Source organism: Diospyros lotus, chromosome 9, assembly GCF_014633365.1.
Source record: "Diospyros lotus cultivar Yz01 chromosome 9, ASM1463336v1, whole genome shotgun sequence".
Taxonomy (NCBI): domain Eukaryota; kingdom Viridiplantae; phylum Streptophyta; class Magnoliopsida; order Ericales; family Ebenaceae; genus Diospyros; species Diospyros lotus.
The window spans coordinates 33,096,204-33,168,292 of NC_068346.1; the positions used below are offsets into that span (position 1 = coordinate 33,096,204).

Here is a 72,089-nt window from a genome sequence, read left to right on the forward strand (position 1 = left end):
TTTTATAGATGATATTTATGTTTTCCTTTTGCAGATAGAATTTTTTGTAGATAATTATTTATCCCAATATCCGTAATCCTCTTAGAATTAGAATTTTTTATGGATGATTGATTATCTTCTTGGAGAAATTTTCAGATATCGGAATTATCTAGTTTGAGTGTTTATGTAAGACCCTCGCCCCGAGTATAGGAAATTTACGCCTTTTAGACGAAGAAGATATTTTGGGCTCTTGATCTTTTAATGGGCCTTTATGAGAAACCAGGGATTGCCATTTTAGTGGTATCAATTGTGGTTTGGCTTTCAAGATGAGAAACCAAGAGGGAGGGGTTACTATAACACCTCAAAATTTTATTCTGGTTAATTTTTTCTTAAAATTGGGATTTATTAGGAAATTAGATACACTAAGTAGATATATTAATGGTGTATTTAATTTCTAGGAAAATTAACCAAATTTAGAGAATAATTGGGTCAAAGGGTTAATAAAAAATGGTGTGGAGGTAAAGTCATGGTTAATAGATAATGGTATGGAGGTAAAGTCAAAATTAAAGTTTAACCCTAAGTTGAAATTATTAAATAAGGCCATGGGACATATAATTAGTTATATGAAGGGAAATAGTTTAATGAATAAGGGATAAAGGGCTATTAATTTCAATGAGATTGTAAATTTAATTTAAATTAGGAGGGAGATGTATTAATTTAGAGGATTACATGTTATTAGTCACATATAATTAAATTAAATGAGTTAAAACCCTTTGAAGACCAAGAGTTAAACTATAAATGACGTCTTCTAGTTATTTTGGCCATTGGATTTAATGTGGATCAAGGATTAGGATTAAATCTTGAGAGGGGGATTAGAAGATAAAGGGAAACAAAAACTAAACAACAAAACTCTCACTCTAGGCTTGCCTAAACACCCTAATATTGGTAAAAAAATCAATCAAGGTAAGGGGTTTGAGCTTGATTGTTGCATCGTTTTGACATGGCCTCTAATTGACTTTGTTGTTGTCATTTTCGGTCGGTCATCTTTCCTCCCCAATTGATCTTCCTCTCATCTTCTTTATTTGATCCACCTCATATAAGATCTTTAGCCATTAGATTTCTCCAATTGTGAAAACACTTGTGGAGAAGTTCTATTCTCCCAAAGGAGGTAGAATTTCGAAGCTCGTGTATTCTCATTATTTCAATTTCTTCATAGAAATCATAGGATTTCATTTTTACATGTAATTGAATTTCCCATGTATAATGTGATACAATTTTGATACATTGACTTATGATAGTAGAGATGTGTACGCATGCAAGTTCCATTCTCCCAAAAGAGGTAGAATTTTAGAACTTGATATTCTCAAAGTTTAAGCCCATTCTGATTACTCAAGCTTGATAATTTGCATTCTTCTCATATAAATTATAGTTAGGTTTGATGTGAATAATATCGCTCTATTAATTGAGATTCTAACTGGCTTTAACTATGTGGGGGGTAAGACATTGATTTTGTCTTGGGTATTGCCAACATTGATTATGCATTATAGGAAAGTTAGCCAATTAAATCAATAAATGAAACTACTGTTTAACAAAATAAGGTTCATGCTAAATTAGAAAAGGTTAATTCCTTACCTAATGAGCCCAATAATCCTAAGACTTCCTACATCACCTAGTCTCAAATCTGGACTGTTATTGGACTGGTTTCTAAATGTGTTACTAAGCAACAAAAACTCAAAAGGGAAAAAGGTGAAAGTGCCTTCTTTTTTGGAATGCTAAATCAGACTTCAGGAAAGGACACTATAATCAGAAAAGTTTGGTTATTGTAAGTGATCTTGGGATAAATGTTGTTGAAAACATAATGATCTAGGGAAAGCATAATTAGAAATTGTGTCAAATTAACATATAGAAAATTTTGGGACTATTATCTAGTTTAATGTATCTAATAGTGTCGAATGAAATAATATGACTAATAAATGTAATCACACCCTTATGGATATAATGAGTATGATTTGTTTGCTTGCCAATAGTGAATATAATTTTCAAATATATAGAAAATAATTCCCTCGAAATAGCATTAATTAAAGAGAAATATCCCTATTTGTCTATAATGATTGTTAAGCTAATACATATTTTGTTGGTCTATTGGCTAATATATGGTTTTAGACCATAAGTGGTTAGATAAATATATGAATATAAATAGGTCTTTAAGACCAAAAAGGACTCACAAGGGAAGATTAAAAGATTCAAGAGGCAAGGTTAGTAACTAAGTGATTTGCCCATAAAGAAGTCATTGGGTTTTTTTTTGTTTTTTTTAGAAAAATAAGATTAGTTAATACACATATGTCAAGGTCAGTGGGAGAAAATGATATAAAGGACCTTGAGGAGACTTTTTTTTTTTAGGCATTGAAATTTAGTATGATAGGACTTGTGGGTTATTTGGATTTTCCCAAAAGACATATGAAAACCATGTGTTCAACCAATTTAATATGTAATAATAGACCTTGAAAAGTACCTATTATTGTTAAAGATGATATATAAATAAAAGAAACAATGCCCAATAACTGATAATACAAAAAAGAAGTTTGTAGAGAATGTTCCTTATTCTAGTCTTATGAGAGGTATTTTAAGTGTGTTGGCTAGATTTCTTTCTAATATATGACAAGATCATTGGGTGGTAACAAGGAGAGGTCTTGCCGTATCTACAACAAACAGAGGTCAAATGGATCTGGAGAGAACTAGCCCCCAGATCCATCAGTCATTTTAGCCCTCCTCTCTTCTCAAATGGTCCAAATTCTAAGACAAATTTGAGGAAGGACTTTGCCTCCCTATATCTGTCACTGAGAGAGGTCATCTACTCGCATATAGAAAGTGTGACAACCTTAAAGTGGTTGGTTATTAAGATTCAAATTTTGCTGAAATGACCAGATAATGCAAAGTATACCTCATGTTGTGCATTTATGATGGTGAGGTGCAATCTCATTCAAAGGTGCTAATTAAGCCGAACTCTCAAGGCTTCGTCCACCATATACATGTTGAATTTACAACATATTATGGAGCAATCACACATGTGGTTTGGCTCATGATCGCGGAGGAAATCTCACCAATACTTTCATCCACTATTGAAAGGTGTATTGATTATTTTTAGAATTTTTGTTTATAAAGATTTAGACTTTAGGCACGTCTTTCTTTGTACCTATTAGAACAAAACTCAAACATAAATATATATATATATATATATAATTATCCTAAGGGAATATTTATATGCTCTAGCCAACATATATATATATAAGGTCGACTTTTTGGATAACAATGATGTATATAAAGTTCATATATATACAAGGTTGATATATATATATATATATTTCTACACAAAGTTTACTCTTTTATACACCAAAGAAATTAGTAGTATATTTACAAAGAATTAGTGATATTTTTCACAAAATTATCAACCTATTTCAAACATTATAAACATTTTTTTTAATTTTCTAAAATTATAAAGAAGTATTTAAACTTCATATACAAATAACATTTATCAACACGTACGTGTACATGTGTGTGTATGTGTATATATATAAATATAAATATAAATAACTTTATTGGGAGAAGAAATTTGTGCATGCATGCATATGCATGTAGAATTTATACATACATATATACATGCAAAGTAAGCAAGCAATTCCCCAAATCCCATAATGCATGTAAGTACTGTGTGCAGTGTGCTTATAGACAATTTATGCATAAATCATCGGGCGACAGAGGGGGGAAGGAGTAAAGTTGAATTTGAGGGTGACGCATCCCATCTCGACCCCCCCACCACTACTCACTGCTCACCTTTTTCTTTTTCTAATCCCATTTTTAACCTTTTTCTTAATTATATTCTTAGTTTCTTATTTTAGAACTCTCTGTCTGTCTCTCTCTCTCTCTCAATCAAATTAAAGACACACTACCACCACAACATGCATAGCTTTTTTATATCCTCCTTTGTCTCTAAGAGAATAATATTATTCTTATCATATATACTGTTTACTAATATATATAATGTCGCGTTTTGTCTTGGTGGGTTCTTTAATTAACATATAATAATTAAATATTATTATATGACAAATAATATGATTGTATATATATATGCTATATATTTTTATGTATAAAATTCTAAAATTTAAACCCTAAATACAACTTTAATTAGGAACCAGGAAAGAAGCTCCCATATGTTGAGGAAGGGGGTGTTCTTAAATAAATAAAATGGCCTTGCTTTATTTTTGCAGTCTTCTCCTCCTTTTCTCTCTCTCTCTCTCTCTGCAACACACAACACTCTCTCTCTCTTTCTTTCTTCTCACTCCTTGATGTGATTCTCCACCATAAGCCTATCAACCTTTACAAAAGAGAGAAAGATCAAGAAGCACCATGGTTTTCCCATCCATTCCGGTCTATCTAGATCCCCACAATTGGATACAGGTAATTAAGTTTTCTTCTGCTTCTTTATCCATGGCTTCTTCAGCACAAAAAAGATCATCTAAAGATAAATATTCGCACTCTCGGTTTTTTGATCTTTTCTTGATGAATATACCAGATATGTGATCTCCCTTTCTTTCCAATTTGATTTGCAGCAGCAACCGGCTAGAGGTGGGAGCAGCGGCGAGAATAATCTACTGCTGACGCCTGTGCCGCCGCCTCTGGCAGTTGGAGGCGGCGGCATGGGCACCGGCTCCCCCTCGATCAGGCCTGGTTCCATGGCGGAGCGAGCCAGGCTTGCAAAGGCACCGCAGACTGAGGCGCCACTTAAATGCCCTAGATGTGAGTCCATAAACACCAAGTTCTGCTACTTCAACAACTACAGCCTCTCTCAGCCCCGCCACTTCTGCAAGACGTGCCGGCGGTACTGGACTAGGGGCGGCGCGCTGAGGAACGTGCCGGTGGGAGGAGGTTGCCGGAGGAACAAGAGAAGGAAAGGAAGCAGATCCAAATCTCCGGCCACCTCAGATCACCAAGCTGGCACGAGCTCCGCGGCTGCAGTCACCTCCGCCGGTCTCTGCACCACTGATATGTTAGGGAATTTCCTCCCTCCGCCAGAACAGCTGCCTTTCTTGCACTCCTTACCTCACCTCAGAGGCTATGGCAGCTCCGGCATCGGCCTGAATTTCTCAGGAATTCAGCCACCAGTGGCGGCGATCGGTGATATCAATGGTGAGCAGTGGAAGCTGCAACAAGTTCAGAACTTTCCCTTCTTGACAGGCTTAGAATTACCATCTGAGATATACCCATTTGAGACCGAAGCCGCTTCGGGTCAGCTTGGATCAAAGCCGTTAGAATCTGGAGTAATTCAGTCAACTGAGGTGAAAACCGAAGAAAATCAAGGCTTGAACATGTCAAGGTACTTTCTGGGGCACCCTGCAAGTGATCAGTATTGGGTTGGTGGCAGTGCATGGACTGATCTCTCTGGTTTCACTTCTTCTTCCGCCAGCCATCTTTTGTAATTGATCTCTCTCCGTTCAACATCTTCTAAAACCCTAGCCAATCTTAAACGTTTACGAGTTGTGTAATTGAAAACAAAAAGAAGTGCCGTAACTTGCAACCATCGGGTCCTCCCAAGAGTTGCTTCGAAACCTAGATCCAAATAAAGGTAGGCATAGTTTTGAATTCAATTGCTTCGTTTATTGTATTTTATGGGTATATCTCGAGACTCTTGTGTATGCGTTCATTGAGTTCTATATCTAACAGGAATGCCTTCAGCTGTATCTACTGAATCCACTGATAATTTCCATTATTCACTGATTCTATAAAGAAGATTGTGAGTGTAACAAATTTATTCTTTTATATGTTTAGTTTCTTTCAAGTTAGAGACTTCACCAGCATATCAGAAGAACTAGATTGTTGGTGCAGTACAGATCTTTCTACTTTAACTTCTTGATGATTTTGAGAGTACTTAATTAATATGCCCACTTCAGGACCGAAACTTGGCTAATCAATTGTGTTACTCTTTTCTATTTTGAGAGTAAGATTATATCACCACAGGTTCTACAGCCAGAACAACTAAGATTTACAAGACTCGAACTCAAAATCTCAAGTTCATTAATAATAGCATCTTAATTAGCTCCGCATGAAAAAGTCCAAAATGGCTACATACATCTGATCGCTCTCCAAAAGTGAAACTTGGTCTCAAGCCAACTGTATTCTATCTCTAAAGAGAATGGAGGTCTCCCACCTAGGCCATATGGGCTTTCTGATCACCTAGTTATAAGCCCCTTTTTTTTCGGTAAAAGAGTTATATGCCCTCTTTTTTCCAGTTCTCAATCCCATATAGTCATCAGATGTGTCATAGTCTCTGGTCATCCCTCATGCTTCGCTAATTAAGAACAGCAGCCAAATAACTAACTCTTCTGACTGGCTTCGCCAATTGTAGTTCTCTCTCTCTCTTCTCCCCCCCCCCCCCCCCCCCGGCCCAATTCAAGCACAGAAAAGTAGGCAGAACCATGATTTTTTCACCTTGCCTATTCTAGGCCAAACACTGAGCAATTCCCATACTGGGCGGCCTCATCTTTGGTACTTGGGTGGATTATTTCTCCAAGAAATTAATTTCAGCGGTCATAAATGAGTTTTTGGGCCATGATAATTAGATTCACCAAATATAGAAGTATGAAAGCTGAAGTTTGTCACTGTTTTCTTGGTACCACATATCTGACTTCCTTTAATCATGTATGTGGAAATCCCAAATTCCCAGATACCTCTATGTGCCGTAGTTTTAAGAAATAACAGATAAGAAGAGCTTTTTTTTTTTTTTTTGGGTAGTGAGAAATAATTGAAAAGAAACTGCTTATTTGTTCGTTGTTTAAAGTAGATTTATTTTCTTACAGAAATTTTTATGTAAAATTAAGAATAATGTCTGTATCGATAGAATTAAGAATACATATCGAATACCCATTTGCTTAAAACTGATTTATTATATGGGCAGGTTAAAAATATCAAAAATATGAAGTTTTTTCTTCTTTTTTTTGTTTTGTTTTTTGGCAGTAATAAAGAAACGACAAAATTTCTCTCACAACAATGTAAAAGCCAAAATTCTAGGATTAAGTTAGGAAAGAATGAGATCATTCATTAGACCAACACAACAGCATAAAGGGCCCGACAAGTCTTTCTATTGTTTTTCTTCCACGTAAACCCTAGCTAGGGTTCCCTTATTTCCAATCCTCATTCATAAGCTTTCCACTTTGTTAGTGTATATATATTGAGTATTTATATATATATGTCACCATTTGATTGTAATCCCAAAGAATTTGGTTGTTGCGGGAGAACAAGAACTGCTGTTATGGATTTGCTTTTGCAATAATCGAGGCCCGCCTACTAAGGAATAAAGCTACCCAACACCCAGAAAACGAACCCATCAAAAAAGTAATCTCTCTCTCTCTCTCTCTCTCTCTCTTAGGGGAAACCCAGAAATCGACTGCTTGTTAGGGAGCCTCAAACGCCATAAATGGAAGAGTATCTGAAGAAGAATTAGAAAGAGGAAAAAGAAGGAACGAAGAAAGACTGGAAGGAGAGATGAGCTCAGAAATCCAAATAGTACTGTTGATGCTTACAACCACAAGAAAGCAGGCTTAGCTAGGCGTGGGATTTTCTCTCTGCAATAGTTCCGTGGCAGCTTTCGCTTTTGGGACGCAAGTCCTTCTCATCGATGGCAGTGGCACAGATCCATGCTCTTCTCCTTAATTAATTCCTTCTCTTTAATTAATCTCTTCTCTCCATTAATGCATGCTCTTCTCTTTTGATCAGCCATCACGTTCTTCCACATGTGCTCAATCATATTAGAGCCAGATTCTTGGTCATTTCTTGACATTGCTGATTGAGAGATTGATAATAATTCTGCACCAAAAGAAAAAGCAGCCATATGATCATGACCATAAAGCTATATATATCTTCACCTCTTCCTCTCTCTTAATTATTTTTTCTTTATTTTATTTTCTGTTTGGATTTAGGACCCAGTTCTGAGAGATCATCCATAAACTCATGCACACACACACACACACACACACATAGCTATATATATGTGAACTCGCTGAATTCTTTAAACTTTATTAGAGTTTAATAATTTTTTGGTGTTTTTAGTGTATTTTAATATTTAATAATAGCTTTTAACATTTAACATTTAAAATTTAACATTCACTTAGACCAATCACAAGATATCACATCATCTTTGCAAAAACATACTTTTTTATGGTTTTCATTCATGTTTTCATAATGTGCCAAACCAACACAGAAATCACGAGAAAAAATGATTTGACTTAGCAGAATTATGTCCACAGTTTCACTATAATTAAGAGGATATTATCCCCTAATCAATAATTTTGCAAAGAGAAACTACAAAATCTTCCCAACACATCCTCACTTCAGATAATATATGGTTACTCACATTTTGGAGGATTTTAGTTATTAAACAGTACACACTCACATGACTCTCTAACCTAAATAGTTAGATTGTGGGAACTTTAATTATTACATTCTCAAGAAAAACATCCACAATAACCTGGGTGCCTCATCTCAAACGTTACGAGCGTGGTTCATCCAGAACTAAACTAAAGATTGTCTATTTATAGACCACAAATTAACCACAATATAGTAAGATTAAGTTTCCCAATAACTCTCGTTCAGATAACTAACATTTAACATGTATATGAGAGACTTCTTTATTATTAGATGAAATAAAACATCTGATTTTATTAGAATTTGAGGAGTTATTTAACAATTGATGAATGTCACACAAGACAACTGAGCTAAGAAACTATGGCTTCTTAATTTTTCAATGTTCTCACTACATTCAAACGAGTCATAGTAGCTAGAAAGAAAACCTCTCTAGTTAGCTCTAGCTGTAGCCAAAGGAGAGATCCTCATTTTCGCCACTCCATCATCAAGACGTCATTATCACGACACTTGTTGCTTCTTCTCACTTAGCCCAGATCTGCTGTCCCTGAAGCCTATCCCTTTTCTGTCCCACCAATGAAAATAAATCACATTACCAATTAATATATATTATCAAATAGTGATTATCCCAAACTAATAGTAGAAAACTTAATGTTCTTCTTTTAAAATTTATTCTGAAATTAACAAAAAAAAATCTGTTTCTTCCGGATGAAATATTCTGTCTAGAAAAAACTAAATGAAGAAATGAGTTTTTTTTTATTAATTACGGAATGAATTTTGAAAGAAAAACTTTATGTTTTCTATCATTATAGTTTGAGATAATTACTGTTTGATTATGTGTATTAATTAGTGATATGACTTATTTTCATTACTGGTACAGTCAAAAGAACAGGCTTAAGGAACATATTTTCATATTTTCATTAGTGGGACAGTCAAAGGAAAAGCTTTAAGGGACAGCAGATCTGGACTCCCTCTCACTACTCATCTCAGCTATCCACTACCTTCAAACATCCTTTCTCCTTTTTGTTTCCCTATTATCAGTAAGTTAAGTTGTAATACCCCATTTCCCAGAGTTGTGGTGACTTTGAAAAACTAGTTTTGTTTTCCTAACACCTAATTTTTTCCAAATTACAGTACTTAAGTATAGAAAACAGCATATGTCAAACTTAAACAATAAATGTAATCAAATAAAGGTAGATTAACATTTTTTACATCACATCAAAAGATGTGTTAATTATTACATCATGAGAATTTATAAAAAATATGACAGAATAAAAATTATTACGTCATGAATTCTTATGAGAATGTAATCATGATTAAGATTTAGTTCAAAATTATAAAAATATCCTTTCAATAAGAGGGGTCAATCATTTATCTTTTCTTTTCCCTTGCTCTGAGTCACTAGACAAGTATGAATATGTTGAATTAAATGCTAAATCATTTAGTGGCGATTCAAAAATGATTTTCATACAAATGGGTGCAAAACGACATCATTTATTTTCCTTGTATTTAGGATGCAAAGATAAAATACTCCTGCGAGATCATCATTTCATATAATCCTTTATGCCAAGACCAAGGGGATTTATATTGATCATCCTTAATGTCTCAACCCTTGTTACTAAAGGTCATATAGTGTAGTATGACTAATAAAAGAACACATCATATGCATCACAAGCAATAGTATGTCGTGCAGATACATCTTATATTATAGCATGAATCATCATCGCATTAAGCCTCAACATGCATGAAAAAAATATAAGTTTTCTATAAAACCTCTTGTCAAAAACCTCCAATTTTCTTTTCTTTTCCTTCCTTTTTCAGTTTTTCTCTTTTTCCTTATTTCCTCTTCCTTTCTTACCTTCTTCCTTCTGTAACCACCTTGCCCTAAAACTAGCAGTTTTTCCAGTAAACCCCAATTTTTGGGCAAGACCCAATCTCTCTAATTTCTTCATCAAAACTCACATTCGAGGTACCAAAATGGCCCCTTTAACCCCCAAAACAAAAATCTATGAAAATTTCTCCTAGTGCACCCTCAAACAACCCCAATCCCCACTTGAATTCCTCTCAAACCCTAAGCCATCGAATCCCTCTTTTGTAGCCAAATTGATTCAATCATACCTTTTCTTCTGCTTCAAGGCTCAAAGATAGCTTGAATTATGTCGTAAACCTTAGCTTTTACAAACCGAAACTTCCCCTACAACTGTTGTCACTAATTAATAAGCTATGTTTTTCAGAAATTATGCTGCTAAATCTAGCCGATCCTTTTCCTTTTTCTTCCCCAAGTCACCCCCAAGGCTATGAAAACCCTAGTTCCTAGCCCTTGGTCAATCATTATGGCCAATGATGGTGTTGTTGGCATTGTAGTGCAATAGTTTCAAAATTACAAACTATAACTTTCTAAAATTATACTTTAACCCCTTAATTTCATTTTTTCTTTCATTTTGTCCCTTACAATCCAACCCTTTTCTTTTAAACATAGCACAAAGGCCCTCATCATCAATAATAAATTGGTGCAAGTTATTATTGATGGTTGTGTGTTTACAATTAAGATCATTGAAGAACAAGTCCTTGCTTATCATTAATTTGTTTCCTAGTTCTTTGATGTTCAATGTGTTCCTCAATCAAATTTAGAGAATTCTCATGACTCACAATCTTCTTCTAATTCTAGTCAATAGTGTTTGGATTACCTGGAAGGTGAGGTGGTGTCTGTTGTTGTGCATACAACGGCTAGCAGCTCTTTGTTTTCTAAGGTTGAAGAGCAAGCCCTTAATTCTCATAATTTTTATGCAATTATCACTAACCCATATGGGTATTTGGTGACTTGTTTGGACAATTGCTATTATTTGGCCTATCATAAATTTTGCTAATCAAGTTGCAATTTTAAACTTGGAGCCTAGGCTAGTTTTTTTTTTTTAAATGAAAATATATATTATATAAAGAATTAAATGAAAAACCAAAGAAAATATTTCACGAAAGCCAACGAGCATACCCCACAGCCACTCAGAAACAAACCAAACATCAAACTAGCAAATGAACCAAATTCGTAGCTTCCTCAAACAAGCAAATGTGGAGAAGAGCTAAAACTAGAAATAATGAAAAATTGGAGGACCACAACAAAAAGTATCTCATAGAGATAAAATGCATAGGAGAACATCGGAGGACTGAGAAGAGAAGAACCCCTGAATATGAGCCAATTGTGTAGGGAAACGAAATTAAGCCCACCCGAGATCTCTAGAATGCCCCAAGGCTAAAAAGCGGGGTACACCACCATATCCAGTGCCACCAAGCTTCTAGAATGAACTCCTCCCATAATGACATATGAAACAAGATGAACATGTTCCTGATAATGACAACAACATAGGTAGACCACCAAAAAACAAGGCAAAATGAGGAACAACGTTTCTAGAAGCCTTGCAAAACAAATACAATTCCAAACAAGATAATCAGAATCATCTGAAACAACATCCATACACAATGACAATAAAGAGAAAAAGATCTAGATAATACATGAAGACAGATGACGCCAATAATGAGCAAAAGCCAAACCTTGTAATGATCGAGGAAAGTGTATCGAGGACAAATGAGTTCAAACATAAGTTTGAATCTAGTAAGCAATTTGAGTGAGGGTCTACTCATTATCACAAAAGCATATGTTATTACACTCTTGCCAAAGGAAATAGACTGTTGCTTGCAAGGTAAGTCAGGCAGCCACATTCCACATCAATTTACCACGCCATCTATGGGTGCCCCAAAAAATCCTCCTCAACCAATATCTCCAAGGCCACACAAATTTTACCTTCCACCTTAACAAGGAAACAACATGCCAAGAGAATGAACAAACAAAAAATAAATGGTTGTGGCAGTTCACCACTATCCTACACAAATAACATCTGTTTTGGAAAGATAAATAATTATTGATCCAATCGAGGGTGGAGAGCTACTCCCAAATAGCCAACCATAGGATAAAAGCATACGAGGAAACACCTGATCTATACTAGACAAGCTAAAACCACGAGACCTTATTGCGCCTGTTCTATAAATCCCTCACCCCTAAACGTTTTGAAAAAAAACCCATAAGAGAGGCAGGGAGCCACCTTGGTCGATCAGGAGAATTAATCCTATGAGACCCCAGCATAGAAGAAATGATGAGCTGAAGGGCTTGTGATGGGACTGACATAGGCTAGCACCAAGCACCATCCATAATAATCTCCACCACCCTAGTGGTACAGGGGATGGAAATTAAAACTAATGAAAGAGATGGCACGAAAAGTAATCAAGTAGCACCTTTAGGGGATACCAATGATCATACCACATGAAAATCTCTCTCCCATCACCCACATTCCATCCAAAGAACTTACGTACTTTACCCCTAATTTGGAAAAGCTTTCATCAATTCCAAAAACAGTAATAGGGGGTTGGGAGAAACCAAAAACATGAATCCCTAATACGGTATAAATGAATCCATTGAACCCATAGGGATTAAGAAGAAGCATGCATAAGATGCCAAATGAGTTTAGCAAACAAGGCTTGGTTCCACATAAACAAAGGCTAAAGCCCCAAACCTCCTTAATCTCCAGGGTAACAAATATCATTCCATGCTACCTTAGCCTTATGAGAGGATAATTCAGAGCCACTGCAAAGAAAAACACAAGCAATCTGCTTCATCTCCTTAATAATTCTCTTTGGAAGAATAAAAATGGATGACCGATAGACATGGATGGTGGATAGCACTGACTGAACAAGTTGGAGTCGGCCAGCAAAGGATAAAAGACGACCTCGCCATGAGCCTACCTTGGATCGAACATGATCAAAGATATGATGACAGTCACTATATGAAAGCTTCTTAGATATCAGGGGAATGCCTAAATAGCGAAGAGGTAGGGAGCCATGATGAAACCTGGATTCCCTAACCAGCTCATCACGCAGCTCCAGGTTAGAACAACACACAAAGTAGTCACCTTTAGATGGATTAGCTTGAAGGCCAGAAAACTCGAAAAAGTGGGACAAGCAAGCTTTCAAAACTTTGACAGATACACAATCTCCATAACTAAAGAGTAAGAGATCATCAGCAAACATGAGCATGACAAGCTTTAAGTTTTCACATTTCTAGTGATACTGAAAATCGTCTTTTCGTGTGTGATACCTAACAATGTCATGGAGAACTTGCATAACAAGCACAAACAAGTAGGGAGATAAGGGATCCCCTTAGCGAAGCCCACGCTCCCAAGGAAAGAAACTATGAAGCTTCTTGACCAAACCTATGAGAAGTCATACAAGATTTAATCTAGGAATAGAAGCGTAAAGGAAAATTCATGAGCTTAAGGACCAAAAGCATAAACTCCCAATTCACATAATCATATGTGTTTTCTAATTCCACTTTCATTGCACATTGAGAGGGACTATGTACACGAGAGATGGTAACGATAAAGGATCTCATGGGCTAAAAAAATATTATCCCCAATAATGGACCGCTCAGGCATAAAGGTTGTTTGGGTATTATCGGCAAGATGAGGCAAAGAGATTTAAGTCGATTTACAAGAATCTTAGAAATAACCTAGTATATCACATTGCAGCATGATATCGAACGGAACTAATTTGGGGATTCGGGGTGGGGAACCTTAGGGATAAGGCTAATTATGGTGGCATTAACTTCCCCAAAGTTTTTGAGAAAGAGTTTGATAATCTTTTGATTGATGCCAACAAATGGTCAATGGATGAAAGAACTACTTGTAGGTGGAAGAGAATTGAATTTGTCAAAGACCAAGAAAACGGGGAGAAGTTCGTTGTTTACAATGAAGAAAAGAAAAAGTAGGTTATATAGTTCTCAAATTTGTCTTGTGTATGCCAACTTGATGTTGGATGGCATCATTAGAAACAAGAACTTTTTGATTAATGTTGGAGGCAGTTTGGTTGAGGATGAAACCTCACATTCTTAACTCGGCACTACTCCTGATAATGATATCATTGGGGATGAGCCTTTAATTATATGTTTAGGTTGAGGCAAAAGCAGCATGGGGTCTTATAGATCAAATGGATGAGGAAGGCTTGATTAATCTCTTAATTGACCATGAAAATAAGGGATGTTTTGTGTGAGAGGTTGAGAAAAAAAGGCAACAAAATCTTGGGGGAATATCTTAACTTGGTGAACTTGTCCTGGATTTAGAGGTCTAGGTTTTATCTATAAAAGGATTTTTGTTCTTAATTGGTAGCAAATCAACCATTTATGTCATTGGAGTTTGCTAATTAGATTACTAGGTCTGATTCTTTTAATTGGTGTTGTGTTGATGCGTCGAGTATGGATGGGGGGATTTTGGCAATCTAGGATGTTGCAGCCTTCAAATTTACTTTCATACGCCTCTATCTGTTATTATGATGTGGTAAAGGGCCCATATCCTTTTCGATTCCTTGTTTTTTTGGTTGCAATTGCCTAGTTTCTCTAAGTTGTTAAGTTTTGGTGGCTGATTCTGAGGAAAATTTTGTAGCCTTTGTAAAGGTTGTGTATTTGGTGTTAGTCATCGGGCTTTGTCTTCTCATCCCAATTCAATCAGATTATGCTGAGTTTAATTGGCCAATATTACTCATTGGGTGGATTATGGTTGGTTGTTGTGAGATTGAGCTATATCCTTGGTTGTCTTGGTATGCTTATATCTAGTTCTAGGTTCTATTGTTATTTTTGCCTAGTTGCTCTGAGGCGCCTTCATGGTTTCTTCTTTGGTGTTGGTTCTTGGATGCTTTTACTGTGCTCTTTATTCATTGTTATGGTGTTCCTTGTTGTCTATCTTTCTTCACAAATGGTCTTCATTGCTGCTTTTGTGGGTTGGTTTCGCTATTAGGTTTATTGCTTGTTGGATTCCCTATGTTTCTTGATGAGTATCTTCTTGTATGATTTTGGTTTCAACTTTTGGTTGAAATTAAGATAGTAATCTAGAGGTTTTTTGTCCTACTTTAATTAATAAAAGTTCACCTTATTTAAAAAAAAAAAAGTAAACAAATTGCTAACAACTAGTGTCTAGTACATGACCAAAAACATAGAATAGGAAATATCATAGACTAATAGCTTTACCTTGGGATGATCACCCTTGTGTGGTCCCTCTAGCTCATGCCCTCAATTATGCATGGGAGATAAATAACAGGCATGAAGTTTTGCCTCACTTCGTAAGAGAATATTCGAACTCACGTTTCACCAAATTGACATCGATATAGCACTCATCCTTACCAACTGACTTATGCCCTGGGGGTACTAAGAGCTTCACCTTTGTTGATCAGAATGGTGAAAACTACAATCATTAATACATAAATCATAAATATAAATTTAATATCACACATTAAATTAAATATTTAATATTTAAATATTATTATATAATATTAAAACAAAATGCTAACAATTGCCCTAAATACAATGGCGATATATGCATCTTATTTTTAGATAAGTTGCATCTATTGTACCTTTTTTTAAAAAAAAATTAAACAATTTTATAGTTAATTGAATGATTCAAAATATGATACTTTTATCATTAATTAATAGAATTATTTAGAGATTAAAAACAAGATACATTTGTTGTCATTTAACCATCAGTCCAATATTACCCAATATTAAATACATAATATATTTAATTTAATTTAATATTATATGCATATCCAATCTTTAATATATAGTAATAAAATTTTAATATATTTAATATTATATATGCATTTAATCTATTATTCATATCTAGATCATATATGATATATGCAATTGGATCTGGATCCGAATACGGGTAACTAAATTCATGCTTAATGGCAAACCTAAATAAATAAATGGGTCAAATATGGGTCCGAACCCCCAATCCATTAACAGATCTAGTTAGGCATATTGCCCCTAAAATTGCATATCTTTAGATTCACGTTTAATTTTGTATTTTTGTTATTTAAACTTTTTATGTTCCATCTACTTAATTATGAAGAAAAAAAAATATAGAACCCTAAAAATCAACAAAAATTGGAGCTCTACTACCTCTAACAAACCACGAGGTTGACTAAATATTAGGTTTGGATAATTCTGAAAGTTTAAGTACACAATTAACCCAAAAACAAAAGGTGGGTACTAATTAAACTGCACGTTAGTATATATTATAAGGGATAAATTAGCCTTTTGGCTTAAATTAGTTCTGAAATCCTATAGATAGGTAAAAGATGACCTAGAAAAGCCATAGCCAGTGAAGATGGAGGATATACCAAGTCAACCTACTGAAGAACAACAAAGCCATAACTTGAATAACTAAGGCAAACTTGATAGCCAAAACAAAATCATTAAGGGAGCGAGGTGAAAACATAGAAAAACTGCTTTCAATTTGCAAAAACTTAGATACGTCCTGAAAGGGATCTTAATTAACTAAGGGATGAGAGATCAAAAGCTTGAGATTTTTACTAAGGTCTCATGGTTGAAGCTCTAAGGAGACGCCTATCACAACTATACAATATATCTAGACTCGTCATATGTCGTCTTTACCTAGATGAGAAGGAAGATGATTGGGAACCATTATGTGAAAATTGAGTGAGCCAGTATCATCAAAATATATGGATCGATCGAACGAAATAGGGAAACAAAGATAAAGATCAGATTTGGGTTGAGTTCAAAAATCGAGATCTAAAGTAGAGAGGGGATTAGAATAGGGTGAAGATTGTGCCAAGGGAGGGGGAAATAAGGTGGGGAGAATAGGGATTTTATGGAGAGAGAGAGGGGAAATAGGATAGCATTTTAGGCGATAGTGAATGGGGTGATTGATAGATTCAAATTTGGGGGAAAGGGGTGCAGGGGGTGATGAGGTGAAGCAAGTGAGGAAGAGAGATTTGAAGGAGGCCAAGGATTAGACTCATAGGTTAGAGAAGGCCAGGTTTCAAGGAAGGATGTATGCAATTGACGGTGAAAAGTTATGGGACAAAAGGTGAAAATCTACTCACAAAGGACCTAGGGTTTTAACTGGCTGAGAGCAACTTTTGTATATTATGATTAATGCTGCATAAACAAAAAAATTATATAATAAATGAGATGCATGTTAAAAAGAAACACTGTTAATATTTCTTTGTTTTCTTTCTTTAGGGTTCTTTCTTAAGAGTGGATATCTTCACTTTGATTGATTTCTTGTTGGCCTTTTTCCATTTCATCCATATATGGATGTTCCCTTTGTTTCTTTTCCATAAGATCCAAGAAAAAGGCCCTGGTACTGTCTTCTCAACAACTAGCTCAAATCTAATCAATTTGGTCTCTTTTTGTGAATTCCTATGGCTTAACTTTGTTTTTGTTCATAGGATGAATGATCCGATTTAACTGGGGTTAGAGACTGGTTATTGGAATTGTTTTCCCCTATGGCTTGTGTAGCTCTAGTTTTTGTGAGTATTTATCTTGGCTTTGGCTTCTGTTGTGATTGTGATGCTTTTGGTTTTGCTTGTTGTGGCATTGACTCGATTTATCTGTTTAATATTATCTGGGTTTAATTAGTTTTTAAGTCGTCAATTCATCGGTTTAGTTGGTTGTGTCACTCTAAAAATATTTATAATTTTAAAATTTTAATTAATAATTTTAGAAAAATATGTCATTGACATCTTGTGAAAGTACTGTTAAAGCATAAATAAGATCTCTTTATAAAATTATTATTTAATTTTTAAAAATTATAAACTAATTCAAATTACATAATAGAGTAAAAAAAAACTCCATATCTTATAGATAGCATTCCCATTCTCTCTGTGTTCTGAAACTGAGTTTGATTGGATTTTATAACTATATTATTTATAATTAATATATAGGAAATAGATTGGCAGCTGTTGTGGTGCGTTGTGTCTATAAATAAATATATATATATATATTGTTTCTGACTGGTGCATGCATGGCTTTTTTGCATGATTGTTGGTGAGTCATGGGGTAGCGTTTGGTTGTGTGATTGATTAATTAATTGATTAATATATATGGTTGTGGGAGCTCGCAGAATGAAGCACTAACTTTCATTGTTTAGGATTGCTATTGCTATTGATATGATATATTTATATGGAAAATGACACCCTCAAAGAAAGTATTTTATATTTAAAATATATAATCAATTCGTTGCCCAATCCCAAAGTATCACGTAACCAAATGAAATGAGTCGGATTGACTATTAGAAATCAATACGTGACATCAAACTCACCACCAGATAAAATTTAGTATCTTGACCATTAATGAGCATAATTCAACTAACATGGCTCGAGTCTTTGACATCAAATCCTAACTATATTTAGTCGCATTCAGAATGAAATTTTTAACAAAAATCACACTTGAAATATTTTTTGTATAAATTATAATTTTTTTTAATTATCTGACACGATATGTGTGTTAATTTTTTTCTTTTCTCGTTATTCTGTTCAATCTCTTGTTATAATTGAACATTAACTTTATCGTTAAAATTTACAACAAAAAGTAAAAACCCTAATCTTGGGGGGATTGATGAGTATTATCATAGGTCTCATCTTTCAAAGTAACATCACTTCAATATAAAATTTTATATAGAATAGGATAAGTGTGTATAGAGAGAGATTGACGGGTCATGGATTAATTATATATGTAAAAGCATATGGTGAAGTAGCTTTTTGAAAGGTAAGGATGGAAAAGGATGTTTTTTTGCCTCAAATTGAATTAGAGGATGAGCATATATATATATATATATATATATTCCAAGGGACAAAACCCTTGGAAACTAATGATGTTGTCTCAACTCAAGTCGAGAAGGATTCGTTTGACTGTTTCCTTTTCATGATGTCGGGAAGATCATGTTGGAATTGAATACAATAGTTAGAATAATAAAATCTCCAAATGACCCACATATACATTAATTATATATATTATATATTTATAAATGTACCCACCTAGTTAACCCTTATGCCAATTTAGTTAAAGGTCACTTGGTAGAGTCATTTGTTCCCTTGTATACATTCGAAAACAATACCTTTCATGTAAGTATTTAGGTAGCATTTGTTAATTAAAATATAGATCGAAAAAATTAAGATATAGAAAGTATTTTAGATTTTTGTTGTTAAACTTATTTGACGATTCTTGAAAAAAAAGTTACGAGACTTCTTTCTATTATTTTTTAGATATATGCTTAATTATCTCTCTCTCTCTTCTTAATAATTATATATTGGACCTCATAGATAAGAAAAAATGACGCATATGTTCTCCAGTACATTTTAAAAAAATTAACAAAAATTATTTGATAAAAATCTTGAAATATTTTTCAACCTTATCTTGACTATTCCATATATTGGTTCAAAAAATATTTTAAGGTTATCTTACTCATTTTAATAAACACTACCTTAAGATATTAAGAATCACACCCACAATTTCAAATAATGTATAAGTCGATGTTTCTAAATACTTCTACCCGCTACCTATGTTGCACGGAAACGAAAAAGGGAAACGTTTCCAATAGAAAATGAAAACATGAAAACGAACATTCTTCTAAAAAAAAATAGAGATAAATAGGGTCCGAAACAGGAATGAAAAACGTTTCGAAAACGAGAAAACGACTCCTATAAGTGTTTCCATGCAACATATTTAGCCCTCTACATTCTATCTAGATGTTCACTCGTACTCGACAAGATCTACCATTAACAAATTAATCTAGCAACAATTTAATTATATAAAAGTTCATTTATCAATCCGAATATACCATTAATTAACAAGCTAATCTAGCAACAATTTAATTATATAAAAGTTCATTTATGAATCGATATTGGGATAATGAAAGTTGCATGGACATAAAAATAATTTATTTTTTTGTGTATAAAGTAAAGAAATTGCCATGCATGATTAAAGTGATTGGTCAAAGTTAAAAGTTGACATAAATATAAGCCATTTTGATTGTCGATTTGGCTTATGAATAATCTAACTTGTTTTTGTGGGGGTTGGCGATTTGACTGCCCCAATATTCACAAACTTGTTGGATGATGATGCCCTAATTTAAAAAAGGACAGAATTAGGTGGATTGGTCCCCATTAGGGCATTATCTCCATGTCCAATTAGCTATAGCATATGCGTCCATCCCTCAAAGTTGCCTCCTTTATACAATTCAACACCACAAGACAAAACAAATGAGGGGTAGAGACAAGTCGGAAAAGCTTTCATCTAAGCCAAAGTGTTCACAATCTTTTGACAAAAATATTTTCAAGGTTTTAAATCTCAAGATAAGATTCAAGTTGAGAGATGGGTGGCGTCGCCTTCAAATAAAGATTAAGGGACTATTTACTTGTGAAAAAATAGTTTTGACTTTTTTAAAAATTATTTTATAAAAAATAAAAATTTTGTTTAAATATAAAAATGAAAATAAAGAATAAAGATTTAAAAAACGTAGTTCTCGCAAATACTGTTAAACTTGAAAAGCTACTAAAATAGGGCTTTATTCTCTTTACTGTTTTTAAATCGTTTTTAGTTTTTTAAAACAATAAAAACGTGTTTATTTTTATATTTTTAAAAATAAAAAAAATTGTAAAGAAAACTCAAAATAACAAAAAATCATTTTGGCTGTTTTCATCACAAATACGCTCAAAATTTTCAACACGCGAAAAACGTTACAGACAAAAAGAACGCGTTTTCAGCAATCTCAAAATATAAAATTAAAAATGAATTCAAAACTCAAAACTGAAAATTAAAAAGTAAAGAAAGTAGTCCTTGAGCTTTTCAAATTTTTTCTCCTAATTTGGAGATGTGAAAAAAAGTGGTTCTTCATAATTTTTTTTTAATCATCTCCATCGTCTTCTCTAACACAAATTTTTGAAATTTCTCTATTATTTTTGAACATATGCATTCCAATTTTTTAGATTGAAAATTTGTTTCTTTATTTTTTTATTGGTTGAAAATTCTTTTGTATATATAGTTCTAACATTTGAATGCGATTTTCAAACTTTATATACAAATTGAAAACTAGAGATTTTATAGAAAATTTTGATGCAAAAGAACTGAAAATATTTTTTCACAATTAATTAAACGACCCACTAGAGGTCTCAAATTCAAGAATTGAGTCATGTATGGGACCTAGGTGATTGTCTTATATGCTTGATGATAAGTCCAGATCTAAGGGAGAAAACACTAATGATACTACTGCTCTTAGTGTCATCGTATGCAATATAGTGTTGGTTTAGAAGCATACTATAAAGGACTAAGTTTCTAGTCATATAATGGACTAAATGTGGTTCCTTGCTTCATATATATATATATATATGATATGTTTTTGAGACTTTGATCTTGTAATAGTTAGAGTCTTGCACTACCAAAAGCTCTGATGATTGTCATGGTTCAATGTTAACTTTTTTTTTTTTTTTTTAAATGAAGTTCTAGACTGATATGTTTTAAATATGTAATCACTAAAGTTTATTTAATTGGATAGTCTTTTTGTTAAATAAATTTTTTTATATAAAATATTAAAACTTAATTAGTGTTGCCCAAGTGACAAGATGTTAGAATTTTTAGATTGATAATTAGAATTTTGGGTTGTGAAAAAAACAAACGAGTTGATATAAAACCTATAAAATTCACTTAAAATGATTCAATTAAATTTATGAGCCTAAATTCATTTTAACATTTAATTATATGTGATATCGAAAAGGTTGTAAGTTATTGAGCCCCATAATGGAAGGGTCCATAAAAGAAAACCTAGGATTAGGTCCCTTCTCTCATCTAAGATATAATTTTCTATTTACAAGAAAATTGTGATTATTTGCCCAATTGATAAGTTATTGAGCCCCAAAAAGAAAACCTAGGATTAGGTCCCTTTCTCTCACCTAAGATATAATTTTCTATTTAGAAGAAAATTGTGATTATTTGCCCAATTGATAATTTCTCTCATCTAAGATATAATTTTCTATTTAGAAGAAAATTGTGATTGTTTGCCCAATTGATAACTTCCATTGGAGAATGAGAGAGACTACTTAGAGTGTGTTTGATAACATTTAGTTGGAAAAAAAAATATTTTTCAACTTATGAAATTTTTCATGGAAAACAAAAATCATCTCCTTTCTAGATGAAATTTTTCATGGAAATGAGCAAAACATATGTTTTATTAATGGTCATACGATGGAATTGAATTTCATGAAAAATATAGTGTGTTAAACACTAAAGATAAAATTCAATTCCTTGGACGTGACATTTTTCATGCACTTTTCATGCTATCAAACACACCCTTAGTCAAAATTCATAAATTTCTTGTGTTAATTCAATTTAACAAAAGCCTAGAACAATTCTACTAAAGAGAAGATTTAGATGGTTATTGAATTGAGTATTTTTATGACTCTTTTAATTGTATATTCTATTTTGGTATTGAAAAACAAATTATATCCAATTGAATAAATCTAATAATTAAAGACAAAGCCTCCCATTTCTACATAGCCACCTTTTTTTAATCCAACGAATCTAGTTCTAAATGGATTTGGATCTAGATTCAATGGGTTTGGTCTAAATCCATTATAAATGAATTTGGATCTCACTGGTTTAGAACGATTTGGTTCTGGGTCAAACCTGACCCACTAACAACAAACAACCTTAGTCCAATTGATTGTTGTGAGTGAAGAACAAATAAATGGGTCTTGGTCTAATTTTGAGCCAATGGGTATGTCCAGATACAACCTATCTAATAATTAGGCTTAAAGAATTTGGGTCTAATGGGTTTGGTTAAGGCCTATTATAAATGGACTTGGGTTAGGTCTAGTGCATGTTGGGTTTGTGCCATACCAAGCCCATTGAGAGGCATAGTAAGGCTGGGGCTTGAGTAAACCTCCAATTACACCTTTTGCCTCTTAACATTGGCTTAACCCCTTGGTTAGCAAGAAAAGAAGACATTTAGTGTTTTGGGATTTTAAATTCCATGAAAAATCCATAAAACCCTAGTTTTAATATTTATGGTGTCTTAAAAGGAAATAGGGGTTTTTTTATACCTAAGATTAGAGCCTATTTCCTTTGTCTTCAAGGTAAGGGCTTAAAAGGTTTAACTAGAAAGAAATGGAGTTTTTTTTTTAATACCCAAGAAGTCCAAACTTAGTTTAAGAGCTTATGCCATCTCTTTTCAAAATATTCCTTTAAAGTTTCGTTATAAAACAATCTATAACTTTTGTTTAGAAGTTAGTAACCTCAATTATAGCCTTCGCAGAAGAAGTAGAAAATCTCAAAATAAAATGCTTTGCAAACAAGACAATCTCTTGATGCAATTATTACAAATTTCACAAAAAAATTTTAATACAAAACTTACAGAGTATATAACACGAAGATAATGAATAAATTTAGTTACAACTCTTCATGTTTCAACACACCTTTTTGCTTCAGCATAATATAGCTCACTTGTACGGTTAAACTTTCTATATCTTCCATTTGAAAGATGAGAAGACTTCTGATACTTAGCTTCCTCAACTAGGTAGTAGAAATAATAGAGATAAAAGTTGAATGTCTTCACCATGTACCATTTCTTTTCATTAGAATGCTATCAAATGTAATTAATAATGAAAAGATATATAATACTCGTAAAACTAATTTTCAAGTATGATAATATCTTCAAAGAATAAAAACTATCAGGTGAACATAGATTAAAATGATAGTTGAAACATGGAACAATAAGAAATGATATAAAAGATCATTTAACCAAATTAGGACATTTCTTTAACTTTTGGACTTCTTTGAAAATGAAAGAGATAATCAAGACAAAATCTCAAACAAAAATGAGTGTTTTGAACATATGAGAATTAGATGAAACATTTGGGTTTGAGTGCCCATAGAACAGATATCCTCTCACTAAGTGTGTTTCTCGCAACAATGTTTGTGCGTATGAGGGAACCCTTTTAGACGTTTGAATAAATGTTTAAACTAACCTGATTTCGACTTCCATCTTTACAAATTGGTTCAAACGTCTAAAGCCATATTTTAGACTTCTAAACACAATCCAAAGAGTTTAGATCTTCATATTAATATCTAAATTCCTATTTAGACATTTGAAAGACTTCGATATAGAAATGTTTATTTCCATTCTATTTTGATAAAATTATCACAAAAAGCTTAGAAACGAAAATAGTACCATCTTTAAACCATTTTTAATTTTAAAGACAAAAAATTTTCCGTCTTTAATATTTTTTACTTATCCTATTTTAATAAAAAATAATATTTTGAGACAGTGTGCATTATGTTAAGAATTTGGTATATTTAACCAACCAAAAGAGAACATAACTTATCCCATCCTATTAGACATCTAGTTTAGTCGACCAGATGCAAGACATGATTGACCAAATGCATCTGGTATATCTTGGGAACATCTAGTGCAGATTAGACTAGTTGACCAAATACATCATCTAGTCAACCAAATTATCACAAAAGTCTTTTCCTTCTTCTGGAAAAGAGCCATTAGTTGACCAATCTTGAGGCTAATCAACCAAGTGTGGTCAACTTTCTTTTTCTTCTTCTAAAATTACATCTATTCCCTTATTTTGTTATCCTTTTATGTTTTAAAAATACTCAAGAACCTCCTCACATACCTCTCCTTATCATAAATGCATTTCACCAAAACACCACATGATTGTTTGTCCCTTTTTTGTTGAAAGATAATGTTTAAAATCTTCAGAGCTAACGTTTTTACTATTTTTATGCTTATCCCTGGAACTCTAAACTCGTTATATATTATATATCAAATCAGCAAAGGATGTAGATCTACATCACTTTTTTGTTGAAAGATAATGTTTAAAATCTTAATATTTGATCTTTTTTTTTAATTGCAAATGGAAAAGGCAAAAAAAAATTAGAAACTGAAAATTTTCATCTCTATATTTTAGTTTTAGAGACGAAGAGGCACAAATTTTAGAGACAGAACCTTTTAGAGACAAAAAATTATTTGTCTCTAATTCCGTCTCGACTTTGAATATAATAATCATAGATGAAATTTTTCATTTTTAATTATCTGATAAGTTTTAAGAGATGGAATATTTCTGTCTTTACAAGAAAATTGGGGTTTATCCCCCATATCTTTTCCTTCTCAATTTTTCTCAAATCCCAAATTGTCTCACTCGTCAACTGTCTCCCTCTCATTTGTTATCATCTTGGCTACCAATCGGCTCTCTCATTGTCAATGTTGTCGATCGCCTTCATTGTCGTATCTTCCACCATCTTTTTCTTCCTTCGTCATGTCCAACATCTTTCTCCATCGTTGTCGTCTCCTTCGTCACCTTTACTATTTTCCATCCACCATCTGCCAGCGTTAGCATTGCCTCTATTGCCCTATTCGGCCATTGTTGCCCGTTTTACTTTCTTGAGGTATATTTTCTTCTGATTATATATATCTTCATGCTAAACTTTGATATGCCAATTCTATAATTCCACGTTTCTACTTCAATTAGTGTATGTTGATTTAGTTATTTAAAGTATTATATATATATATATATATATTTTAGGGGAAGGGGATGTTTCTCATTTGTGTTTGTTTTGAGCCCTAATTACCTAGATTAGCAAATGATTTTTAGCTGTGAACTTTGTCGATTTAGAAAAGCCCTAGGACAACACAATTGAACCAACGAAATTTTAAAGAATCTAACGAAAACTTATATATTCCATCTCATGCTGATGAAAAATTTACTTACACAAAATCTAATTGGGTTGAATGGGTTGCTCCTCCCACAGGTGGGTTTCCCTAATTCGGGTCAGAATTATTGTTTTCTTTAATGGTGATTTGTGAGTGGTTCCTTCTAGATGACATGGTGAAAAGGACTTTAGCTTGAAAGAGTACTCAATAAGCAAAGAAAAGCAATTGGCCCCTAGGGCTCTAAGTGATGATGTTGAACCATCACCTAAATGTTTCCTCAAATCCAGTACTTGTAAGGGCGAGGCTTTTATCCCCCAAGAGAACTCCGATACATAAGTCAGTAAAAAAAAGATAAGCAAATATAAAATAGGTTTCTGTTAGTATGTTTATACCTTTAGGAGTTCACTCTTATTTATAAATGGTGTGGAGTGACATTCAGAGTATAGTTTGGCCATTAGGTTGAGATTCTTGAGTGGTTATAGAGATTTTCGAGATATTAGAGAGATTCTCTATTGACCAAGTCTGCTAAAGAGATTTTCAGCTAACCAAGTCCAAAGGAATAGATTAGATCTTCCTGAATATTCCATATCAACAATTGATCCAAATCTAAGTCATGTTAGATCTATGAGACACATAACGCTCCAGGTGAAAACACATGGTGACTTCAATCAACTTTCCTTGGTACATGTGGCGCATGGTGATTAGTGGGGCCACATGGGTAATGGAGTAATTTGTTTCTCCCTCTCATCATCAATGATGAAGATGAATTATAGGTTGTTTAAATTTATGATATCGACAACAAACTTACAAAGTGAAAGCTTTATAGTGCTCCCAATGTCTCATTTTCTTCATTATCTTCAATCTTCATTATTCTCTTTTCCATTCTGAGATGGGATTCCAATTTGGAGCCTCACCTCCAAGACTATGGGTTTGAAGCCAAACTCACGGGGGGAGATAGGATTTTAAAATTTAGTAAAACCCTATCTCACAATGGCGCATGGTGATTAATGGGTTGATCTGTATATGTTAAGACGAAATGACACGTTTAAGATTAATTTACAAAAATAAATTAAAAAAATATTATAATATTAAAAAAATATTATGTATTCTAAAATTTTATAATTATAATTTAATATTTATAATTAGTAGATCTAATATATAAATTTTTAAGTTTTTGGATCTCAAGATTATAAAAATTATAAAATGATATATATATATATATATAATATATAGAGGGAGAGAATTAACACAAGAGGATGATAAGATTCAAATTATTAATCTCTTGCACTATGAGTCATAAATTTAAATAGCAAATAGGTTTAAAATTTAACTATGTTATTTATTTATTTTAAATAAATCTAATATACATATATATTTTATTATAATTTCTAGTAAATTACTAAATTTATTTGGGCAATTATTAGTTGATGTTATATCATTTCTCCAAATTAGATCTTCAATCAATAATTATGAGATATTAGCTATGGTCAAATCCAATTTGAATTTAATAAAAAAAAGTTTATAATAATTAAATTTATTTTTTAATTAGTTTATGACAATCAACTCAATTACATGATAACTAAAAAATAACTAAATATATAAAGATTAGAAAAGAAAAAATAGTATAATTTTATTAATATTATTATTAATAGTATAATTATTGATATTATTATTTCAGTCAAATAATAATAATTTTATTATTTATCATTTAATTATTAATATTATTTTATTTTATTTAATAAATAAATATTTAAAAAAATTAAAATCCAAAAATCTGAAAATCCCCCCACACCCCGCGCCTAGGGGTGGCAATTCGTGTTGGCGGGTCGTAATCATGTCGTGTCAAGACATACGTATAACACGTGTCAGACTAACCCAAACACGACCCGTTTAATAATCGTGTCAAATTCCTTAAACCCGAACACGACACGTTTATTAAACGTGTAACACGACACGACCCGTTTAACTAAACGTGTCATATCGTGTCGTGTCGTGTCACCTGTTAACCTATTTAACCCGTTTAATTTAAATAGGTCGTGTTGTGTCACCTGTTAAACGTGTTATTTAGTTTTAAACGTGTTATTTCGTGTATAATCGTGTTAACGTGTTCAGATCAACCCACTAACCCTTTTAATTAAACGTGTCATTTCGTATATAATCGTGTTAACGTGTTCAGGTCAACTCGTTAACATGTTTAATTAAACGTGTCATTTCGTATCTAAACGGGTTAGACAGGTTAACCCGCCTAAGACACGAAAATAATCATGTCATAAACGGGTTGACCCATTTATGACCCAAACCCGATTAACCCCAACCCTAACCCGCTTAACTCCGCATCGTGTCGTGTCGTGTAATCAGGTCGTGTCTAAAGTTGCCAGCTCTACCCGCGCCTATTTCAATTTCCCTATTTGCGAAAAGAAACCCTAAGGCTAAACATAAACTCCCCCCTTTCTCTCTCACTCTTCCCCCGCTCGCTCTCTCTCTCTCTTACATTCTCTGAGCTTCCACCTCCACCTCCACCTCCGCCTCCGCCAGTCGCAGCGCCGTAGCCTCCACTTCAGCCTTTGGTAAGTTTTTTTGTTGATTCGTATATTTTGCTGCTACTTCTTGTTGGTATATATATTTTGTGAATACACACTTCAGCCGTGGGTGTTTGCTGCTGCTTCTTGTTGGCATATATATTTTGTGATGGTTTTGGTTGGAAATTTCGAGAGGTATATATTTTGTATATTTTGTATAAATGGTTTTAGTAGTTATAGCGTTTAGCAAATTTCGAGAGGTTTGGCTTATTTTAGAAGTTATAGGTTGACTTATTTTCTGTTTCGAGAAGTTGAATCCAAAAAAATTTGAGCAAATTTCAGTGGATAAGATGTATTATAACACCATTAAAACTTCTATTTTGTATTTCTTCTGCTTTGCATGCGTAGATGTTCATTTGTGTTGTTGTTGTGATTGCTTGACTTTCTCGAGATCTGCTGCCGGTGAATAAAATTTTATGTGTATTGAATAGGTTTTTTTCATGCATTCAATAGGTTTTTACATGTTACAGGTAAACGGGTTGAATGGGTTAATAGGTGACACAGCACGATCCGTTTAAATTAAACGGGTTAAACATGTTAATAGGTGACACGACACGTTTAATTAAACGGGTTAAACAGGTTAACAGGTGACACGACACGACACGTTTAATTAAACGAGTTAAATGGGTCGTGTCGTGTTCGAGTTTAAGAAATTTGACACGATTATTAAGCGGGTCATTTTCGGGTTAGTCTGATACGTGTTATATGTGTGTCTCGACACGACATGATTATAACACGCCAACCTAAATTGCCAACCCTAGGTGAAGGGAATGAGAGACTGGAGAATAGATAAAGAAAGAAAACATAGAAGACATGGAAAAGGTGAAGGGGGTAAAATAGAAATAAGATAATAGTATTTTTAAAATTTAAAAAAATAATTAAATATAATATAAATAATAAATTTAATACTTTCGAGTGAGAGATAAAAAATTTCTGTCTCTAACCTCTTCATGAACAAAAATGCATTGTTAAATTAAAAAAATATTTTTAATATTTTTTTAATATTACAAAATAATCATAAAATGTTTTTGAAATTATAAAAACAATTCAAAAATATTTTTTAACGTTTTAAAAAGAGAAGTGCTTCAAAAATATGAAAATGAAGCCCCCAATGCATCATAGATTATGAATCTTACTTAATAAAATTAATCATCAAAATATTACCTTCTCATAGAATATAATATGATTTAAATAAAATAAATTTAATATGGACACCACCTCTGAAATTTTAAAAAACTACCGAAACACCCTTATACTATTGAAAATCTATCTTTTCCACCTTGTGAATTAGCAAATGTTGTATAGAACACCTTACCGTTAATCATCCGTTTATTTTCAGATTTGATGACAATGGAATGTACTAAAGTACCCTTATATAACCCACATGAATGACTAAAATAAACAGAAGCAATGAAATAAAAAAATAAAAGAAAATTGATTAATAAAATTTCAGCAAAATGTTGCCATTGCATGACTTAAAATTTCAGAATAGCCAGTTACGAAGGTGTAGTTATAAAAGTGTAATAGTTTATTTAATATTTTTTAAAATATAATAATTAAATTAATCCAAAATTAAAGTACAATAACTTAATTGATATTTTATTATTAGACTGAAACTATAATTTTGTTATAAATCTTGATGATAAAAGATAATTATACAAGATTTTACAAAAAATAATGATATGATTTATTTATATTCTTACATTGAAAAGAACATAATTCATTATCGATATCGAATAAGAAAAAGTTCTAATATTTTTATCTAAAACAACACTCACAGTTCAAGTTATAATAAGAAAAAGTTCTAATATTTTTATCTAAAACAACACTCACAGTTCAAGTTATAATATTTTTATCGATAATGAATTATGTTTTTTTCAATGTAAGAATATAAATAAATCATATCATTATTTTTTGTAAAATCTTGTATAATTATCTTTTATCATCAAGATTTATAACAAAATTATAGTTTCAGTCTAATAATAAAATATCAATTAAGTCATTGTACTTTAATTTTGGATTAATTTAATTATAATATTTTAAAAAATATTAAATAAACTATTACACTTTTATAACTACACCTTTCTAATTGCATATTCTGAAATTTTAAATCATGAACGGTAACATTTTGCTAAAATTTTATTAATCAATTTTTTTTTTTATTTCACAGCTTTTGTTTGTTTTAATTATTTATTTGTTTTAGTCATTCATGTGGGTTATATAGGGGTATTTTAATACATTCCATTGTCGTCAAATTTGAAAATAAATAGATGATTAACGGTAAGGTGTTCTATACAACATTTGCTAATTCACAAGGTGGAAAAGATAGATTTTCAATAGTGTAAGAGTGTCTTGATATTTTCTTAAAACCTCAGGGGTGGTTTTTAATTTTTGCCCATTTAATATTTACAGACTTCCGTGCTTACACAATATTAAGTTTTTTTGTATAATTCTTGTGGTGCGTTTCGTGAGAAATAAAATAATGAATCGAAAATTCAGAGGAAGGAGGCAGCCCGTGGGTACTCCATTGCTAGCGTGGTCGTGCACCGTCGTCATTGTCTCGCTTCTTATCGGCGTCTCCGTCGTCCACAACATGTTCAAGCCTGATCTGGTATTTCCCTTTCCTCGCCCTTTTCACGCTTTCGTATTGCCCGTGACCTGTTTGATAAAATGTCTCAATGGCAACGACGAGTCTAGTTCGTGAGAATTCACAATCTTTCTTCTCCCATAAAAGAGTAATGATAAAATAACGATATCTGCTTTAGTGGGTTTGGAAGGATTTTGAAGCTGATTTCTGTTATGTTCTCTTTCTGAAGTAAAAAATGGTGTATTTGATGGAAATAAAAATTACGTGTTTGTTCAGACGTTGCTATTGGTGGATGGAGTTCATGGGGCCAAAGGGAAAGAGCTCGGTCAGGATTAATTAGCATTTGGTAGCTTGAATGGAAGTTCCCATTGATGTTGCTGACTTTATTGTTTAGAATGTTATGCAGATGTGATGTGATGTGATGTTGCGCTTAATGGGCTTGTTTCCTGTTTGATTTATTGTAGTTTTGGTCAGTCGTGAAGGCTAAAACAAATTGGTTTGAACATTTTCAGATTTGGTGATTAGCCTCCTAGATGTTTGATGGTCTGCTATTATATGCTTTGCCGGAGTTTATAAGTTTAAGTAAAACAATAACATTATGTTTGGCGGCTCACAGCGAAAATTATTCTTGAATGTTTTCTAGTCAGTGTACTAAGAATAGTACATTAAGCTAGAAGTTAGAATAATAAATTATTTGATTAAAAACGTCGTCGTCAAGTCGTCTGAGTCTACAAAAAAGAAAACAATTAGATGACGAAGAGATCATCGCGCAAACACTTCGATATTTAACTCAGACACTAAAAGTTATAAAGGTAGCATTGAAACCAATATCAGAGGCATACCTTTTCAGGAATAAATGTTTGCTTATTTATAAAGAGATATAAAATAATTCTAATTAGTTCAGAATTAAGATTATTATGAATGATGTTTATTTTAATATTTCAAAATTTTTTTAGAATTATAATTTTTTATGGATAATTTCTTATTCTTTTCTTAGAATATTATTTTTGAATGTTGGAGTTATTTAGTTTGTATGTTTATGCGAAACCTCATTAATTATGGAGAAATTTACATTTTTCCATCCAAAAGTTATTTTGTACTTTTGGACCTTTTGCTTCTTTTAATAAATTTTTGCCTTATGACATAATAGAAGTTATATTGTATTTTTTGTTATTTAAATTTTTCCTGTTATCTACATATGGAGCTCGACTTAAAGCATTTATATCACATTAAATTACATTATTTACAAAAAAAAAAATTGCAATTTTAATATTATTCAATCACATTGAGTTTAAATCTATTAAATTATATAATAAATAATTTAAATTGTTTTTTTTTTCATTCTCCAAATGTAGGGCTTAAACAAATTTAAAATAATTTGAAAAATTCTAGTAAATAAAAAATTATTAAAAATCTTGAGATGAATAAGTAAGAGGATAATGTAATATTGCAAAGTAATAAAAATGTTATAGATGTTCATTTTAGTTGTACTCTTAGATTGCGTTGAAGTCACTGAGAGAAAACTTTTATTAAATTACATTAAAACAATTGAACAAGTATTCTTTCATTTTCCCATTTTTAATAATTCAAAGCACAAATTTAAAAGAATTTTAAAGTTTATTTCAATTTTACCATTAAGTTATATTAAAATTATTTAGATTAGTCCTCATTCATTTTGTATTCTTGTATCTTAGAATAAGTCCAAGCTCAAAAAAAGAGGTCAAAAGGGAAGAAGCTCAAAAGAAAGTGGCCTAAAACTTATCAAGAGAATTTCTTGTGAAAAGAAGTCTTCGAGAGACTCTCTAAGGGTGTTTCGAATGAGAGGTAACTTACGGGTTCCTTAAGTGATCCCCAAGTGAACATATCTTAAAAAATCTATTCGACTCACCCTAAAAAAATCCTCCAAAAAGACTAAGTAACCCATCTCGAAAGCTTCTCCTAGAGTCTCCAAAAGCCTCTTATGACCTAGTCCCTGAAGCCTGTCTCTCCTACAACAGGAGGACTTTCCAAGAAACTCTCAGGCCTTTTTTTTTGGAAGACTACTCATGCTATAAGACTATTAAGAATGAGTCAAACTTACCTCTAATGTACTTGCTTGAAAATCCAAAATAGGTACCATAAAGAGATGTGGGTATTCATCCACTTGTCGAATTCATCCTTTATAATTAAAGAAAAATCCCTCCGATTGAGTTACGTTCAGAACTCTAGTTCAATTACACTTATATTGTTATTGCATTTTCGCTTAGAGAGAGACTACCTTAAGCATCGGAGGGCTCATATAAGAGACACCTTGTGACCCTAATTGTTTCCTCTTTCGCAGGCCTTCTAGAGACTCAAGGGTCAAGATGGACACTCATCCACAACTGAAAATTTATTATTATATTTAGGCAATAACAATTAGAATCGTTTGTAGGAAGATAATCAAAAAGTCCAAAAATTGTTAAGTAATGACACAAACAAGGGACGCCACTAGCTAACAGAGTCACAATGGATAGGAAGTTCAGTCCCTGGAAAACCAACCAAGACCTCGAGAAACCCTTACAACTGAACTTTCGATGGCATAGTCTTTTGGACCTTCTCAAGGACTATGGAAGACCCTTATCACTAGTCTTTCGAGGACTCTTGGTCCAACTGTAACACCTCACTTTTCTCTTACCGAGCGTGTCACTATGTTGGGGCCCAAATATGCATAAATTATTTTTTTCTTTCTTTCTCGGTACATAACTTAAACCTTAAGTATCGAGTTCCAAACAAATCCCCCAGTAAATCATTAAAAATGCGGAAGCGATAATTGAAACCTGATATGGTACATAATCAATTCACTTTATTTATAACATAAGAATCCGTACCATAGTTAACATCATATCTTCAATATTGAAATACATAAATACATGGAGATTCCATAATATTTTAACGAGACTAATTATCAATAAAGCATTAGCTAAAACATATCTGAGTCAGCTCGCTGAATCCATCGGCCACGCCATCACGTGCCATCTCATCTCAACCTGCTCATTGCCTAAGCTGCAAGTCTAAACTGGAACGTGGAATGTTCTAGGGGCATAACCCATTAGAAGATGAAACTTGTAGTGAGGGTCCAAAACATATATATACGAATGCATAATGCAATAATATAAACAACATTTGCCCTTAATGTAACTTCCCAACCGCCAGCCCGACACGGAATCCTAGGCAAATCCCGAACCTTTGTAGGATAAGCCTAACGTTATTCCATCATTGCCCTAGGGGAATTACGGCTACACTCTGGGGGCGACATCCCATTCTCATGCACAAATATCAACGTGACAATAATATCGTGCTATGCAATTATCATGACTTTCCATGCAATATGACAAAATGAATCATATCTTTCGTAAACATTATGCATATATAAGCAATCATATCTTTCATAAATATCATGCATAATAAACAATCATATCATGTAGGATAGGAAAACTCACCTTTTGAGATAAACTTGCATTTTCTCGAAAAGTGTGCATCACCTCGATATGCGCGCCCCACCTTGATTTTCGTGCCAACTCTCAAAAGTTGTACCAATCACATCATCTCGATTACCTCAAACATAAAAATGATATTCTATTACTAAATATCTCAATATTCCATTTATTTCATTTTTTCCTTCATTTTTCCTTCTAAAAATCCCAATAAATACATCGGTACCATTTCCTCAAATCTATCTTCACAACAATTCATAATAGACTATAAAATTCAAAGGAAAAATACTGAACTTACCCAGATGTTGCGTTTTCACACAAAATGAGGTTCTTTGGTGCAGAAATCGAGACATTGGTAATCCCAAATTCTAATCCTTTTTGCACACACTTCAAGATCACGGAATTCTAGGAATTTAGCAATTTTTCTCACATTTTTCCATGCAGGGATGCGCCCTCACGCACCTGCGCGTGAAAGGCCGCGCGTGCTCGCCACGCGTTGGTCATCTTCTCCGGCATCGGCCATGTCGGCGATGCTGGATTCCGACACCATTCTCTTGCCCTCCTCCATTCGATCCATATGACACTGATCTTGGCTCGAAAGGAGCACCGAAGGTGTCCAATCGGGTGGTTGAAATCTCGGTCAGTCGCCCGTCTCCCTGTTTCCAGCGAAGTTAGAATCGCCATCAAACTTGCTCCAAAATGCTTCAAACTTACCAAAAATGCTCTAAACCTCATGGGCTTCAAAAGCCCCTTAAAATGGACGGCCAATTCGTTCAATAAGTGGGTCGATTTGAAGCTCAAAAAACCCTAACTTTCGGCCACTTATGAACGCCTATTTATAAGCATTTTTTAGCATCCAAATACCCTTGGCCGACCTACCCACGCCTCTTAGAGCTTCACTTTCCCTTGGATCGACCTGGAATTGACCCAAGCCGACCACAAAAGCGATTTGCAGGCTCGCGATAACCTGACCAAATTTTCGGTCGATTTTCTTGCTTTTTCTGGCAATCCATAGGTTGTTGTCGACTTAAGCTTTTTACCAAAGATGCTCCCTAGCCTTCCCTCGTGCCATCCCTGTGGCTGAAATTGGCCATGGTCGACCGGCCATGTGTTGGTCAGATTTGCCCATGCTGCCATTTTTGCGTTTTTGCACTTTGGCCCCTCCAAGTTTTGGCTATTATCACTTTAGCCCATTTCACTTAACCCCTGAACTTTCCAATATTGCCATTGAGTTTCTCAAGTCCTAAAACATTCATTTGACCCTTGAGAATTCTGAAAAAATATCGTTTCGGCCTCCCTCTAACAATTTCCAAAAACTGCACTTAGACCCGAATCTTCGTTTTGGCCTTAAACCTCTTCGTTTCTTCATGAAACCACTGAAGGGTTGTTTCTTATGAAAAAATTGAAACCCTCTCAAGCTTCCATTGGCTTCCAGGAAGTCGTCTATAACAATTCAGTATTGCAGCCTAATTGACAACTGCATTTTAGCTGTACCGAAAATTGTTCCCGATCCGATTTCTTTCGACACCATAAATTATATCTCGGGGTGTTTGTTAATGTCAAATCATTTTCTTTTGGCATCTTGGCTCCAGGGCACTCCCGATAGTCTATTTGGTCATCCATATGGTAATAAATTACCGTTATATGCTCAATTTATCCTTAAATTTCATTTTTGCCCCAAGATAAATTACCCTTGAGTCCTTTAGAATTTCTCGGGTATTACACCAGCTCCTTTGACTCTTCCTTTTGCTGATTACGAGGCCTTACGCAAACAACACAAGGAAAGCATGTAAGCACTTTAAGAAATGGCAAGGCTATTGCAAAGTATTGTCCCTTATGCCTCCCTTCCACAAATTTTGAGAAATTTGGTGTTGGCTTCAATCACTCTCCTAAGAATAAGGGATATTAGTCTTCTCTCAAAGACTACTCACTTAGAACTGTGGGAGACTTTTCTACAGTCTAACCCTTTACAGAAGATTCTCCCCCAAATAGTGCAACATTAAGAGAGGAAAAAGGCATGTGATCCACTACAGGTGAACAAAGATAATCTTCGGTAATAAAAATACCTAGAAATTATAGAGAGTGCAACTGTAGGGGAAGACCAGGTTCTCCTAAAATGATTACCAAGGAAGGCACACAAATTTGATAATCTTTCTGCATTCAATACCCATGAGATGGCCTAATATGAAGAGAACGATAGCAACAATCTTGGAGCAAAAGTGATTATTACCCACATTAGAAGACCAACTAAGAAGAAGGATCCTCTTTGCTTTGAGATAATGGAAAAATCTCTACCTAGAAAGTTTAAAATGTTGAAACTTGCTACATACTCAAGCAAAGGGGATTCCCACAATCATATCCAGAATTATGAGTCCCTAATGATTCTACATGGATGGGAGGATGAAATTATGTGTCGAGCTTTTCCTTTGACATTGATGGGTCATGTTCGCACTTAGTTTAATGGTCTAGTTGAAGGGTTTATCTCCTTATTTGAGCAACTAAGAGCTAAGTTTATCAAGACTTTCATTATCAATAGTCAAAGGAAAAAGAATGCCACTTACCTTTCAGTATCCGGTAGAGCAATAAAGAAATGCTCCGGTAGTATGTGGACCAATTCCAGAATACGACTCGAAATGTGGGACTTGTAAGTTGGGGTGGCCATTGTTGTTATACTCTATGGGACTTAGTCAATTCCTCTACATGAATCATTGGACCTTGATATATAGAACTTGAAAGACCATTGATTTTTTTTGGAATTACTCTTTAAAAGATAAAATATTGATAATAAGATGTTTACTTTGAGTATTTAAAACTAATAAAATTATAAATATATAGAACTTGAAAGACCATTGATTTTTTGGAATTCCTCGTATTATTAATTAATTTTAATATTTAAAGTTATTTAGTTGATGTAGAGAGAAAAAGAGAAAGAGAGAAACTTATCACTTGAATTAACAACCCATCACTATATCTACCCCCAACATCCCATCAAACCGTCATCTTCATTACCAACAAACCTTTAACTGTATTGATGACAACTGATAATCATTGAAGATGACCATTGAAGGTTTTCCCCTATGATATCGACAACAATTATAAAGATGAAGGGTTATGTGTTTCTTTTTGTCTTCATCTCTTCTTTTAGCTAGAAAACCACCATTGAAGGCTCTCCCCTATTGATGCGATCATCAATCAAGACACAGCCCAAGGTTGACTCGACCCAAATCGAGCAACCTACAAAGTAGCGTTGAAATAGTAGCAAAATAATATTTTAATACTTTATAAGTTTTAGGATGTTAATTCTATTTAATGTTTCTTAGGTTTTTATTTTTATTAAAATTCTAGTTAGATTTTACTTTCAAGTATTAGATGGATAAGCCAAACTCTATAAATATATCTAGAAGTTAGCGGTTGTAATCAATTTTATTATTCAATAAATTTTAGCAAATCAGTTCAATTTTTTTTAGCAAGTAGTTTCGATTCTTGCTCTTAGTTGAGAGTTCAGCTTTGGTCGTTGAAGTTTGTTTTCTAAAGGGTACTTGAAACTTGTTATTTCAAGGGTTTGTTTGTGTATTTTCTTTACACACGCCCTACATGCTTCGTCAGGTGGTATCAGAGCGGTTCATCAACCAATCAAATGGCTAATTTTAAAGGTAACGATAACAACCAGCTTTGCGATGGTGATCAGGAGTTGTCTGCAGTTTTGGGAGGAATCGAAGAACAAAAGGAAGTAACTCGTACCATCTACCAACAATTGGAACAAATCAACAACCAATTGGACACTTTACTACGAGTTGATGATGATAGGAACCTGAATAAAGAGATGAATCAAGCTAGAGTGGGAAGACCACCCATTAATCATGTTCTTATTAATCCTAGAAGACTAATGATTGAAGATAGCAATGAAGATGATGATCTTGGTTAAGCAATAGCTAACCATGGTGGAGAGGGGTTAGGAGGAATACACATCAACACAACCATTGGAGCAATGATGAGTATAAATTAAAGGTTGATATTCCTACCTTTAGTAGAGATCTTGATATTGAGGGGTTCTTGGATTGGATCACTGAGGTTGATCGATTTTTTGAATACATGGAGATCCCAAATGAACGACAAGTCAAGTTAGTGGCTTACAGATTGAAGTGCAGTTCATCTGTTTGGTGGGAGTGATTAAGAGAGACGAAATTGAGAGAAGACCAACATCTAGTTCAGACATGGAGACAAATAAAATAGCTATTAAGAGGTATGTTTTTACCCCATGACTATGAACAATACATGTTTGAAGCTTATCAAAGATGTGCATAAGTAATGAAGAGTGTGAATGCATATATCTCTGAGTGTCTGAGATTGGCAGAGAGAAACCAATTGTTAGAAAATAACAATCAACAAGCAGCTCGTTACTTTAATGGATTGAAGCCTGCAATTCGTGATAAAATTGGGGTTCAAATGGTTCTAAGTGTGCAAGAAATAAAGAACTTAGCTTTAAAGGCTGAGTTAATGTTGAGTGAGAAAACCCGTAATGACAACTATTGCTGGCATATTGGGAATGAAAATAAAAAAACAATTTTTGATAGAAGCAAGTCGGTTCAAGAAGATGTCAAGTAAAAGTTGCACAAGGCGAATAAGAAGTACAATGTGAAAACTAACAAGCATAGGAAGTATAAGGTATTTGAGGTTGGAAATGAAGTCATCATAGTCTTGAAGAATGAGCGGATTCTAACAGGAAAGTAAAACAAGCTTAAGCTAAAGAAGTATGGTTCTTACAACATTACAAAGAAGATCAATGATAATGCTTATGTTATGAATTTGCCTAATCATATGTGTATTTTCAAAACCTTTAATATTGCTGTATATTCTTGGGATTACTACCCTTGCGTGATCCTCCGTCGCTCGTGCCCTCGATTTATGCAGACGAGATAAATCGTAGGTGGAGGCTTTGCCTCACTACACAGGGTAAGGAACCACGACCTATTAGTGCGAATCCTAACTTATTATAGCTTAATCACTTGACATATGCCCTGGGGGCATATTGCTAATCTTTCTTTGTATTTGTTAGATATTGAGTTGTCATATTCGGATCATAATTCGAGGACAAATTCTTTTCAAATGGAAGTGAATGATACAATCATCGATTAAGACTTGGCCCAAGGCCGACTAGACCTAAATCAGAACAGTGGTGCCAGAATAGTTGCGAAACAGTATTTTAATACTTCATATATTTTAGGATGTTAATTCTATTTCATGTTTATTAGGGTTTTATTTCTATTAGGATTCTAATTTGATTTTATTTACAAGTATTAGATGGATTAACCAAATTCTATAAATATACATAGAAATTAGGGGTTGTAATAAGTTTTACTATTCAATAAATTTCAGTAAATCAGTTCAATTTTTTTCAGCAAACAACTTTAGTTCTTTTGCCTAGTTAAGAGTCCAACTTTGGTTATTGAAATTTGTTCTCTTAATAGTACTTGAAAGTTATTGTTTCAAGGGTTTCTTTGTGTGTTTTATTTATTTGCGCTACACATTGCGTCACCTATGATATCTCTTTCCTTTATATTGGGAATTGACATTTCAATCTGAATCCAACTTGATGTTAGGTTCTAGATTTGGAAGATAAATTATGACAATTGATGGTGAAGGGTGCGATAAAAGAAGATGTAATAGTGGTCAATTGCAAAGGGTTAAACTTGTTTTTGATATCCTAAAAGGAAGAAGAGAAAGAAAGAAAATGAGAGGGAAGAAAGAGAGATAACAAAGATGATAGAGAGAGAGAAAATGAGAGGGAAGAAAGAGAGATAACAAAGATGATAGAGAGCAATGATTTAAATATAGAGATAAAATTATCAAATTGATGTGTTATTTTAACGGTGAGAGATTAGTGATATTTTTTAAAATATATGGTAATAGATAAAAATTAAGCAAACATCAATGATGATATGTGAAATTTAACCTTTGTTTGAAGAGTAAATTGACCATATATTTCCTAAACTTTTGTTATTTGACTCAAATATTATTGAAATTTTAAAATTGACTCAACCCATCTCATAATATTTTTAAAATTAGCCATAATATCTCTTATTATTATCAACGTTAAGTAAATTAATCATATACTCTCTGAACTTTGGGTCTTTTGTCTTCTTAAATTTTTTATATTTTTGACAAACCAATCTTAACTACTTTTAGAAAGTTTAAGGATTAATTTAAAAATATTTATAGGATATAAAATCATTGTTTATAACATTATTAGTAACGAAAGAAGAATCGTAACTAATTTTAACAAGTTTAAGGATTAATTTGTAACAAAGATTTATGATATGTTTGATAGTATAAAAAATACAAAGAAAATGTCACATCTAAGGATTTGAATTTCATCTTTAGTGTTTGACACACTATAATTTTTTATAAAATTGAATTTCATGATATAATCATTAAAATATGTTTTTGGATATTTTTCACGAAAAATTTCATCTAGAAAGAGATGATTTTTGTTTTTTATATAAGTTGAAAAATATTTTTCTATCTAACTAAATGCTATTAAACACAACCTTATTAGGATATGATATACAATCATTTTGCATAATGTCATTTGTAACAAAAAAATATCGTAATTAATTTTAACAAGTTGAAGTATTAACTGACAAATATTTAGAATTTAAAAAATACATTTAAATTAAATAACTAAAATTTAAAGAGTGGCCGTTTTTAATTTATTCTAATTTAAACGATGCCTTAGGAGACGAGACACCTTACTCCAACACAGCCGAGGGTTCAATCCCCGCCACCGGCACGACATTAGGGCAAACCGTGAAACTTTTTGCTTTCTATCATAGAAAACGAGCTTTAAAATCATTGCTCCGGTGTCCGGCCAGTGAGAAATTTTGGCTTCCGGCGAAGGATTCCGATGGGGAAGAACGAGTTTCTGACTCCCAAGGCTATAGCGAATCGAATTAAAGCCAAGGGTCTCCAGAAGCTGCGATGGTACTGCCAGATGTGCCAGAAGCAATGCCGGGACGAGAACGGCTTCAAGTGCCACTGCATGAGCGAGAGCCACCAGCGCCAGATGGAGGTTTTCGGCCAAAATCCGAACCGGATCGTTGACGGCTATTCCGAGGAGTTCGAGTCCTCCTTCCTGGAGCACATGAAGCGCAGCCACCGCTTTAGCCGCGTCGCCGCCACCGTCGTCTACAACGAGTACATCTCCGATCGCCATCACGTTCACATGAATTCTACGCAGTGGGCTACGCTGACCGAGTTCGTCAAGTACTTGGGGCGCACCGGCCAGTGCAAGGTTGAGGAGACCCCCAAGGGGTGGTTTATTACGTACGTCGATAGGGATTCCGAGACCCTTTTCAAGGAAAAGATGAAGAACAAGCGAATTAGGGCTGATATAGCGGATGAGGAGAAGCAAGAGAGAGAAATTAGGAGGCAAATCGAGATGGCGGAGCAATTAAAGCCTTTGGGTAATGAGACAGCTGAGCCATTGGAATCTGAGCCAAAGGTGCTGGCAAAATCAGAGAGTGGGGAAAAGATTGTGCTTAGTCTAGGCGCATCCTCTAAACCTGTTGGTAGAGAGAGAGTTGGGAGTTCTAAGTTGGTTTTTGAAGAACCAGAAATTGATGCCAAGAATGGGAAAGTTAAACAAAACGGGAAATCAGGAAAAATAGGGGGTGCAAGTAGGACGGCATTGGATGATTTGATGAAAGAGCAAGAGAAGGCCAAGGAACGGATTAATAGGAAGGATTATTGGTTGTGTGAGGGAATTATCGTGAAGGTCATGAGCAAGGCGTTGGCTGAAAAGGGGTACTATAAACAGAAGGGTATTGTCCGCAAGGTGATTGAGAAGTATGTTGGGGAAATTGAGATGCTTGAGAGCAAGCATGTGCTGAGGGTTGATCAGGAAGAGCTCGAAACGGTAATTCCCCAAATTGGGGGGCTTGTGAAGATAGTTAATGGGGCTTATCGTGGATCAAATGCAAGGTTACTAGCAGTGGATACAGATAATTTCTGTGCCAAGGTTCAGATTGAGAAAGGAATATATGATGGCAGGGTGCTCAATGCTGTTGAATATGAAGATATTTGCAAAATAGTTCAATGAGATCGTGTATGGAATTTTATTGTTTTCCATAGTGCACTAAGTCCTTACCTTACTATTACTTTAGATTGATAAATTGTGGTATGCAATTCTGATTTCAATCAAAATAATTTCATGTTTTGTTGTAAACATGTTTGTCAAGTGTGCATGTATCTTTTATGAATTTAGTAAAATGTTGCATTTGAGATATTATGCATTTCATATTTTCAAAAGCTTAATTTCTTCTAGTTTGTTCTCTTTGTCCTAATATATTTGATGTGTCTTGGTGAGCTAATCCGTCATTTGTCTGCTCGCTTAAAGCTAAAGTTTTGTTGGAAATGTATTCCATGATTCATTTGATTGTTTTAGTATATAGTTATTTGCGAATGCTTGATCATATTAGTACATGTTATTTTGTGTATTGAAGATACATATGGTGTTCTGTTGGTATTACTTGCATATTCTGAATGCATGTAGAAGTTACACATGGATTGTCTTTCTTAATGAATGGTGATTGAGGATTTGGAAACCATCAGATGTCTCTTTAGTACTTGTAGGTTTTCTCATCCAAAGTCTTGAGATATCAGGAATTTTATGAATTACTTAGAATGTGAATGTTCTTTTGGGTCATTGAACTTTAGTTATAGAAAAACCCTTCTAATGCAAAGATAAAGATGTACATATTAATCTTCCTTAGACTATCTAATAACTTTGACATTATGCGTTCGGTTGCCCTTTAGACTGTAAAACTTTAGTTCATGCAACATGATCTACTGCATTTATATGTTATTATGCTACATTTTTTATTGCTCAAGTCATGAAGGTTTTTGCCATTGTGGCAGATTGAATATACCCTTTTTAAAAACTTCTTCACTTCAGTAAAATTATGGTACCTGGAAGACTTCTACATTGAATATGCTTGGTTAACTGGCTGACACGTGGATAAAATATTGCCGTACACCTCTAGTAGCACTTGTTCTCACATCTTAGTCTCATAAGCCATGAGGATTAATTGGACTTTTAGGAAACTCCTGGTTTGTTTGGTCTCTCTCCATTGGTCACTCTGTTTGAGCTTGCCCATCTGTGCTCAACCCAATATGCTTGGACTACTCTTGCCATGTCAAGTATATCTGTGCTTGAGTGTACTCCATTTATACCTTTACTTAATTCTCTGATAGCACACTTATGGTCCTACTTAGATCTAGGTAATTGACATCGAGGAATTAAGAACATGGCATGTTTGCCATTAGATTTTTTCTGTTTCTTTTCTTTTTTTTTTAAATTCATTGGACTAAAGAATTTCATTTGTTTAGGATTGGAATTTCTATTTCTATTTTAAAAATTTTCCTAATTGGATACTGCCAAATATGATATATACATATATGGAGTCACAAATTTGAGGAATTTCTCTAGATCTTGTAATAATGAATGCAAATGGGTTGTCATCTTTGCCTTTTATTGTACCCCTTTCCTTGAATCTTGTGGTTTGGTGGCCAGAGTTTTATTTGAAGGCTTTTGTTCTACAGTTAACACAAAGATATCTCCATTTAAAGGCAATTTCAGAATATTTATGTATTCTCATAATTTCCGAAGTTAGGAGTTCAAAAGCTAACATCATCTTGTACTTGGGAAACTTCAAATCTCCCTCAAATACCATCTTGGCAAGAGTCACTAAGCTACATGTATGAGAGCTGAGCCTTATGGTAAGCGATGGTGGCTTCAGGTGCCAATTGGTCATTGGATGGCTGGTGAGGTATGGGAATGGATGTAGGCATCCTAGCTTGAGTATGGCATGAAGGTTGGAGAGAGGCTTCAACCTTTGGTGCCTAAGAGAACCTCAATGGCAAATTTATCATGGCAATACGTACTCTATTCCCCTTGCTTGGCACAATGGAGAGTTGACTTCTCACTTTAAAGTCATTAAGATGTCACTATCAACCTCATAGTGGTTGTGATGTAGAATCATTAGAGAAGTTCTTTGATTATTTAGTTTTAAGTGTCCTTTGTTCTATTTTATATTTTTTCTTTCAAAATGGCCTTTGCCTTCAGGACGAGGCTCAGTTAAAGAAATGAGAATTTGTGTGGCTGTTACCCCTCCCCATAGATGCTGATTGATTGTTTGAGAGCCAATGATTCAGTTCTTAAACTCAACAGCCCCATTTGGTAATAATATCATAATCTACTTATAAAAAAAAATTCCATCTAGCCTTTGATTGTTTATGAGTTCGGATAGTTGAGATTAGATGGGTTACTTAGAAATCAAGGGCTCGGACTTAACGTCTGCCTTAACCCTCATGTAAATAGTCTTTTTAGGACTAATTACGAGCAACCGTCTTATTCTTTTTTATAACTTAGAGGTTTACAAACTCTAAACCCTGTTTTTCTCATTCCACCTTTAGTCTCTACTTGATTTTGGCTCCTGTTTTGCTATTTTTTGCTCTTTGTACTTCCACACTATGTCAAGTTGGTATCAAAGTGAAAGAGAACCTAAGGCTACATTAAAATTTTAAATTTTAAGCCATGGTTGAGCATGGTAGAGTACGTGGAAGAGGAAACCAAGCCCAACTTACAAAATTGGCTGAGATGATTTATGATTGAAGTTTTATCATGAACTATTAAAACTTTACAGTGACAGGAACTGTTGGAACCTGTATGGAGAAATTGGAATGTGATCATGATCCTTTGGACATACTGAAAGGTGGTCTGGAAGATAAGACTAGGGATCAAGGAGATGAAAATTCCTTCTATTATGTTATACCTGCTAATTGTGGCAGGAAGCAAATTGGAAGCGTGGTTGTCACATGCCCTTGAATTGAATGGGGGGAGCATGCTGAAGATTATTTGGGTTAGGAGGTTAACTAGTATTTTGAATGGATGCCGATGGGTGAAAATATGAAAGTGCTTTTGTGAAACTTAGATGAAGAGACTTGCACTTCAATGGTGAAAGAGTTGAATAGCAGCGTGCATGACAGGGCAAGCCAAAACTTAGCACCTGGGAGCACATGAAAGCAAGGATGTGAAACAATTTTTACCAGTTGATTATGCTATATATGGAGTTGTATTAAAGCCAAAACTTAGCACTTGGGAGCAAAAGAAAGCAAAGATGCGAAAGGAATTTTATTAGTTGATTATGCTATAGAGTTGTTTGAAAATACACTGAAATAGATCAGAATGACTGTTAAGGACTGAGTATAAATATGGCCAAGTGGTTTGAATATATATAAATAATTTATTTTTTATACTTTTCTATTGCCTTCTGTCCATAAATCTCATAATAAGCACCCAAAGATTCATAGTGAACTTTGATGGGAGCTTCTCTTGAGGAATAACTCATTGATCTAGTCGCCACCAGAGCCACAAAAGGCTATCTAAATTGATTTGTTTCTGTTGATAAGCTCCAGTTGCATCATAAGGATTACAAAAAAAGGGACTCTTTTTCCTTTTGAGTTCGAAAACCTATCTATGCTTTGGACCTACATGAAAATTTTCACACACTCAAATAGAATAGCATGACTGTTAAGGAGTATACCTTTGAGTTCAAAAACCTATTCAGTGAGTGGGGTTGGTTTAAAAGAAAATAGTTAACAGATGGCTTCTGCTAGCTTGAATATTAATTTTAGAGAAGAGATGGGAGTTATTCACTTATTTAATGTGGAAAATGCTCAGCAATATACTATAATGGCTAAAAAAGGGGTAATGTCTTATAGTGCAAGGACACTCATGTATGACTGGGCTGATGATGGTTCACGATGTAATATTAGTGATCGACAGTCTGCAATAACCAATAAAGCGAGTGTGGGAAGTGACAGAGGGAAGAAAGTGTTGCGTACCTAGGGTTTGTATTGGAAATTGCAAGAATGAGGGGGGAAATTTGGCAGAAGTGTAGGGAGAATCAGAAGAACAGGAAGTGAGGGAGAGAAAGATCGAGAGAGAGATGAGAGAGAATTTGGAAGAGAGAAATCAGAAATATTTTAAATGTATTCATCCATGTCTATGAGTTATGCTGGATCAGTCTTATAGATAGCAGTGATTTGGCGCCAATAGGGCTGCCAAATATTCAAACCAGGTATAACATGACATGACCCTAGGGTTTAGCTAGGGTCTAGGAAGGAATTTGGATAAGAATTAAGAGGAAGGAAGAGCAGAAAGGGAGGGAAAGGAAGAACAGAACAGAATTGAGGGAGAGAGAGAGAAAAGCCGTGGGAGAGTATTGAGAGAGGGATTGAGATTCAAATCATTCATTAAGCTCATTTCTCTAACTACTAAAGCCTATTTATAGGCTTACAATTGAAGATGCTAATAACAACAACATAAAATGCAACTAATAAGGAAAATACATGACATGTATTATTAATATATCCTTGGGGTTCCTTGGGGTCGTGACAATCCCCACCCCTTCAAACAATTCTTGTCCTCAAGAATTGATAGTTGTTGATCCCATTCCTCAGCCGATTCCAACCTTAGCAATCTGGTTTCTTCTTCGCATTTTTTTGTGCTTATCTCGTATCTTCCTTTTCTTTTGCTTCTTTGTGTCTTTTTCTTCCAAAACATCAGTACTATGACTTGCTGCAACAGCAAGTCCAGCCATCCCCCAAATTCTGATTTCCATTGAGAATGGTTCCAATTGATCCGTTATAGCTGCACCCATATCACTTTCAATCATAGAAAGGAATTCCAGATTTTGTTGCAGGCCAAAATCTGATTCGGCGTTGCAGCTCTCCAACTAAAAGAGGAATAAACAAAACAACAAGAGTTTTGTTCCCCTCAACAAAATTTTCATTGTAATCTTCAAACTCCGAGGTTGGCGTAGTCATATCCTCTCCCTTCTTCACAACCTCTTCTCCTTCCTTATCTTCAATAGAGACTTCCTGGACCTCCATGTCAACTATCCCTTCTCCAATATCCGAACTTCTAAACCGTGTGGCAGCAACCTCCTTTTCCCTCATCTTTTGAACCATATGGTTGTTCTCAGCAGCTGCAGTATTGTGCAAGTCCTCAGCCTCCTGCTTTTTCCTTTGGTCTAAATCTTCATCGATTGCATTTTTTCCTTCAACAACTTCAGTATCAGCTTCCTTAGAACGGTCGTTAAGTAGTTCCAGCCCGGATTTTTCCGTTAAAGCTCCTTTAGCTACATATGGTCCTTTACAAACTTGCGAGCTGCTCTTACGATAACTTTCCGGTGGCAGTCCATGCTTTCTACAAATGGCTTCTAGTGCCAATTCTTGCAGCCTCGCTTTCTTCACAGCTTGTTCCACCGTAGTAGGGCAAAACATTTTCACACTAAGCCTTAACGCAACGTCAAGACCATTAATGAATCTTGATACAAAGTAATGTTCTGACAAGGCTAGCTGAAAGCTCCACATCAATGCCCTTAATTCTTCAAACCTCTCTTGATATTCAGTCCTATGCTAAAGATCTGTTTGATATTCTTCAAACCTCTCTTGATCCTTCTAGCTTAAAGAACTCCTCAATCACATCAATCATGTTCTTCTCCCCAAATTGGTCACACAGATCTTTAGCAAAGTCAGTCCACCTGACCTCCCCTTCCCTTGTTGCAGCACATAGTCCATCAGCCATCTCCTCATCCAATTCCTTGAAAATTCACTGCTGTAACAACCTCTTGTTCAGCTTCTAAGGATCTCTTCGGAAATTGATTCCGATACTAAAAATCAGCAACCCAAGCCAATGTAATTGCTGCTTCCAATTCAGTAACCTTAATCTGCTTCAGACATTGCCCTAGCAGTAGCCTAGATCTGAATCATCTTTTTAGTTGCTGCTAAATGGCCTCCAAATCAATTTCTGAAATCTGATTAGGTTGTTTGGCCTTCAAGTTCACCGGAATTCATTCACTGAAAATTCAGTCACTGAAATTGCTTCGATAAATTGCCAAGACTTACTGATAATCGATTGCTTCCAAATCCGCAACCTTAGCAGCTTCAAGTTTGGCCAACCTAATTCCACCTCAAACAAAATGCACTGAGATATGGATTTGGATCTGCTTGATTAACTCAAACAAGAATCAGCGGCCAAGGAGCTGCTCGATTAATTCGATCAAGTCAGCTGATAATTTCATCGAATTGAATCACACTCCGAGGTGCAGCGATTACTCAATATTCACTTCTGACCTAAGCTTCCATCTCGCCTCAATCTTACTTCAACAATCGAGGATCGAATTTGTGTTTGGCCTTCAATTTCGCCTACTCACAGCTTCCAACTTCACCAGAATTCCGTCATTGGAACCTCACAAATCTGCCTCGATCAGCCCTATCCTGATTCGCTTACTCCCAAGTAGCCACCGAGATGCAGCTAATGGATTGCACCTTCAACAATTCTGAGTCTCACCACGAAGAGCTGCCGGAATTACAATCGAATCGCAGCTATCCATACAGCCGAGTTCCCATCCACGAGGCTACCACCTACTTCGTCTTCAGCTTCTGGATTGCCTGAATTGCCTAGCCTTGCTTCGCTCCTAGCAACTGATCCGCAATCGACAGCCTTCCTTACTCCCACCTTGGTCACATGCAGTGACCTAGATTGGTTCCGAGAGTCGTTCGCCTTGTGTTACCTGCAATTCGGACCCTCACTAATCTGCCGAGGACTATCGGATCTATTGCAGCTAAATTGTCACGATCCTACTTTGCGGTAGTCTTTCTAAGGAATCGATTGGTTTCTGTGGTTGCCAGAAACCAATCAGAATTCGTTGATCACTGTCGGAACTCTCCCGACCCGCGTCATCTTCAATTCCAAGCGGAAATTGCTTTGCTCGGCTTCGCCTTCCAAATCTAAGTTCAACTCCGGCTTGCAACTGGTCGCTATCTACTCACAACCACCGCTAATCAAGATCCACAGTGGATTCGCCACCCAATCACCGTCCACTTCAAGCTTGCATCGTCGGAAATCGCTTCTTATTCCCAAACTTTGCTTCCGATCGCGACAGCCTTCAAATTCCGAAAATCAACCTTCAAAATTTGCTGCACGGAATCGCCTTGGTCAATGGCTAAACTTCCGGATCACAGTCGAGGATAACTTGGTTTACTTCTGCTTCAAAAGTCAAACCAGAATGGCCAGAATTCATCGTCGATAATCGTCGGAATTTCTCACAAAGAAAATTGCCGGGGAACGATAGCTCTGATACCAAATGACATGACCCTAGGGTTTAGCTAGGGTCTAGGAAGGAATTTGGATAAGAATTAAGAGGAAGGAAGAGCAGAAAGGGAGGGAAAGGAAGAACAGAGTAGAATTGAGGGAGAGAGAGAGAAAAGCCGTGGGAGAGTATTGAGAGAGGGAATTGAGATTCAAATCATTCATTAAGCTCCTTTCTCTAACTACTAAAGCCTATTTATAGGCTTACAATTGAAGATGCTAATAACAACAACATAAAATGCAACTAATGCAACTAATAAGGAAAATACATGACATGTATTATTAATATATCCTTGGGGTCGTGACATAACTGAAGGCTGCTGCCTTCTAGATACAATTGCCATCTACTTCTAAGTGCAAGTGGTTCAATCCAAACTACAGCAGATACAAACAAAAGCAGTATATCTATTATTTATTACTACTATACCCTTGGGAACATGACATAAAGTAGTGTTACGTGGAGCACTAAACAACTTTGGTTAGAGTGCTTCGACATAGATCATAGATTCAGTGTTTTAGCTGTAGAGAGAGGGGACACCGTTCCTATGCTTGTCAACAAAATCAGGTGAACCTAGCTGTGAGTTTGAAGATGAAATAGATGACATGTTAGAACCTATTTATAATGAATATCATATTGAGAAAACTGTAGTGGATATCTATCTAGTTCAGGGGTGGTCTTTCGTGATTTGAAGAGTGATGACAACAACCAAAGAGGAGAAGAAAGATAGGAGGAGATGCGTTGTAATATCCCGAAAATTGAGAAATAAATAATGATTATTAATTCGGTGTTTGAGGACATTATTGAATATTTGAGAAATTAAGGAAAAATAATAATTTATGTTGTTTGAGGAAAATAAGGAATTAAAGGTAATTAATTAAATTATTTGGAAATGATTAATTATTATTAATTATCGTAATTGTGGTGATTATTATATAATTGTGGGTTAAAAGGAAATATTAATTTATTTAGGTATTTGGAGAATTAAGAAAAATGTTTATTTATGTAATTTTGAGGAAATAGGAAATTTAGGTATAATTAATTGAATTGGGGGTATTTATGAAATAAGAAAATAAATTAACTCAGTGGAATTTTTGGAAATGTCACGGTGTAAGTGAAATAAGAAGGAAATAGAAGATCAGGCGTATGTGCAATTAATGGAAATAGTGGGTGCTGAAGTGTGATTTGCGGAAGTGATTGAAAGTCACTTTAAATTTAATGGAAAACCCTTATAGGTTGAAGATGGGCGTGGGTGCGGGCGATCGCGTGCGAGGCCGACCAGACGAGGGACGCGGGATCAAACCTGTGGGCGTGCGCACGAGGCTGGGAGAAATTTGCTGATTTTTCAGCAAATTCCTCCCCGAAACGACGTCGTTTCGGCGAGGCGGTGAAGCCTTCAGCGGCTGCGCTGGTCATTTCGGGGAGGCGGTGAAGCCTTCAGCGGCTGCCCCAGCGGCTGCCACGTGGCCTCTCCCCAGCTGCCCATTTTGTTCTCTTTTTAAGCCCAATTCGGGCGTCCCGAAACAGTAGCAAGCAGCAAGAAAATTTGAAGAAGAAAAAGCTCGCGCGCAGTGAGGAAATGGTGGAATTTGGGAGCAAAATTTGAGTTTAAATGCAGTATAATTGAGTTTTAATTAATCAGGTAAGTAAAGAATGATGTATTAAATATTTTGCACGGTTAGAATTTTATTTTGGGTCTTATTTTGTTAATTTTGGGAGTTTAATCTATTTTGCAGCGTGTATTATTTTGGTGCCATTCAAGCGTAGAAACACTGTAAACAGCTAAATAGAGGCAAGCTCCCTCTACCCTTGCGATTTTTTTTTATTTTATAAATCCCTTGTCTTCCCTCAATTCGTTTCGATTTCGCATATTAATTATATGAATTAAGGATATTATTAGCATGATTTAATTTAAAATAAATATGAGATTTATTGGGATTTTATTTGCGGTGCGCCTACGTGGGATTTTAGACAGTTAAATTATTTATATTACACGGTTAGATTTAACTAATGCGAGCTATGGTTTTATTAATCGCTATTAAACGTTTTACTTCGAATCGGGAGTGTAAGAAGGGTAGGAAACGGCTGTGTAAAGGCAAGTTCCTAACCCTCTCCTTCTGTTCTTTAATTCCCATAAAAGACCCCGTGATTTTTCGTATTTTATCCCCTCCCTTACTCTAATTCGGCGCCTAGCATTATTTATTGAGTTGTTATCCATTTGTTTTGATTTAAAATTAAATCTGAGACTTCTAGAACTTTATTTATTGTGTGCCTACAGGGGTTTGTACCACCCCCATTCCTTTTGGGAATGATGTTGAACCAGCTTGGGGACTAGGTTCCTAGACGTGCGGATTTATTTATGGTTTTCTCGAGTTTATTTATGGTTCGGTTAGAGCTATCGACCAGTAGGGCAGGGGTCGGCTGTTTGGTGACGTTGGGGTAGATTATTGTACGGCCCTGAAGTGGACCGTTAGGTGGACACTCCTAGTTACTGGCCGTTGACCGGTGCCGGGCACTGCTGACTAGCTCTACCAGTATGTGATTTACTGCACGTTTAGATTCATTATATTATTGTTCATGATTTGATATGCACATGGGTACAGGTAGACATGGCCACGGTTCATGAACCGCCGGTTCCGGTTCATGAACTGCCGGTTCCGGTTCAAGAAATCTTTGAACCTGAACCGAACCGCCCAAGGGCGGTTTGGGACGGTTCGGTTCCGGTTCCGGTTCGTGCCGGTTCGGTCAACGGTTTGGACCGGTTCGGTCAACGGTTTGAGCCGGTTCGGTCAACGGTTCCGGTTCCGGTTCAAACCGAATTTTTTTAATTTTTTTTAAATATTGTTGTATTCAATTTTGGTCCTTGTTCCGTTGTTCGGTTCGGTTTGATTTCGATTTTTAATTGTTAAATGTAATTGTAAATATAAATATTCTCAACCATATTTTTAATAAAAAAACACTACTAAAAATTGAAGAAATATAAGTAATAATTTCATTAAAAATAATTAAAACAACTAAACAAGTATGTAATACAAGTAATTAATTTTTACAAATGTGAAAAATAAAAAATAAAAAATAGAATTAGACTTAATTTCATTAAAAAATAATTACAACAAAAATGTAATACAAGTAATTAATTTTTACAAATGTGAAAAAAAATAAAATATGGACTTGGATGAGTTAGATCCTACGCATCTTCATTGGAGTCGGAAGTCGCCGTTGTTGAACCATCATTAACCCATTCGTCAGATGATGATGAATGGATAAGTTCTTCTTGACGTCGCATGTTAGCTCTTTCCCAATCATCGAGGCAAACTTGAGCTTCCAATGATTCTGGAGCCAATCTTGATCTTCTTTCGTCCAAAATGTTGCCTCCACTACTGAATGTTTGTTCAACGGCTACAGTTGAAGCTGGAACTGCAAGAAGTTGACTTGCAATAATTGCAAGAGTTGGAAATGTCTCCTTGTGCCTTTTCCACCACTCCAAAATTTCAAAATTTAAACCTGTATCATCACCAAACTCAAAAACTGTGGTTAGATAAGTTTCGAGCTCCGAATGTGAGCTCGATCTAGGTTTTTTCCTCCTTAGATCTAAAAATTTATGACCCCATTTCATTGGTTGGGAGGAAGAGGAATGCGAAGCCATGGATGGAAATGATTCTTCACTACTAGGAGCAATAACATATGCTTCATATAATTGATTGCATAAAGTTCTAACCTTAGAAATTATAATATTCACATCAATTTCTTCATTATTTTCTAATCCTAACAACGAATAATAGTTAGACAAACACTCAATTAAACCATCAAATTTACACCTAGGATCAAATACCATAGTAACAAGAGAAATTTCAGGAATAAATTGATAATAACGTAACCATTTTTCTCTCATTTCTAAAACAGCATGACAAATTTCTTCAACATTAATTCCTTCCATTAATACACCGGCCACATTCATTGCTTCTATTAAAAATTGATGTGAAGTTGGTTTATAAACACTACTAAGTGTATGAGTAGCATCATTAAAAATTCGTAAAATATTCAAAATTGAACTACAAACATTCCACATAGTTGGAAAAATAGGATATTGTGGAATATAATTTGCTGCAAAAGAACACAATAAATCTTTATATTCAAAAGATTGATTAAGTAATTTAAAAGTTGAGTTCCAACGAGTAGGGACATCTTTTGAAAAACGTTTTGGGGTTTGACCATTGGAGGTGCAAAAATGTGCCCATGCTTTTGCAGTTTGAGGGTGTACCCAAATATAAGAAATAACATTTCTAATTGGATCTAAATAAGAATTAAGTGACTTAATGCCATCTTGAACACATAAATTTAAAACATGGCATGCACATCTAACATGAAAAAATCTTCCACCAAAATTTGGTTGGCAAATTCTTTTCAATTCATTAATAGAAGTAGTATTAGCCGATGCATTATCAAAAGAAATTGAAAAAATTCTATTAACTAATCTATATTCTTGTAAAATTTGTTGAATTAATCTACAAATATTTTCAGCATTATGACTTTCATCAAAACATCGATACGCAAGAATTCTTTTTTGTAAAACATAATTTTCATCAACCCAATGACAAGTAATACCCATATATGAATGAGTTTGCCAATGATCACTCCAAATATCACTACAAATAGAAACATTAATATTATTGTTTTGAAAATATGTTATCAATTCAATTTTTGAGTTTTTAAACAATTTTAACAAATTCCTTTTCAAAGTATTTCTAGGAATTGATTTAAAACTAGGATTAACAAAGTTTTGACAAAATCGAGTAAAACCTAATTTTTCACCAAAACTAAAAGATAAATGATCAATTGCTACCATTTCAGCTAAACCAGACCTACAATTAGCTTCATTATAATGAAATAATTGAGGAGAGTTTGAAGAGGTAGCAAACCCGGATATTTGTGTTTGATCGCGTCTCAATCCAACCTTGAGCGGGTGCTTTGTTTGCAAATGTCGGGCGAAAGTACCATATCCACCTCCTTGCTTGAATTTGTATACCTGATTACAATAATTACAAGATACATCAAATTTACCATCTCCTTTTGGTGTTTTCTTGAAATGAATATTAAAAATATCAGAAGTAGAAATTTTTTCACCTCCCTTTTGTTGAGTTTCACTCTCTTGTGCTTGAAAATTTTGAGCTTCAAACTCAACATTTTCAAAATTTCTACCTTCACTTGCCATTTTTTTGAAAAAAGTATGATAATAAAAAAATATAATAATGATAAAATAATATAGTAACAAGTAATAAATAATTAACAATATAATTGAATAAATTGATAAATAACAAAATGAGAAGATTGAAGAAATTGAAATTGAAATATTAAATGAGAGACAAAATTGAGAGAATAATAGCTTGAGACTTGAGAGAGAGAGAGAGAGAGAGAGAGAGAGAGAGAAAGTGTGAAAAATGAGTGGGGGAGGGAGGGGTATATATAGATAGGAATTATAAAATTAAAAAAAAAAAAAATTAATAAAATTGGCAGCCAACGGTCCAATTTTGGACCGTTGGGGGGGGGGGTTGTTCCGGTTCCGCGGAACCGGCGGTTCCGGTTCCCCGGAACCTTGAACCGGAACCGGACCGAATTTCGCCGGTTCAGTCCGGTTCCGGTTCCGGTTCGAACCGCCGGTCCGGTTCAATTTTGGCCATGTCTAGGTACAGGTTGCATGTTGGGATATTCATTTATTGAGTATGCTTGGACACGGACATTCTAGCTTGGTTAGGTTGCATCTAGCACGGGCATATGCATCGCGTGTGGTTTACTATGTGGGCGGAGCATGGCCTGATGCTTGGATGTATGGGCGCCAGTGTATCACGTTGATGTTCATTACGCAATTGCATTTTTATGTGCATTGCATAGCTACTGGTAGTATATAGTTCTCGGACAGGAGTACCGTTCCGAGGGAGCCTATGGCTCAGGTGTCGGGAGTACCGACATGGACGGGTGACGGGAGTATAGACCAGGGACAACGCGCGCAAGTTTGTTGGAGATACATGTTGCCTTTTAGGGCAACGGCAGGTTGGTATGAGACTTGGGTGCCGTGTGTCTTGTGTGGGCCTCAAGGACCGGTATGTGTTTTCATTATGCTATGCTATTGTGTTGTAGCGTCTCATGGCTTGTGTGTACTTGGGGGTTGGGGTTCTGGGGAGAGTTTATTGGATTTATACAGCCTTCAACCTTTCTTTTCTTATGCCTGCTGAGTCTCTCGACTTACCCTGCTTTTCATAATTCCAGGTAGTGGCAGCGTGAGTCCGGGCAAGAGAGTCAGCTTTTAGCAGCAGTGTCAGTATGGTGTACAGGCAGTCCCATCAATCTCTGTCAACTCTGATGTCTGAGTAGGATTTACTTTATTATTTTTACTGTGTCAGGTCTTCCCTCGAGTCTCGTATATATCGGCACAGGAGTTTGTTTTCATTTATTTATCATGTGACCGCTGTGTTAGCGGGGTACCCGTAGTGCATGCATGTGTTTAGCTTCACTTCTGCTGTTCTTATTTTTGTGTATGCATGCCAGGGTGATTCTTGTCTTGCGTTCATTCTTTTTTTCCCTTCCGTAGGCGCTCCCGTTCGGGTAGTCCGGGTGGTTGGAATATCCGGGTGGGGGTGCTTACATGCGTAGTGTTTTTAAAGAGTTGTTCTTTGTAGTGGCAAGTTTGTGCTGATAAGAGTGGTAGGGAGAATGTTATTTTAATATCAAGTAGAAAGGGAATGAGATCAGTTGCATCAGGATGCTTAATTAATGTACCTTTGGATGCTGCTCATATTCTCTCAGGTAGACCATAGGTTAATATTTGTTATTTAAAGGCAACGAATATACCTTTCATCCTCTTAAGGAAGAAGCCAAGAAAGGAATTCCTCATGCTGGCAGCTAGGTAATTAGGTTTTCATCTACTAAAAAAATTGAAGCTGAAGTTAGAGAAATTGGAGTTGTTTATGCTTTAGTTGTTGAGGGTGATTGGATTGTGAAGATAGTAGAATAATGAACCACCACCTGAAATTTTTGTAATTACTGGAAAAGTTTAGGGTTTCGGAAGTTCCCTAAACTTTTATAGAGTTGGTTGGCAAGGAATTACCAATCTATAGAATGCCACCAGTATGGTATGAGATTAGCCTCAATTCCAGTTTATGCCATGTCCTCATGCAATCTAATGTCATGATCCTAGGGTTTAGCAAGGGTCTTAGAAGGAATTGGAAGGAATTCGGGGAAGAATTAAAGGGGGAGATTGAACAGAATTAGGGAGGAAGTAGGGAGAAATGAGAGGGAGAATGGAAGAGAATTGTAGAGAGAACTTAGTTCTTGTTTATCAATTCAAAACATAATCCTCTCCTTTTACAATTGACCTTTTTATAGGCATAACTAGCTTTTTAACTAATTTCTAACAGCACCCATGTGCTCCTAACAAACAACCAAATATCCCTAACAAACTATTATACCCTATTACAATAATACCCATAACTGTAATTGTAACTCAATTACAACTTTGCCCCTATAATACCCAAGGGTCATGACAATTTTCCCTCCTTGAAATGTTTCTTGTCCCCAAGAAACTTATTACCACCTAGCCGTTGCTTCTTTATCCAATGCCCATCTTCACTCACTGGTTTCTTCTTCGTTTTTTTTTGTTCTTATCTCTTATTTCCCTTGTCTCTCGCTTCCTTTTTTCTTTTTCCTCAACAGTATTATCATTATGACTTGCTGCAACACCAATTTCAGCCATCCACCTCTTCCTTATTGTCGTTAAAAATGGTTCCAAATGCGCTGTCAGTCCTACAACCCCATACTCCAACTCTTCTGGCTGCAATGTTAACTTTGCTTTGTCTATTGTGCCCATGCCAATGATATACATGTGAGATGTTCCAAGCAAGGTGCCCGATGCAATTCTTCGTTCCTTCTCTTTAGATTCCTTATTTTGCTATTTCAGGAGATCAATGGCATCAAGAGTCTCAGCACCAATGGCAGTGCTTGAGAGGTTGCCAATTGATTGAGTGCCATCCTTCCCTTCCTCCTCTCTAATCTCTTCTTCTATGTACTCCTCAACCCTCTCCATAGCCAAGACCAAGGGAGCAGTATGTTTAGACCCTTCCATATCTTCAGTAGGGGCCTCCTCAAGTGGAAATACTTTTACTTGCTGGTAGCTGGAGTACACTGAGAATTTACTTTCAGCAAGGCTATCCTCTTTCGGTTGCTCCACTTTAAGGAATTCTTTCTTATTAAAACTTCCTCGATAATCATCGAAGTATTCTGCTAGGAAGTTGAAATGATACTTCTTAGTCAGTATCATTGCAAACTCTTGCAACTTCTCGCGGAACATTCAACCGAATTCCTTGCACTCTTCATGTATCCCACTGGTTGTTTCCTTGCGCCTTAGATTGAGCTGATTATCCATTTTCTTTTCCCATGTTTGATTCTTCTGGCTACACTGCTTCTTATCCTTGTTGCTGCCAACTGGAAGTGCAGCCTTCTTTGGCTGCCATTGAAGCTCCATTCTAGCTGGAAATGAAGCATTCTTTTGCTACAGTTGAGGCTCTAATGGTCTCCTATGTGCACTGCTCCCCTTAGCCGAATTTCCACAATCAACATACTTTGACGACGAAGGAATAAGAGTTCTATACATTCTGGATCCAACCCCTCCGCGAGCAAATCGGTTCTGAATTTGAATTGCCTCAAACGACATGGAATTACCGTTGGAAGCATTGGGCCTGCTCCTATCCAAAAATTGAATGGAAATTCGGATCAACCAACCCATTACAATGAGGAGAATAACATCGCTCTGTAATGCCTTCCGATTGGGACCATGAGGTGATCAGAAATCACTTGACCCTGTTTTTCCCTTAATCCTTCCTCATTTGACAAGGGCTATTCGCCGAATCCGTTTGAACTGGCTGCGACAATCTTCCTCATCCCTGTCGTCAACTCCGACAAAGCTCTTGCAACCTGTCTTCCACTTCAGTTGCACGCGCCTAGGCCGTTTGCTTCACCTCCGAAGGACTCACGCTCGCCTTAGACGGTCGCAACACTCCCAAGTCTAAATCGCGACCTCCTGGTTGTTCACGTTACCTTCTGGTCACCCACTCCAGTCGTCCGACCAACTTGCTTCATTGCTGTCGCTCACTAAGCTTGCCTGGATGGCTGAGGTGGGCTCCATTACCATCCTTCAAAGTCGCCTCTGAAGTGAGTCTCGTCCTCGCCTTAAGCAACCTGACTCGCCTTCGACACTGCTACTTGAATTCGCTAGACGATGCGCAAACAGCAGGCCACGAGCTTCCGAGAACGCATTTGACGGACTCCCTCACCAATCGTGAGCGTTGTCTGTTCGCAACGCTTTGCCTCACCTAGAATCACTTATCACCGTCTAGGTCGGACTTGCATGCTCGCCTTACCCAATCACCGTTTGTTTGGGTCGAAATCACCTCTGCTCTAATTTGTTAGAATCGCCTATGACCAGCAACTCACTGATGGTCAATCGTCGCGTAGGATTCCTGATTTACGTCAATTGCTGAAGGCCGCCTGAATTCCCGCAAAAAAACGAGCCGCTCGCCTCCAATCACCAATTGTGAACTGAGAGTTGTTTTTCTCTCTCGGTTATGACTCATCAAAATCTAATCGGAATTGTTGCTTGCACTCACCTATCAAGAGCTGAGAATTGTTGGCTCTGATACCATTTGTCATGACGATGCGCAAACGGCAGGCCACGAGCTTCCGAGAACGCATTTGACGGACTCCCTCACCAATCGCGAGCGTTGTCTGTTCGCAACGCTTCGCCTCACCTAGAATCACTTGTCACCGTCTAGGTCGGACTTGCATGCTCGCCTTACCCAATCACCGTTTGTTTGGGTCGAAATCACCTCCGCTCTAATTTGTTAGAATCGCCTATGACTAGCAACTCACTGATGGTCAATCGTTGCGTAGGATTCCTGATTTACGTCAATTGCTGAAGGCCGCCTGAATTCCCGCAAAAAAACGAGCAGCTCGCCTCCAGTCACCAATCGTGAACTGAGAGTTGTTTTTCTCTCTCGGTTATGACTCATCAAAATCTAATCGGAATTGTTGCTTGCACTCACCTATCAAGAGCTGAGAATCATTGGCTCTGATACCATTTGTCATGACCCTAGGGTTTAGCAAGGGTTTTAGAAGGAATTGGAAGGAATTCGGGAAAAAACAGAGAAGAATTGAAGGGGGAGATTGAACAGAATTAGGGAGAAAGTAGGGAGAAATGAGAGGGAAGAGAATTGTAGAGAGAAATCAGTTCTTGTTTATCAATTCAAAAGATAATCCTCTCCTCTTACAATTGGCCTTTTTATAGGAATAGCTAGCTTCTTAACTAATTTTTAACAGCACCTATGTGCTCCTAACAAACAATTAAATATCCCTAACAAACTATTATACTCTATTACAATAATACCCCCTAATTGTAATTGTAACTTAATTATAGCTTTCCCCTATAATAACCAAGGGCCATGACATCTAAGAAAGGAAGTGCGTAAATAGCTAGAAAACATGGTGTGTAACTTCTGGTGGGGGGAGACAAGGAAAGGGAAAAATACCTACATCTAAGATACTGGGACTAGTTACGCAAACCAAAAACTGAGGATTGGGCTTTAGGAAGTCAAAAGAAATTAACAAAGCTATGCTAGCGAAGTTCGGCCAAAACTTACTGAATGAAGTGCAAGAAAACACAAAAAGATGGCATCAGATAATGAAACAAAAGTACTACAAGGGCGGGCAATTCCTATTTCCTGTCACAAAATCCAAGAAGCTGGGACTCTCTAATCTGGATTACCTTTGTCAGCAGTTCATAAACAATAAAACAGGAGTATGCAAGTTAAAAAATCTGGGGAGACCCTTGGATTCCAGGAATAACAAATTTCGTGCCTCAAACCATCCCGGCTCCAAACTTACCTCCTAGCTAAAGATCTCATATATTGGAATAAGTTACTTGGGATAAAAATGAGGACAACATTTTTACCCTTGAATCAGCTAAGGAAATCCAAAGAATCCCCACCCCCCTGTTCAGAAGATCTGACTCCTGGACTTGGATTGCCTCATTAAGAGGTAATTTCAGCACAAGCTCTGCTTTTCAAATATATATATATATATATATATATATACAAGAAGAAAAAAGCTATAACTTCATTGGCATTGATCCCAAGGATTGGGAGATCTTTTGGGAAGTAAAGATATATTCGATAATAAAAATGATTCTTTGGAGCAAGGTAGTTAAAATCGAATTTTAAGTGGGATCGAAAAAAGGTCCATAAAATCAGATCGTAAAAGCGTAAGATTTTAGAGACAATTAAAAATACCTTTTAATTTTTGTAAATATATGTTTATAATAACATAATTTTATAGAAAATGAATTAATATAATTTAATAACTTGATTATTCCTTATTATAGCTCAAAAGATGATGCTTTCAAAATATAATTCAAAAACTAGCAGGTTGGTATAGGCAATTTAGAGGCAAAATATAAGCAATTTAGAGGTAATATATAGCTTAAAATTCTTTAGAGGATGCATTCAATGTCTTCCATTAGATTTAAGTTGTAATTTTTACTTGATTTAACATTGATATTAAATCAAATAAAATCCCGATTTGGGGTTGGATGGTCCATTAATTAATTACCTATTTGTCTTGATTTACTTATGCAATCAATGTTAAATCAAGTAAAAATTGCAATTTAAATCAAGTAAATTGGAACTTATGCAATCAATGTTAAATCAAGTTTCAATTTAGAGGCAAAATATAGCATTTCATTGCATAAGTTCCAATGTCAAATGCTATGTGACATTTAGACGTTGGAAGTATCCTCTAAATTGCAACTTAAATCAATGGAGGTCTCTGAAGTGTAAAATTGTTTGGGGGGTTTTTGAAGTGTAAAATCGTATGCGTAAAATTGAGATTTTATAGGATTTTACCCCAAATTGGATTTTACATGGGATATGAATCGTTTGGGTGGTTTTCAAAGTGTAAAATCGTATGTGTAAAATCAGGATTTTAACAACTATGCTTTGGAGAATACCAGTCAATACAGTCCTGCCAAAATAGAGTTAGCTGAAGATGCAGCGTAGAGAGCCTAGAATGCCCCCTAAGCCATCAAGACAAAGAAACCTCTATGCACCAATTTGCTCACTGCCAAGTGGCTAGAGTGATTTAGTGTGCTTGTCCTCTATTCAACCACCTTCTTTGGAGCAAGAAAAATTGGAGCAGCACATGGGTTCTTGCTCTCACACAAAAAGCCCTAAGCAAGCAACTCTTCAACTTCTTTTTACATCTCAATATCATAGGCTTATTGGCCTATAGTTTGTGATCTTACTGACTTCTGTGGATTTTGGGATGAAGGCGATGAAGTGTAGTTGAGCTCCTTAAAGATGTGACAGTTTCTGAAGAAGTATCGGACCATGTTTACAATACCTTACTTTCACTATACCCCATTCAGGCTTATAAAAAATTGGAGACATTCCATATGGGTTATGGAGGAGCCATATCAATTATAAATGCTCTTATTTCTTTATGTGTAGGAATGAAGCAAACAGCTTCTTTTTCTTCTTCTATAAGGACTGGTTTAGACAAATCCAGATAATTCCTGGGTTCTGAGGCTTTGATGATGTGACTATATTTTCATAATGTTTTATGAAAAGAAACTTATCTTTTTTTCATATTTTTGTATTCTTTTATCAGTAAGCCAGGTGCCTTGTTCTTTTTTATTTTTTTTTATGCTGTCAATGAAACTCCTAATGATTGTTGCAGTGTGGAAGAATTTGGTGTTTCGATCCCCTTCACAGAGCCATTGGATTCTTGACCTTTGCTTCCAAAGAGTATCTAACTCTGTAGCAACTCTCTGAGCTTTTTTGTTAATCTTTCTTCTTCTCCTTCCTTTTGGTTTTGATTGAGTTGCTGAATCTTCCCAGTTTTGACTAATTAATTCCCTGATTCCAGTATCATAGTTGGCAACAATTTCTTTATTCCATGGTGATCTCGATTTTCTTGCAGTTTGTATGAGTTTGATACTGAAACCTTTCTGGGCCAAACTTTTTGAATAATTCCTTCCTTTGCAGCCAAGGTTCCTTCTCCACATGGCCTCAAATCTAAATGGACTTCTCCTATTTTTTGCTCTCCCAATGTGTTTAGCAGTAGAGGATTGTTATGAGATTCCACTGCAGGCTGGTGAGTTGTTGTTGCTGTAGGAAAATCATTTCTCCAGTCTATGGAACAAACTCCTCTTTGCCTTTCTTTTATTTGCTTTCTGCCTTTTGCCTTTTCTCCTGTTTGTCCAAGTATATGGGTTGCCCACAGAACCCTGATCAATAAGCTCCATTTATTCTAATCTATCTTTTAAACCTCCTGAAGAAGGTTATGAGAATGGTCTACCTCCCCATTTTTCATCTTGTGCTCATATGTTGTTTAAATCACCTATAAAATAGCTGTCAAGCTTTGGTAGGTGTTCATTATATATTGCAGTGTCCCACAAATAAATTGATTGGCTTTTGAGGTGGGGCATATGCAAAATTTAGCAAACAGGATTTGTGCTGCCCATCTTCAAATATTAGTATTGATATTATAATGTTCTCTCTGTTCACTACCTCTTAAAGGTGTCTTCCTTCAAGCAGAATATGAGTTGTCCTGATTTTCCCGTTGAGTGTATGATAGTAGTTTTTTATGCTGCAGTTTCTTCATCAGCTTGTACTGTCTGCTTTGAATATTGTTTCAGATGGGAAAGCAAATCAGGCTTGTGACATCTCAGCGTTGCTCTTATTTGATTAACTGTTAAGGTTTGAGCTAGTTCTCCAAAGTCCAGACTATCATGGGTCGTTTGGAGGCACTTTTAAGCCTGCCTCCAAAGCTTCAGGTGCCTGTCTGTTTCTAGCCTGTCCATATGCTCCTTGCTGTCTTTTGTGATCCTCTTTCCAATTTATTTCTTCAAGTAAGTTTCCTTTTAATTGGTGATCCGTGGCTTCCAGCATTTAGTTTCTCTTCCTTGTTTATTCCTGCTTCTTCTAAATTGACTCCTTTTGCCATATATGTTACTTCTTCCGTTTGCCATTTCAAGTCTGACCCCTCTATCCTTATGCTCTTCAATTAATCCAGTATATGCCCTTTTATTTCATCATATTTCGTTTGATGCACATTTTTTGAAACTTTTGCTCCAATTCTTTTTGGACGTCTTGACCTTCTTTTTTGCTTATTACCTTTCATTCCATTTCTTCTGCATTGATCAGGGGATCCCTCTTTCCAAATTTATCTTAAGTTAACTATAAACTTTTTGTCCTCTTCAGCTATCCTTGGAATGAGCTGTTGTTTTTGAACATTGTGGTAATGATTTCTTACTTTCTTGTTGGGTCTATTTCGTCCAGGTCCACTTCATTTCTATGTTCCATTGGTAGCAACTGATCTTCTGTTCCATAGTTTACATATTGAGTTATTTGCATGTTGTGGTTCAGAGCTGATTTGTTGCTTCCTGTTCTTGTGGTTCTGATTTGTTGGTCTTTTATCGGCTAACTATTTATGTGGCTCAGAGGTAGCAAGTGAATATCATTTTTACTGCTGGGGCCTACTGTAATTCACTTGCTCCATCTTCTCAACTGTTTCCAACTGATTTGGTCCCGCTGTCAACTATAGTTGTCAAAGATTCAAAGGTGTTTGAGGTGCAAGGGTGCTTAGAGCCTAGGCGTGAGCTTTTGGATGTGAGGTGCATGTTTAAAAAATCTATGTGAAAATGCTTATACATCATTATTTTTGTAAATGCCCATAAAGAGGCAAATCCAAACTTAGAAAAGCATAAATAACAAATAGCCAACACTATTTAACTAAATAATGGGATGTTTTATTATTTTCTCAAATTTCTTTTGATTTTTTCTGATTATTACCGGTTAGATTTCAGCAATTCCATCAAAAACAAAAAGAAATTTACATAAGAACAAGAGCCATCCTTTGAGGCACACCTTAGCGCTTAGGCAAACACAAACCTCATAGAGTGAGGTGCCCTTAGCTGATCCTTGAGTGTAGGTGCGCCTTTGACAACTATGCTGTCAACCGTTCCCCGTTGTTAGCTTCCCATAATTGGATTTCTTCTCTTTCGCATTCTGCAACGCTATGATCCAACCTTCACACTCATAGCAAAAATCACCTAATATTGCATACAGGAGTTTTACCTGAGGATAATTGACCTTGTCACTTTTAGTATGAAGCCTGTTTTGGAGCTTTCTTTGTATTGATTTCAGTTCTGATTCTAAGACAGTGTCATCCATTACTTGTCAAGCAATTCTCATCTATTTGTACAATATCTCCAGTGAGAGCCCCAATTTTGCTCGCATTTTCTGTGTTCAGGTTGTCTGGAGGTAGCCCGGCAATTTGAATCCAATACGGTGATTTTGAGAAGGTCCATTTCACTGATTAATAAAGTGGGATTCCATTCTTTCAATACTATGAGCTTACCCATAATGTTCTATGGCTTTCTTTTTAGAATTCCCTGTACATCACTTCTGTTTGGGAAAAATGAAATGCAGACTTGCCTTTTCCTTCAAATTTTACCTCTATGCTTCCTTCGATCCCCCACGAATTTTGGATTATGGATCAGATGATAACAATAACAACATATCCAGCCTTTATCCCACTATGTGGGGTCGGCTACATGAATTCTAGACTTCTATGTATTTCTGTCTTTTGTCATATCCTCATTTAGATCCATATATTTCATATCAAATTTTAATGTCTCTCCCAAAATCTTATTGGGTCTACCTCTACCTCTTTTTGTGACTAATTGTTCCATTTCACCAACTCTCATCACATGAGCGTCTCTTAGTCTCCTTCTCACATGACCACCATCTTAGTCTAGTCTCTCTCATCTTTTCCTCGATTAGCACTACTCCTACTTTATTACGAATAACTTCATTTCTAATTTTATCCTTTCTTGTATGTCCGCACATCCATCTTAACATTCTCATCTCCGCTACACTCATCTATTGCTTATGCTGGTATTTGACTGCCCAACATTCTAAGCCATACAGCAAGACTGGTCTTATAGCTGTCTTATAAAATTTTCTTTTCAATTTTAATGGGATTTTACCATCACATAACACCCCCGATGCATTTCTCCATTTTAGCCAACCTGCCTTAATTCTATGTGCGACATTCTCGTAGATTTCTCCATTTTTTTGAATCACTGATCCCAAATATCGAAAATGGTCTTTTCTTTCTAAGATTTGGTCTTCTAATTTTATTATAACATCATCCACTCTTGCATTTTTACTAAATTTGCATTCTATATATTCTGTTTTCTTTCTACTTAATTTAAATCCCTTACATTCTAAATTGTTTCTCCACAACTCAAGCTTAGTGTTCACTCCTTCTTTTGTTTCATCCACCAACACTATGTCGTCTGCAAATAGCATACACCATGGCACATCTGTCTGAATATCTTTAGTGAGTTCATCCATTACTAGGGCAAATAAGTATGGACTTAGTGCAGAACCTTGATGCAGTCCTATTGTAGTTGTAAATGGTTCAGTATCCCCTCCGCATGTTCTGACCCTTGTCTCTACACCATGATACATGTCCTTAAAGGCTTGTATATAGGCTATTTTGATTCATTTTTTCTCTAAAACCTTCCATAATACTTCTCTAGGGACCCTATCATAGGCATTTTCTAGATCTATAAACACCATATGTAGGTCCTTCTGATGATCTCGATACCTTTCCATTAGACGCCTCAGTAAATATATAGCTTTCATTGTTGACCTACCAGGCATGAAACCAAACTGATTTTCTAACACCTTTGTTTCCTTTTTGAGCCTTTGTTCTATTACTCTCTCCCAGAGTTTCATGGTATGACTTATTAACTTAATTCCTCTATAATTTTCACAGTTTTGAACATCTCCTTTGTTCTTGTATATAGGAACCAAAGTACTCTTCCTCCACTCATCTGACATCTTTTTTTATTTAAGGATGGCGTTAAATAGTTGCGTTAGCCAGGAGATGCCATCTTCTCCCATGCATTTCCATGCTTCTATTGGTATATTATCTAGTCCCACTGCCTTATGATTTTTCATCTTTTTTAAAGTTTGTCTTATTTCATTTGAACTTATGCGTCGATAGAATGTGTAGCTCACATTCCCTTCAGAGTTACTAAGATGTCCCAACCTGACTCTTGTGTCACCACCATCATTGAATAATTTTGTGAAATACTCTTTTCATCTCTTCTTAATCGCTCCCTCATTTATTAAAACACTAGGAATAACCCGTGCCTGAAGTCACGATGCAACTAAAAAAAATCGAACATTGAATTTGAATGCGAAATAATCCAGTACTGAATTCAGACATGTACTAAACTGAAAGCCTAAACTCGCCTTATATCACGTGTTTGAAGATAATGTATATAGTTTTTAAAAACAAAATAATCAAACAATGAATATAAACATGCATTAAGCTGAAAATCTTTTGATCATTTTTAATGTCATGATTTTAGTGAAATAGAAAACGTTAAAATGTGGATACTCTATAAAAAATTTGATAGGGTATCCTCTAAAAATATATTGCAATAAATATATCAATCTGTTTACAAAACTTATATATTTTATAATCATAATCAAGGTCCAGAGTCAGAGAACCTTGGGTTTCCCCGACCATGCATGGTCGGAACTCTTTGATTTTTATATTATTTTAATTTTAAAAAAAATTATTTTGCCTAAAATAGAATTAATAAAATAAAAATAGAATTAAAAAATTAAATGAATTCTTTTTGAATATTTGCATTTAAGTAACTTAATAGGATAGATTAATCAATTTCACATTTCTTTTAAGTATTAAATATTCAACACTTAAAGATAAAAAAATTAAATTTCGAATTAAGCTTCTTACTTTGATATCATTATTTGAATAAAGTTTTATACTAAAAACTTCTTTATAATTGAATCATCCATATCAAATCCTTATACATTAAAACTTACATTGTTGGTATTTTTTTTATTTAAAACTTATATGATATTTCAAAACTTACACGGTTGATATTTAAAATACTTAAAATTAAGTATTAAATACTTTTAAAATTAGAATATTTAGAATGATACTCTTTAAGAAAAATTAAAAAAAAAAATTCGTAGTCTATGATACTCTTTATTTTATGGTGGTCGAGTAGATAAACACAAATTATAAGTGTAATGTTTCTAATTTTAAATATCGATTAAAGTAATTTTATTTAAAAATATTTTTATTTTCTATTAATGTTTCTAACTTTAAATATTTTATCTAAAAATATTATAAGTGTAATGTTTTTAATTTTACTTTAAACTTTAAATATCGATTAATGTTTATAATTTTAAATATTTTATCTTTTCTTTCTTTATTTTCTTTTTTCCTTCCCATCTTCTTCTTCTTCCTACTTCTCCTTCACACACGGCCGAACCACTCGTACCAGCTGCCTCCGGCCACTGGCCATTGACCACTAACCTGGGCCCTTGCTGACCATCATCGCGGCCTTTCCCATCACCGTATGCCATCGCCTAGCCACTGACCACCGACCTGGGCCCTTGCTGACCATCATCGCGGCCTTTCCCATCACCGTATGCCACCCCCTAGCCACCATCGAACACTATCGCCAATGCTAGCCTTTGATCACCATCGTCGATGCTAGCCTTTGATCACCATCGTCGACCCTGCTACTTATGGCTGCCAAGCATCGTCGCATCCAACCGCCATCGGCTGCCCATCGCTGTTTCAAGTCGTTGCCCAACCGCTGCATCAACTCTTCACCGCGAGCCCAGCTCATTGTCTGCCACCTTTGGCCGCTCCATCGTTAGTCATCGGCCGCCGTTGCAATTGGGCCCATCGGCCAGCCATCGTTCGGCCTTCACTGTTTGCTCTCTGTAGAGAGAGAGGGTCGGGCAGTGAGTGAAAGAGAGAGGGAGAAAGAGAAAAATAGTGAGTGAATGAGAGAGAGAGAGAGAGAGAGAGAGGGGGGGGTAAGGCAGAAGGCAGTGAGAGTGAGCAGGAAAGCTTAAAATTGAAATTCATCTCAATCATTAAAATGTTTCTCTCATATATTATGCTTATTGTTGTTTTATGTATATATATACATGCTGCACGCAACGAGAAGAATAACGGTCGATGGCCGATGGGGATGACGGTTGCGACCGAAAAAGGTTGAAATAGAACCTGATGACGACTTGTGGTAGCCCAGCTGGACAACGACAACGGATCTGGAGGAATGGTGGCACCAACAATAATGGCAGATGATGGGAGAAGAGAGCAAGAGAGAAGAAAAAGATGTAACTTAAAGGTAGAATAGTATTTTCGTCAATCAACTATGTAGTATTTTTTACAAAAATTGGGGGTATCAACTTTTATAAAATGTTATTATAATCGTTTTTAAGTTATATAACTTTTAAACTAATTATCTTTGTCAAACACTTTATTATAAAATGCTATATAGCTTATGCAACTTATAAGTGATCAAGTTGCTAAGCCAAACCGACGCGAAAGGAGAGTCTAGCCCCCGGACGTAGAACATAATAATGATTGGATTAATCTCTCCACATCAAAAGCTTTACTACCGATTATTAAATGCATGGCAATGGCTGCCCCCAAGATAATAATGAATCAATAATAGAATTTATTTTTTACTAACTTGTAAAAGTTTAACACTCTCAATATAACTTCATTAAAAAAAAACACTTTTTTTAATATAACTACTCAAAATTACATTGCTAAATTTATTTTGACACTTTTACGGTTATATAAATTTACATTATTAAAATGATGTAATTTAGACAGCTTAACTAAAAGCATTACTAAATAGAAATAGCATTTAAGGTTGATGCACTTGTATTAATTAAACAAATATAATATAAAAATATAAGTCCTATATGTCTAAATAATATCTTTTTGGTGAATATTTTGAAAAGAAAAACAAAGGTGTTAATAAAAGAAACTATAAATATTAATAATTACCAAATTAAAATTACAACTCAATCCACATAGAATAAATATATATACAGCAATTTAACCAAAATATTCATCCCACTTCCTAATGAATTAAATTAATTGATGACTAACAAACTACAAATTGCGCATGGTCAGGGTCAAGGTGACCTTTGGAATAAAAACAAAATGTTCATCACTCAAAACTCTCAATTTCGGATCATTACAAAAATATTAAAATTACAAATATAAACTAAAGTCATGGGAGAAGGATACTCGGATACTCCTTTGCTGTAGCAAAGCATCCGCAACAGTCTTTTTAATTAATCCAATTTTCTTAATTCAAATGCTGATTAATTACACTAATCAGTAATCATTAACCCAATACCAATATATTACGAAATACCAAAAACGTGCCACCACAAACAGAGAAAGAACTCCCTCACCCACCGCCCCCTCCGCTCGCCTACTGTTTTGAAGGGGTTAAAAACCAAACAGCACACTGATGGATGGTTCCCATTCCTGGACAAAAGTGGTGACCCCAAACTCAGGGGTCGGGCTGCCAGAGAGGGCCACCACGCCAGTCATTAAAAACAAGAGGGGAGGGTAAAACTGGAACAAAAAAATACTCGTTCCTTTTCTTCTCCAAAGCCCAAACCGATGGAGGGTAGTCGTCGCGTTAGAAGGCAAAGCTGTTCGCCCGATTTCTGGTCGATTTACCGCTCCGAGACGACGATGATGACGACGACGATGACAACGACGCTGCCGCCACTGAACAGTTGTCCCTTCCGGCAATAGTATTGCTATTTCCACTGCGTCCATCAGTATTTGCGTGCACCTGCACTCCACGCTGCAAAACGCTCTATCCCTTCTGTGCCACCGCAAACAAACACCACCAAAACAAAAAAGAAGAAAAGGTACTTTTAAATCTAATGTATGCAAATACGATAGTTAGAGAAGGAGTGCTTGTGTTGTGAGTCGTGAGGGCTATAGCAGAGAGAGATCTGGGCTTACTTGCACATGTAGACGGCGGCCTTTCCTGCCGCCATCTGCTTCTCCCTAGCCACCATCGGACACCATCGCCATCACCCACCCTGCTACTTCTGGCAGCCAAGCGTCGCTGCATCCGACCGCCATTAACCGACCATCGCCGCTTCAAGCAGCTGCCGCACCCAGCCTCTGGCTGCTCCATCGTCAGTTGCCGCTGTAGATAGAAAGAGAGGGTCGGCCAGAGAGAGAGAGAAATAGTGATTGAGGGAATAGGTGAGTGGGTGGGTGTGTGAGAGAGAAAAGAGAGGTAAGACAGAAGGTAGTGACAGTGGGCGGGAAATTGAAATGTGAGAATTGATCCAAGTCATTCATTTACACTGAAATTGATCTTAGCCTTCCATTTGACATCTATCAACACATTTTCAAAAACAGTTGTGCCTTATTATATAGATTTTGATTGTCATCTTTTATGCATTTCACTTGATTTAAATCCCGTGTTTTTCTTTCTCTTGCTTTAGCTAATTTATATATATCCCTTTCTCCATTCTTTGTATCAAGTCGTTTATATAGATTTTCATATGCTTTTGACCTTGCTTCACTAACAGTTTTTTTTGCTGCTTTTTTTGCTTCTTTATAATTTTTTTGATTTTCTTCATTGTTGCATTGATATACCGCCTTATAGCAAGTTTTCTTATTTTTAATTTTCAATTGTACCTCTTCATTCCACCACCAAGACTCCTTAAGGTTAGGGGCTCTACCATTTGTCTCTCCAAGGACTACCTTTGCCATGCTTCTCAGAGCATTAACTATTTCTTTCCACATTTGGTTTGTCTGTCTTTCTCCATTCCATTCCCTTCTACTCCTTAATTTTTCTTTGAAGATTAATTGTTTCTCCCCTTTTAAATTCCACCACCTGATTATTGGATTTTGTTTTATGTGATTTTTTCTCTTCCAATTTCTTACTTGGACGTCAAGTACTAGAAGTCTATGTTGACTAGTCAAACACTCTCCCGGTATCACCTTACAATTCCTACAACATAACCGATCCTCTTGTCTCATGAGGAAGTAATCTATTTGGGTGCTTGAGGTGATATTTTTATATGTGATTAAGTGTTCGTCCCGTTTTTTGAATCTAGTATTGGTTATAATGAGCCCATATGCCATAGCAAAATCTAGGATAGATTTACCCTCATTATTAATTTCTCCGAATCCATACCCTCCGTGTACCTCTCTATATCCGTTTCCGTATCTACCCACGTGCCCATTTAAGTCACCTCCTATAATCACTTTCTCTCCTCTTGGTATCATTTGTATGAGTCCCTCTAGGTCCTCTCAGAATTTTGCTTTTATCTCATCACCTAACCTCGCTTGTGATGCAT

General features: G+C 35.4%; 2 protein-coding genes across 3 annotated transcripts; both read left to right on the top strand.

The window, feature by feature from the left end:
* Positions 1–4,259: 4,259 nt before the first annotated feature.
* LOC127809741 (dof zinc finger protein DOF3.6) lies at positions 4,260–5,743 on the top strand. 2 transcript variants are annotated; one of them, XM_052348772.1, is made up of 2 exons: positions 4,260–4,434; positions 4,587–5,743. In XM_052348772.1, the coding sequence occupies exons 1-2, from the start codon at positions 4,384–4,386 to the stop codon at positions 5,451–5,453; spliced, it is 918 nt and encodes a 305-aa protein (XP_052204732.1). In that variant the 5' UTR covers positions 4,260–4,383; the 3' UTR covers positions 5,454–5,743. The 2 variants fall into 2 exon arrangements, with proteins under 2 accessions (XP_052204732.1, XP_052204733.1); XM_052348773.1 differs by having other exon boundaries at positions 4,261–4,434; positions 4,590–5,743.
* A 35,564-nt stretch (positions 5,744–41,307) lies between these two features.
* Positions 41,308–42,848, top strand: LOC127809179 (KIN17-like protein). Its single transcript, XM_052347932.1, has one exon. It carries the CDS (start codon positions 41,469–41,471, stop codon positions 42,660–42,662), a length of 1,194 nt encoding a protein of 397 aa, XP_052203892.1. The 5' UTR covers positions 41,308–41,468; the 3' UTR covers positions 42,663–42,848.
* The last annotated feature ends 29,241 nt before the right edge of the window (positions 42,849–72,089 follow it).

What these genes read in the sequence shown, in the direction of transcription:
- LOC127809179 (XM_052347932.1), top strand. Translation starts at nt 41,469, where the DNA reads ATGGGGAAGAACGAGTTTCTGACTCCCAAGGCTATAGCGAATCGAATT.
- LOC127809741 (XM_052348772.1), top strand. Translation starts at nt 4,384, where the DNA reads ATGGTTTTCCCATCCATTCCGGTCTATCTAGATCCCCACAATTGGATA. An exon ending in ATCCCCACAATTGGATACAG is followed by an intron (nt 4,435 to 4,586) that starts GTAATTAAGTTT and finishes TTTGATTTGCAG; the next exon opens with CAGCAACCGGCTAGAGGTGG.